The sequence below is a fragment of the Oreochromis aureus genome, linkage group 23 (genome assembly GCF_013358895.1).
Source record: "Oreochromis aureus strain Israel breed Guangdong linkage group 23, ZZ_aureus, whole genome shotgun sequence".
NCBI lineage: Eukaryota > Metazoa > Chordata > Actinopteri > Cichliformes > Cichlidae > Oreochromis > Oreochromis aureus.
In genome coordinates, this window is record NC_052963.1 from 1,231,041 (window position 1) to 1,303,129 (window position 72,089).

At 41.1% G+C, this 72,089-nt stretch overlaps 1 protein-coding gene across 2 annotated transcripts; it reads right to left on the reverse strand.

The window, feature by feature from the left end:
- Positions 1-18,497: 18,497 nt before the first annotated feature.
- prkx (protein kinase X-linked) lies at positions 18,498-56,602 on the reverse strand. 2 transcript variants are annotated; one of them, XM_031745978.2, is made up of 9 exons: positions 56,376-56,436; positions 55,769-56,064; positions 40,907-41,075; positions 39,648-39,911; positions 33,931-34,050; positions 29,876-29,971; positions 27,247-27,304; positions 23,906-23,983; positions 18,498-23,094 (listed from the first exon to the last, which is right to left on the reverse strand). In XM_031745978.2, exons 2-9 carry the CDS (start codon positions 55,914-55,916, stop codon positions 22,969-22,971), a joined length of 1,059 nt encoding a protein of 352 aa, XP_031601838.1. In that variant the 5' UTR covers positions 55,917-56,064; positions 56,376-56,436; the 3' UTR covers positions 18,498-22,968. The 2 variants fall into 2 exon arrangements, with proteins under 2 accessions (XP_031601838.1, XP_039462818.1); XM_039606884.1 differs by lacking the exon at positions 55,769-56,064 and having other exon boundaries at positions 56,376-56,602.
- Positions 56,603-72,089: the final 15,487 nt, after the last annotated feature.

Sequence of the window (72,089 nt, forward strand, 5' to 3'; positions counted from 1 at the left end):
ACAGATGTATTATATATAAGAGACAAACATTGTTCTTTCAATATGTTGGCATTACTAAATTTGGCTCAATGCTTACATATATGTGTAAAAAGAAAATGTACGAGCTGTGAAAACTGTTTCTGATAGAATGAAGATCAGACTGATATATGAAATATTCCTTTATTGGGTGAGAAAATCAGACCATGTCATAACTGCTTTAAGTCATACAGAATAGATATCAGAGCCTTAAACAGGCTGACTTCTGCAAAATGGGTCAAACTGGGCAGAAAGTCTACAAACACATAACATCCTTATAGAATATGATGTAACACTATAGATCAACTTAGCTCAGAATATATAAAAGTATATAAACAATTACAGCAATATGATGCAACAAACACAGCAGTGCTACTAATCCAAAATACTCAAAGCTTCATAGAACTGAAACAAACATTTATTTTTAGCTCCATTCTGCTGCTGATACATACTTTAGGTTTCTGAATATTAAACTTGTTGCTGCCTTTCATAGTGTGTAACTTGAAGGCCCTGAGTACTTTCTCCCACACTGAAAACACTGGGATGATAACATTATTTGAACATTACCTAATAAGACTGATTCAGGACAGACAATTAGTTATGTTAAACTTTCCTAGCAGTCCTTCACAAACAGGGAACAGTCTGTCTATTCTCTCCATCTGTCAGCTGCTGCTGGCTCTTCCTCCTCCTCTTCCTCACACACTGCTGAGTTTGTCCTGGTGGATCATCAGGGGTGCAAAGCCTCACAGATGATGTGCAGCAGTGGGTCCCTCAGTCTGTCCTCACTCTGGACACTTGCAGTCGTCACACATGGAAATCAAATGTGTGATAAGCTGCAGGATTCAAACACAAGTGTAACTTATAAATACATGTTCATACTTTTATTCCACAATCAGAGAGAAAGAAACAGAGAGAGTGCAGGACAGACAGACAGGTGACAGTCTCAGGTGTACACACTGCTACAAAACAGCACAAGAGAAGGAGGATTTAGTGTTTGTGTTATTACGAGTGCTAAACAAGAAGAGTTCCCAGATGGTCCAGTGGACACATGTGTGACTCCTGTGATTAAAGCATCTTTCTTTCAGCTTAACGAGTGAACCGTCAGCTCGTTCAAACACACGTTAAAGTCCGCTTTGGCTCGACACCACCGAACAGAGGCAGCAATATAACATAGCTAACATTAACAGTGCAGTGAATCCTGCTTGTGCCGTCATATTCAGGACTGCAAACCGAGCAGCATCACTGACTTTCAGCTTGTTGTGTTTGTGGATATATGACTGACTTTAATTATCCATAAAATCATCACATTCTCTGTAAGATTAAGGTCGACTATATATATATTTAGAAGTAGAGGCTTTAAAACCAAGTTACCGCTGAAAGTACAAACATCACTAATGTCACATAACTTTGCCGACATGTGGCCAACAGTAATGTTTTAATGTTCTTAAACATTCGCACATAAATAAGTGACATCATATTCAGTACTTACTTCTGACAGTTCACTCTTCGACGCTCCTTCTGCCGTATTTTGCGGCAAAATTATCCACACCCACCGCCGCTATGGATTGTGGGATATATGGAGCCCTGGCGTGCACCGGACCACGCTTGATATTTGGGGAAATCGACGGCGCATTTGGAGTACACTTTGAATTGGGACAGCCGTCGTCGCGTGGCGGTGACGTAATCGCACTTGAAATGCGTACTTCAAACGTGCAGACCCTGAATTGGGACACAGCCGATGAGTTCGTTACCAGGCCTCTGGAGAACTTCAGGACATGTTGAGGAGCTAATTTAGCCATTTAAATCAGCTGTGTTGGTTCGAGGACACATCTAAAACCTGCAGGGACACCGGCCCTCGTGGACTGAGATTGCACACCCCTGTGTTACACACTACTTGCTACTTTTCTTAAAAGTAATGCAATATGTCACCAAATGACTTGCTGAAGACAGTAATATGTGATGCTACCTGTGTAGAATTATAGGGATTATTTTACATAACCATCATCTTTGTCATTGCATTAATTATCATTTCATCCAAGCATTTATTGAAGTTGCTGGCATTATGTTATAATTTATATTATAGGGGTTATCCTAATCAAATATTAACATGTTTATTACAGGTGCAGTTATAACTACTTTAAAATGATTGAGTTAAATATATATGTATCATAACTCATATGCTGAGTATATTGTTACAGTAAAATAGTAGCTGAGCAAAGGCCTGAATGTATTCAGCTTCTTGTGGTATTTGAGTTTGCTTAGTTACAGGTGACGGAAGGATGTCCAGTCCATGGTGACCTCAAAGGGCTTAGGTCATCACCATATTCGGAAGAGTATGCCACAAGGAGGAACCTCTATGTTGCATTTAATTCTTAAAATACATGAATGTTCTGTACATGCAAATTATGTGCTTGTAAACGCAAGAAGGGGCGTTACAATACCCTGATGTTATAAAAGCAATCTAGAGTGTATTTTGGGTAGAGATGTACAACTGTTTTGCAGTTTGCACCTCTCCACGCTGCGTGCATTAAAATCAATTGTTTGAACGACCTTTTCTGGACTATCATTGTTTTACTCTCATCCTCAATTTCGAACCCGTAACATTTGGTGCATTGGCCGAGGTTGAGGGAGAAAAGTTGGAGAATGAGACCGAGAGGGTCCAAGGTGCTCAAACAGGCAGACACGAGTCAGTGGTCGAAGTGAGTGGACATAAGCCGGCTTATTCAAAGGTAAGGCACTACCTGTTGAATTATTTCCAAACAGTGCTGAATTGGTTATGACAAAATTAAAAGTCTACTCACTGAAAATTACTGGTAAAGGTCTGTTTTGATTTTGGTGAAAATCTCATGAGAATTGAAGTTGAAGTAATGATAATGTAAGGTTAAGTGACAGTACTGATTAAAGGAAAAGCAGTTGGACTGCTACGAGGATTTAAATGCAGTTGGACTGCTAAGGAAAGAGAATTTAAAGTAGTTGGACTACTGAATTTAGGATTATAGGTAATTTGGGAACTGTGTATGGTGATACAGTCATAATTGAATATAAAGCTGGGCTTGGACATCAATAAAGTCGGTTTGGTGGTTTCATAGGATGTCTTTAAAAACATAATTAAATTTCTGTAGAACGGAACTGTGGGAAGTTCTAAGAAAGTGCATTGTTCGGAGGTGACGCTCCAAATTTCCTGGGGATGCTCAGGATTTTCCGTTGGACGGGATAGTCCGATTGGCAATCGTGGACAACTGGGGACGGTCCAGAATAGCTACTGATTGGATCAGTTGACCGTTTGGAACGGTGTTTGCACTTTTTTTGGGCAGTAAAGCTTGGAGCTTGGGCGTTGGACGCTTTTAAATTTACTTAGGATATTTAGGGATTAGAGCAGATACAGTTTGGAACTGAGACTGTCATTGATGATCAAAAACTTGGAGTTTGTCCCTTGGAGGGTTAATTCAAATTTTGTCTAAATTATGTAGGTTGTGCAATTTAAGGCCTTGTAAATATTATTTAATTTATCAGACGTCTCTGTAATATAATTTGAAAGTTTGTATGTACACTGTGTCTGCCACTGAGAAAGCAGAAGGCAGGTTAATTTGAGACTGTGTGTCTGTGTCTATGCAAATGAGATGCCTGTGACTTATTTAGAGTGACATTTCCTGTTTACTCATGACTGACTAATGACTGCTGCAGTGACTGGGTTTATGACGACTTCAATCCGTGTTTTAAGGGAAGAAATGCAGTTTATGTTTATTATATTTGTGTGACTGTTGTGGATTATGATAAGTATTTCATGATAACTGTAGAATATGAGTATGGGGTTTGCTTGACACGTGTCTGTACTAGGTAAAACTGTGTAAGACTGATAGGAAGTTTATAGAGACTGCTAAACATGGCTGATGCCTGTATTTAATACGCTGGTTTTGTTTATTACAAGACTGTAAGTAAAGTTTTTATTTCTTGCCATGACTGTATGAATTTTTGCTGGGTTTTGAGATAAGTATCAACAGTTTATGTATCCTAAGACCGTTATCTGGGTTCTAAGAACTGAAATTGAATTTGAGATAATTTAATTAAAAAAGATGTCTGTAAGCGATGTGTGTTTTGGGGTGTCGAAGTAAGATGTTTTAGGATTTTTAGATGGGTTCTGTTTCAGTTTGAGATAATATATACAGTTACATTTTCTGTGTGTGTGTTGTTGAGTGACAACATGCGCAGTTTAAATTGGGCGCTGTTCCTTCCTCTTTTTGGTTTCAAAACACAAAGGCTGTTAGATTAATAATTACTGTGTGAGGAACGGTTTGACTTTTGACTAGGGAAATAATATGCTTACTTTTGGGTTTATGAAGATCTCCTAACATTCTGGTGGAGATCCCGGGGTAAAAAGAGTGAGCTCGGACGAAGGGGTCCGAGAAAAGAACACCGTGAGTTGAGCAAGGTGTTTTAACTGACTCAGGATTTCAGAGAATCGAGGCAGCTGTGATCTTGAGTTTTAAGGGTAAGTTGATTTTAAAGGAAAATCAATGTTTACCATGTTGAAGTAATTCTGATGATATTACTAGATGTGTTGTGATACAAGTAAAGAATAAGTTGTGTAAAGGTGAACACACGATTGTGTTGAGATGTATGGATCGGCTGCGGTCCACCTGATAAGTTAATACTGGGTAAACTGAGAAAATAAACTGTTTTTAAATCTTCACTGGCTGCAGTGAGATACGTGTGCTGAAGATTACTGGACCCGGCGAGGTCCATATGATGAAGTTCTTGGGCAGATAAATGACAGAAACAGTTTCTGAATTTTGAGGAGAATTCTGAAGCACTGAGGTTGAATTTTCTCTGTGCTTGGTGTGCTGTGTGGACTTATATCAGAGTTATAAGTCCAAAGGTTATGACCTGGAGGTCATTCATGGTGTTTAAAGAAGAACAGGAATTAGAAAAGGATATTTAATGTCATATTTTGTGTAAATTGAGGAAAACTCACCACATGTGTTCACCTCTTTTCATTTAAAGGGACACAGACATTAACACACACACACACAGTACTTGGGTGTGAGTTACTTCCTCTTTTAATTTTAAACTGCAACACGTGTTCATTGAACTAGAATTTCAGCAGTGGATGAGACAGGATTTAGGTTAGGGCTAGTCAAAGATAAAGATGACTTTTATTAGTCCCACCGGTGGGAAATTTGGTTTGTTAAAGCAAAAGTGCAAAGTTATGCAGCAGAAATTAGAAAACACTGGAATGCAATAAAATAAAGTAGAATAGAATAAAATAGAATACCAATACTATATACAGCTGAGTAAGAAAATACAAAATACAACTTTGTCAAAGAAAGAAGTGCACATATAGCTGTCTTATTGGACGTATGAGGGTTCTGGTAAAGTACTAGTTCTGGTAAAAGTAAAAGATTATGCTCAAAGTTTTATGCCCTGGAGGCCAAGAGTCGTGTGTAGAGAAGAACATGACTTAGAAACGGACATTAAAGGTCACATTTCGTCTAAGATGGGGAGAATTGTCCCATATGTGTTTATTTCTCTTCTTTTAAGAGGACAGACGCACTGAGTGTTGTCTACTTGCTCTTTCTGATTCTAAGCAAGCATGTTTGATAAAATACTCTTAGGAAAGCGTATTTTGAGTGCTTCTAAGTGTGTGAATGTTGTGAGTACTTGATTTGAATGATTCTGTGTGATTTGTACAAAATAATAAATAAGTAATAATAACTCATAGGAGAGTGCGTGAATAGAGGAGGCCTGAGAGAGTGTGTGTGTCAAACAGGAAGTCTGATTATAGCTGGGGAGAGACGTTGCAGCATGAAAACAGAGCAATTAGAGACTGAATGTCTTAAGAAAAAGTAATAAAATATATTATTTACATGTTTTAGAAAAAGAAAGACTGAGAAAATAAATACATGAACTAACAATTACATTAATGAATAGAAAACACACGTACACAAATTGTTACAGGTGAAATGTTGGGAATAATCAAGAAGTGAGACAGCTTAATATACTGATGAAATGAAGAAAGCAGCTTACACTCCTTTGATTTCCAGAGTCAGTGTGTCCCCTCCCTCATAGCACCCGTGCCCACTTGGCCCCGTGTGATCAGGCGAAGCATGGAAGGCTGGACAGCCCATGACGGGTAAGATCCCACCTCGAAACCCTGGGACAACCTAAGGCAAGGCGCAGTCACGATTGCTTGAACCTAGGTCCCTAAGTGAGCTTGGACTCACTGGAGGAGACGGGACTACAAGGGTAAAGCCGCTGGGGCAGAGGGGGAAACGTCATTAACAATGACGAGTGATGAGCCGAAGAGGGGAGACACTCACTGTCTTTCAGGGTGAATTGTTCCCTGAACCTGAAAATCAAGCTCTAACTTCTGGCTGAGGACAAGGAACGTTGTTATTTAACGAGGGAGATCAAATTTGGGAAAGAGAAAAACTGACTGTTTAAGTGGAACCTTGTGAGGGAGTCTGAAAAACCACGAAAAGAAACATATACACAATCACACACACAAATAGAAAATGCGTTAACCTTAGAATACAAAAGAGCTCATGAAGATCAGATAGCAGGTTTAGCATAGGAGTCTGTTTATCATGTTGTCCAACTCGCTTAGTGTGTAGTAAGTTTTCAGAAGAGAAAATTTAGAATTTAGTGATGATGGTGTGCAAGTTGTGTGGTGTTTAACGAGATTTTCTGTGTTTTGAGCAGGTGAAATTATGTTAAGTTGACCTGAGAGAGTCAGGACCTTGAAGAACTTGTGGCAAAATGTTCTGTGTTTAAGATTGTTGAGGTTGTTGTTGTAGTGATGGGTTACTTCTATCGGTTAGATTTGTGTTTTTCTTATTTTAATAGAGGGAGTTTTATCAAACATGCACATGTCTAAGGGGGTCCATCATTTTTGTAACAGTGCACTTAGAAAAAACCTGTCAGGTGATTTTGTTTTGTGTTTGGATGAGCTAATAATCAGCTCTCTTTTTCTCATTTTTGTTCTAAGCAGGCCTGCAAAAGAGTGGATAACAGCGCTGAAAATTCTCGGTGACCTTCTCCAGATTACAATAGGCAGAGGAGAAGGCTAACTCTCTGTCTAAAAAGGATTGCCATGAGCCAATCCAGTCCAAAAGCAGAAAGAACTATTTTCTTAAAAACAAAGTAAAACAAATAAATGAGTTGATGTTGCTGAGAGTGAAGACTGAATATTTGCGAGATAGTCTCCACTGTCAGCAATACCTGATGGTAATGCGTGTGAGTGAATGTGTGGGAATGGACAGGTGAATGGACGGACCAGGCAGACTATAGGTTGGACCGACTGGACACTGACAAAAGACTGGACTAAGGTTGGACACATGATTGATAATTGTTCTGTTTTAACTTTTCTGTTATAACACAGGTTGGATCATAAGTGGAGAAACTGAGTATAAAAGGTGATGTTCTGGTTAACACACAGGTTTTGCAGGCGTTCACTATGACATCATTAGCACAACAGAGTAAAGTTTTAGATGCTCGAAATCTGACATTTACACATGAAGGAATCAATATGGCTGATGTAATGGGATTAGGAGGACCTAATTATTGTACTAAGAAAGCAGAACTTGAAGCGAAAGTCAGGGAAGATTTAAAAGCAGGACCTGTTGGGATTGGGGATTTAGAGATTTTTTATTGCTATCATATAATCTGCCTTAGGATGACTGTATTAATCACGTGTTGTACAGTATTATTTTATGTTTGTCATAACAGTGATGTCTCTATTTACAGGTTGAGTTAATTTTATACACAATGCGTAACTGTGCTTGTTTAGAGTTGATGTTCCGTCCAAACAGGTTTTAAGCTTCACTGGTGAGAGTGTCCAGGTGATACATGTTGAGGGAAGATGAGAACATAGCAGGTTAATTGCACGCACGCTTACAAACACACATGATTTATATATAGGCCAGGCCAAAGGCCTGGACTTGATGTAGCTTTTAACTTTACAGCTCCTAACTTGCAGGAATGGCGGGGAGTGTAATGAATGAATGCAAAACATGCTTACAGACACAAACATGACAGGGGTTTATTTTACAGGGTAAAGGTGGACCACAGGTTGCTTTGTTTCTGCTTAGCAACTACTGAGGTAAATGGTGTTAAAGATAAATATGCAATAAGTGAACAGGAAATGTGTGAGGGTGAACCGGTGAAACAAAATGTTGTAGATAATGGAAACTTGTCTAACGGGCATTAACAGTAACCTTTGCATGTTATGTATATGCTTGAGGCCAAAAGAGGCGTAAATCCAGATAGAAAACTTTGAAGTGTGCTTTTTAGCGGAGATTTAGGCTGACATGGGGATGGTGTGCATTTTACTTGGGTTGTGTTTAATAAGACTAAAAGCGTTGCTCACACACATAAAAGAGTATTGAGATTAAATAAAGTTAATATAATGGATAGAGCCCAGAACAGGATAATACATAAGTAAAATCAAATGTAATGTTTGATTTCACTTTTATTGGGAAACAATCAGGCTAGAAATGTGAGTAACCTATGTTTAAACTGTGAAAACACTCTCCACATACATTAAAACTGCGCAACTCTGAGTGGGCCATGCAATCAAGCAACTGTTACATATCTGTATTAAACTAGCCAACATAGACTCACCACCACATGATGTTGCCCTGCAGCGGGGCAGAAAATCATTTGCAAACCAGGGATCTTATGTTGATTATCATATTCTTACTTATGTACACACACACACAGAAGAGAAAAAAATTTCAAAACAAAACAAAAACAACTTCGCTTAACCTGTCAAGCACAGGAGCAAAATAAAAATCTCTTTGGGCTCTGTTAAAATTTCTTTAGTAAAAGTGTAAAAGGCCAAACCTAAAGAGGTTGGGCAACCCGGAAAGTCCCTCCAGTATCAGGAGTTAATAGTCAGGAAACATTCTTCACTTTAACGCCTTTTTTCTGAAAAACCACTGACTCATAGATGCAGACAGACATACAAGTGCACATACATCCAGATGTGCATTTAGACATTAAAAGTGTAGAGACATGTACACACAGATTGGCAAACCGGTACAGAGTCTAACTGAAGAGCTTAACAAAGCAGACGTGGCAGTAGGTTTTGTGATTTTGCCTGATATGATATTGGGAACCAACTTTGAATAATGACAGGAACCTTAGATGAACACAGTAAGTTAGTAAGGTGTAGCAGAGAAAGGTTGTTTGTTTTCTATCCCTTACAGGAGAAGATTTCCACTAGAGAGGGACCCAGAAAAGGAGCAGAGACCACTTAAGCATGAAGTGTTTTCAAGTGGGAGCTGGTGTTTTATTGCTGGACCACCTAGAGGACATGAGGTTGTCTGATTTGCTGAGTCAGGGGGCGGCTAGAGAGGGTCAGAGCGAAGGTAGTGGACCTGGGAATAGTGTAGTGACGTCTCTGGAAGAGACGTCAAGAGAGGGAATTGTAGAATTATAGGGATTATTTTACATAACCATCATCTTTGTCATTGCATTAATTATCATTTCATCCAAGCATTTATTGAAGTTGCTGGCATTATGTTATAATTTATATTATAGGGGTTATCATAATCAAATATTAACATGTTTATTACAGGTGCAGTTATAACCACTTTAAAATGATTGAGTTAAATATATATGTATCATAACTCATATGCTGAGTATATTGGTATAGTAAAATAGTAGCTGAGTAAAGGCCTGAATGTATTCAGCTTCTTGTGGTATTTGAGTTTGCTTAGTTACAGGTGACGGAAGGATGTCCAGTCCATGGTGACCTCAAAGGCCTTAGGTCATCACTATATTCGGAAGAGTATGCCACAAGGAGGAACCTCTATGTTGCATTTAATTCTTAAAATACATGAATGTTCTGTACATGCAAATTATGTGCTTGTAAACGCAAGAAGGGGCGTTACAATACCCTGATGTTATAAAAGCAATCTAGAGTGTATTTTGGGTAGAGATGTACAACTGTTTTGCAGTTTGCACCTCTCCACGCTGCGTGCATTCATTAAAATCAATTGTTTGAACGGCCTTTTCTGGACTATCATTGTTTTACTCTCATCCTCAATTTCGAACCCGTAACACCTGTTAGCATGCTGTCTGTGCAGATGTGCACATAATGCAGTTTTTCTGTCCTGAATGCAGTTTGCATGTTACCAGTGCGCTCTCCACCTTTTCAAAAAACAGTTCATCAGATAACTGATGAGCCTTTGTAACCCAAGTAATCACATAATTGTAACTGTAATGAGATTACTAAATTTAGTACAGTAATGCGTTATATTACTGTGGTACTGAAAAATGTAATGTGATGATAGGATGTTGTAATATTCTCTGTAATTATGAATATGTTTGGTCAAGATTCAAACAATTTAATCATTTCCAGCCAAGACCTGAAAACATGAGCAACAAAATGATGTTAGCTTGTCTATACCCTGTTGCTTCTCTGTTGGATAGAAATGCAGAAGCACACACAGAAGTAATGAGTAGGTGATGATGGACTGGGCATTCCAGCAGCAGACTGTGAATGTGATATTACCAAATTTCCATGATAACACATAAGTGATGAATCTGGACATGTTGAATGACCTATTCATGATTTCATAAAAGCACAGACCGGGGCATGAATTTAATTCCTTAAAGATGAAAATCAAAACACTGTCCCTGGTGTGTGGAAACTCTTTTGTGCCAAGTGATAGACTGCACACAGTCAAACATAACTTTGAATATGCTGGTTTATAAAGAAGACATATTAATCATCAGGAACTAGGATGATTCATTGACTTGCCGTTGCTAAGTGAGCTAGGCGGTGGTGTCTGGATGTGTTCCTGGCCAGCAGGGTGATGAATCTCTGAATCCTTCTCCCAATCTCTTGTGTCACAGCCATCAGCCTGTGTTTAATGTTTCCTTTTGCTGATGCCAAGAATCTGTCTCCCATGGTGTTGATTCCCACATCATGCTTAACAGCAAAGCGCTCACCAAGAGGCCGGGCAATGGCTAAACATTTATTCTGTGTCAGGAAGTGAGGAAGTTAAGTGTGGTTAATGTGCAAACAAGCATGGCAGAACAGCTTAGTAGCATCTGGGAAAAGAAGGTGAAAGCTAATATGAAAATACATCAATAAAAGTAAGTGCTTTAAGGGATACGAGGGAATGAAAGGTCAGGCATGAAGCAGAAGGGAGATATTTGAGGCAAGCTTGGATGATTGTGCTCCTACTAGTGCCTGAAAATGCTCTTTCTTTAGAAGTTTCCTTAAATATGGGAGAAAAAACTTCATGTTCACATCAACAGATGACTTTGGGATGGAGTGGAGACACTCAATTGCATCCAGCTGTTGTGCTGACAGATGGGAAGCAACCATTTACGGAAGAAGTGGTTGTGGTGTGATGTGCACACACAATCATGTGCAGCATAGAAATGGTAGCTGGCTTGAAGCCTGTTATATTAGCAATAGTGAGTGCGAATGGAAAACTACAAACTGCACGTCTCTGAAGAAGTCTTTGCTCACGCAGACCATGAAAGTGTTTTTGTGCATTCACATGTAATGCCAGAAGTATAATCTATTTTGCTTAGAGAGAGCTATGCACAATGAATAGGTGAGGTTGGCAGCTCAATTTCCACCTCAGTCAGGAGGTGGCCTTAATAAAAATAACTCACTGCTGTCTTTGTGTGTGTTAAACACACATTTAATGTGCAGTTTCATTCAAGTGCAGAATCCTACACTATTCATTATACCCTCAGGATTTCAGTTTTCCACATGCAATAAAAACAGGAAAAGTCCTTATGAATGCGTGTCAAATCAACAACAGATAGTAACCGTTACTCGTGCTGTTTCAGAAATCCACAGAGAGAAATGAAAATTCAGCCCACTCTCCTGAAATAGTCACATATCTACAGTTACATATAATAAATAAAGGGAGAAATATAGTTCAAAGTGTAGATGTATGCATATTTTATTTTCATAATTTCTAAACAACTGGTACTGCTCATTTGAAAACTCAACTACCATCAGTAAAGGTATCAGTAGACAAACAGAATTTTATAATATACTTTAGTCTGCACAAATTTACATTGTTTGCATATGAAAAGTGACAACGCATTATTTAGCTTCAGGTGAAATGTTATAAAACCATGTGTGCAGACATTTATTAATTAAAATTGAACCCTAAAAGCTTGTAATTCTATAAGGGTTCAGATTTGGTGGAAATCTCTTTTCTGTGTGAGCCACACACACAGGCGTGGCTGGTTTGTCTATAATGAACTAAATAAAATAAATAAGACTTACAGCACAGCTTCAGATCCAGGTGAGAGCAAAGCAAAAGGAAGTCTGTGTCCAGTACCAGCTGTATTCAGTCTGAATATTGTTATGAATACAGATCAGTTTAAGCCTTTTATTGGTCTGTAAATTCTGTTTCATAGATTCATAGATTGTGCTGTCACCCAAAAGTTCAACGTGAGAGAGGAGGACAGAGAGGGAGAGAGCAGGATGAGGACAGCAAAGAGAGAGAGACAATTAAACATGCTGGAGCGGACATGTAGTCAAGGTGAACAACAATGGTAAACGCTTCTGTTTTGCCCATATTCTTTGATGATGATTGTTTTCTCCCAGTGTCTAGCTCACAGCCGACTCACTAGCTCTTCACCTGTCCCTCCTGCACTTTCCTGGCTCAGTGTGTTAGGTGTTTAGTTACTCCTCGGGCTCCTTTAGCAGTAATGATACTTGTAATAAATGTAGCCTATTTGCAGCTCTGGAGGCCAGGATCATTGAATTTGAGACTTGGCTTTGCACCCTTAAAGAACCTGTAGCTATCCAGGCCCCTGTACCTGGTGCAGCCGGGGGAAGCGTAATGGGTGGTTCTGTTCTGAGACATGTGAAGCCAGAGACACCAGCAACCATAGTCAGTTGTTTTCCAAGGGCCAGAGCAGGCGACATTGAGGGAAATTTATTTTTTATAGCAGCAATTTTTCACACCAGCCTATTAATCAATCAAAGACCAAGACAGACTTTTAATTCATTTGAAAGCCTGATGCTTAGCCTCGTCCACCCCAGCTGTAAAACTCAGAAACCAGTCTTACTTGTTATCATCTATCGTCCACCTGGGCCTTACACAGAGTTTCTGTCTGATTTCTCAGACTTTTTATCTGATTTAGTGCTCAGCTCAGATAAAATAATGATTGTGGGTGATTTTAACATCCATGTAGATGCTAAAAATGACAGCCTCAACATGGCATTTAATCTGTTATTAGACTCAATTGGCTTCTCTCAAAATGTAAAAGAACCCACCCACCACTTTAATCACACTCTAGATCTTGTTTTAACATATGGCATAGAAACTGAACATTTAACAGTGTTTCCTGAAAACCCTCTGCTGTCTGATCATTTCCTGATAACATTCACATTTACAATAATTGATTACACAGCAGTGGAGAGTAGACTTTATCAAAGTAGATGTCTTTCTGAAAGTGCTGTAACTAAGTTTAAGAATATAATCCACCCACTGTTATCATCTTCAATGCCCTGTACCAACATAGAGCAGAGCAGCTATCTGAACGCTACTCCAACAGAGGTCGATTATCTTGTTAATAATTTTACCTCCTCACTACGTGCGACTCTGGATACTGTAGCTCCTGTGAAAACTAAGGCCTCAAATCAGAAGTACCTGACTCCGTGGTATAATTCTCAAACACGTAGCCTAAAGCAGATAACTCGTAAGCTGGAGAGGAAATGGCGTGTCACAAATTTAGAGGATCATCATTTAGCCTGGAGAAATAGTTTGCTGCTTTATAAGAAAGCCCTCCATAAAGCCAGAACATCTTACTATTCATCACTGACTGAAGAAAATAAGAACAACCCCAGGTTTCTTCAGCACTGTAGCCAGGCTGACAAACAGTCAGAGCTCTACTGAGCCAACCATCCCTTTAACGTTAACTAGTAATGACTTCATGAACTTCTTCACAAATAAAATTTTTATCATTAGAGAAAAATTACCAATAATCATCCCACAGATGTAATATTATCTACAGCTACTTTTAGTACCATCGATGTTAAGTTAGACTCTTTTTCTCCAATTGATCTTTCTGAGTTAACTTCAATAATTAATTCCTCCAAACCATCAACGTGTCTTTTAGACCCCATTCCTACAAAACTGCTCAAAGAAGTCCTGCCATTAATTAATGCTTCAATCTTAAATATGATCAACCTATCTCTAATAATCGGCTATGTACCACAGGCCTTCAAGCTGGCTGTAGTTAAACCTTTACTTAAAAAGCATCTCTAGACCCAGCTGTCTTAGCTAATTATAGGCCAATCTCCAACCTTCCTTTCATATCAAACATCCTTGAAAGAGTAGTTGTCAAACAGCTAACAGATCATCTGCAGAGGAATGGCTTATTTGAAGAGTTTCAGTCAGGTTTCAGAGCTCATCACAGCACAGAAACAGCTTTAGTGAAGGTTACAAATGATCTTCTTATGGCCTCTGACAGTGGACTCATCTCTGTGCTTGTCCTGCTAGACCTCAGTGCAGCGTTCGATACTGTTGACCATAATATCCTATTAGAGCGATTAGAACATGCTGTAGGTATTACAGGTACTGCACTGCAGTGGTTTGTATCATATCTATCTAATAGACTCCAATTTGTACATGTAAATGGAGAGTCCTCTTCACACACTAAGGTCAATTATGGTGTTCCACAGGGTTCAGTGCTAGGACCAATTCTGTTTACAATATACATGCTTCCTTAGGCAGCATCATTAGAAGACATAGCATACATTTTCACTGCTATGCAGATGACACGCAGCTCTATCTGTCCATGAAGCCAGGTAACACACACCAATTAGTTAAACTGCAGGAATGTCTTAAAGACATAAAGACCTGGATGGCCGCTAACTTTCTGCTTCTTAATTCAGATCAAACTGAGGTTATTGTACTCGGCCCTGAAAATCTTAGAAATATGGTATCTAAGCAGATTCTTACTCTGGATGGCATTACCTTGGCCTCCAGTAACACTGTGAGGAACCTTGGAGTCATTTTTGACCAGGACATGTCCTTCAATGCACATATTAAACAAATATGTAAGACTGCTTTCTTCCATTTGCACAACATCTCTAAAGTTAGAAATATCCTGTCTCAGAGTGACGCTGAAAAACTAGTTCATGCATTTATTACTTCCAGGCTGGACTACTGTAATTCTTTATTATCAGGATGTCCTAAAAACTCACTGAAAAGCCTTCAGTTGATCCAAAATGCTGCAGCAAGAGTCCTGACAGGGACTAGAAAGAGAGAGCAGATTTCTCCTGTTTTGGCTTCCCTTCATTGGCTCCCTGTTAAATCCAGAATTGAATTCAAAATCCTGCTCCTCACATACAAGGTCTTAAATAATCAGGCCCCATCTTATCTTCATGACCTTGTAGTACCATATCACCCTATTAGAGCACTTCGCTCTCACACTGCAGGCCTACTTGTTGTTCCTAGAGTATTTAAAAGTAGAATGGGAGGCAGAGCCTTCAGTTTTCAGGCCCCTCTTCTGTGGAACCAGCTTCCAGTTTGGATTCAGGAGACAGACACTATCTCTACTTTCAAGATTAGGCTTCAAACTGTCCTTTTTGCTAAAGCATATAGTTAGGGCTGGACCAGGTGACCCTGCAATAGACGTAGGCTGCTGGGGGACTGCATTAATGCACTGGGTGTCACTATGTGTTCATAGAGCTCTCTGCACTGAATCACACTTGTTATTAATCTCTGCCTCTCTTTTTGTTAAGAAATAATACTTTTTCCTCTGTGCTTGGACTCAGTTTCTCTTTTTGGTAAAATAACTTTTCTAACTTTGGATAAAACCTTTTCATATGGTAATTAGGATGTAGGAGTATCCCACAGTTTAATAACAGGCCAATTATTAAACCCCTTTCTGAACCAGTGAGGCTTCAGATGTCATCAGTGATGTCACTTACCCTTAAAGAAGCATGCCTTGATACAGGCTTCATAAAAGACCTCCTGAATTTCTCAATACATGCTGCAAAGCCTTGGGACAGTTCATCCCATCACTTACTAGCAGTGTGACTGCAAGACTCAAACTTTTTTGTAAATAGCATTTAAATAATAAGAGTGAATATTTAGACACAGGAGCAAGAAGCCTTTAGCTGGAACCCTTTTTCCTCTCGTTTAGCTAGAGGCTTTTGTTTGTCCTTTATTTTCCGTTTAGGAAAAATAGGAAATGTTAGAGACTTTAGTTTGTTTTAGTATTTCTCACAACTCAAGCCAATAACTTGCAGCTTAGCATGTTCAGTTTTTTTGCCGTTGGCTTCCTTCGGTGTGGTTGGAGTGTCATCACTTAAGAGCCAAGCAAACTGGAATTCCAGACAAAACATGACTCACTTTTCTATTGGAAACATAACAGTTCATGAAACACTGCGTTCAGCACATTAAGTCCACTCCTACATTTGGATCTAAGAGATCGAATGAGGAAATTAAGACTAAAGTAACTAAAGTAGGATTAGGCTTAAAGAGTTATAGAACAACATAGTCACACCTTTGCTGAAAAACATTTGGACTGATTGTCAGATTGGCTAACGGCTTCATGAGGAAACAAAGTACCACCACCAACTCTTTTTGTCACAAAGCTTAATTCTCAATGGACACACTCAGGATCAACCACCTGCATCAGTCCTACAGCAGCAGTAGGAGGGTAGCAGCACACGCTGGCAGCTGAAATGACACTGAGAGCTGCTCCAGTCAGCAGCACACATATTCAGTCTCTAAGGAATAAGTAGCAATACGACTCAGCGTTTACTCATGACTTTCCGTCTCTGCCACAAGCAGACTAAATCTGCGGTCAGAACCATTCCTATGGTACTTATTCAGTAATAAAGTCATTCCTCAGTTATGCACGAGAAGAAAAACACTTACCTCTTCAAGCTGGAGTTGTTGAGAAACTCTCTTAACAAGTTGTGGGAAATTCACTGCAACAGTCATCATCATTGATTTACTTGGTGCTCCAATCTTTAGAGACTTCATTTAAAATTTTAATGAATAAAACAGAACAAAAAAACTATGAACTGTAAGTTATTTGATTAAAGGCAAAGGTTAAAAAACTGGAATTTTGGACTACTGCGCTCCCCAGTCTAAGTACTAAAAGAAGAAACGATGTACTGAAGTATCACATACATCCATGCACTCTGAAAATTTTGAAATACAGCATGCTGTATAATGCAGTGCAAAGGCTTTCCATTATACTGTACTAACACCTATATTAGCAAAGGAAGTCAATCAGTATTCACTGTGGGCAACATTTTCTGGTCTGTCCAGCCATTTACGTGAAAAGGGAAAGACCATGAATCGAGGAGGGGGCCTAAGGGTACATCTGTCACCATCTTACAATGCTGTGATTGCAGCCATTCCCCAACACTGTGAGTGGTACTCATGGCCATTGATCAGCGAGCTTTGATCAGTGGTTGTTCATCAATGATCATGACAATTTGCATATTAATAATCAAGAAACTGACCTCACAGCGTGTTCGTCGGATGTGTTAGTTTCAGTCATTAAGCAAATGTCCTGTTTATAAGATTGGAAACCTGCAGTCAGCTGAGACTGAAGAAGATGCTTGGATGAAGGACGAAACGTCCCCTAATGTCAACTCAGGAAGTTACCGTCATGGCTATGATTCAATAAAAAACAACAAACAGGTAGTAGTGCAGGAGACAGCCAAAATGCTTATAACATATAGGGAACGCTGATTCCTTTGGTGTGTAGGCTTCACAGTTTATATCAGAACACAAACTAATGTACTACAAATGAGCTCGACTGGATTTCTATTAAGACTGGAGCTTTTCTTCCTTTACACTATGACAGTGTTCATGCTATGACAAATATGCCCCACAACATGTGTGCATACATCACACATACCAGCCGTAGTACCATAATGTCTCCAGTTGAGATTCTGTAAGAATGTGATAACAATAAATTGCAGTACCTTGCTTCCTTTATTTTGTCTTGAATCACCGAAATGTGAACAACCTGAAGAAAGGATGAGGGGACTATAGCGTTCGACTCTTCTCAGCACCAAAAGAAATGGCAGTTTTGTCAACATTTCTGTTGTCATCAGTCTATATTTCCAAGGACTTACTTAGAAAGAACTCTTTCAAGTAATAAGTTGTAACAGAAAATTCACACATTTAACAATCCTGCATCCTTAAAGTTCACGCACACTATAACCAGACATAATGTTTTATAAGATAATTGCTTTTTTCAACTACTAAGAAAAAACAAATGTTATGATGCTCAGTTAAACTTTTCCATCTCACTACAAAGCTTGGCTAGCATGGCAGTAGCATCCCGTCTGTAGAAGTAACCCCTCCATTTCTCTTCTGTGGCTCTAACACAATCCTCCTGGTTTGTCCATGTTTACTTTCATGTACGGACATGTTTCAATGACCAATTTCTATGCATATGGACACCTATTAATATTACTGCAGGAATGGTTAGGACCAAGGAAAAATATGACAAGAAAACACTTATTAAACAATTTAATATTTTCAATCAAACTGGAGTATGTGTGGAGGTGGTTTAGAAACGGAAACACTGACTCTATGTTGTCTGCTTTGTTCTAAATGGATGCTGGTATCTCCTGAGTGGGCTGACGGTATATTTTCATGAAAGCCTGGACCCGAGAAACTTCAAACATCAATGAAGGCTTCACTTCCCAAATGTCAGATTTCCATTTTGTGAATGCAAAAGGTTTGCTTGACTACACAGGCAGGCGACTGACCTTCAGAGCCTGCTGGGTGACTGAAGGACACAGCACAGGTGAGTGTAAAATAAACCAAGCAGGACATAACATGCTTCTTTATCACCTCCACTTGTTTCGACAGTTTAAAACTTCACTCAGGCTTCAGAGTTAAAGGTATAACTAGAATTCAAGGAAATGAAAAGGCATTGCTACGTACTGGGTAGAAAATAATGCATATTTGCTCCAGAAAACATATTTCCAAGACAAAGGTTGACATTTTAAACAATATATTGCTGTGTAAGACACAATGTCCCGGGGCTGGACAGAACAACATGTACACTCCTCGGGTAAGAAAACAAAGCTTGAAATGCAGCAGCAGTACAGCAAAGCAAAAAACATGTGAATACAGATTAGTGTGACACTTCAGGCATTTTAAAGCATGCGGACATTTCCATTTAGAAAACCTACTTAACAGGACACACACAGCTCTCTGTAAAATGATGCCCATAAACAGCATAATTCAAATCGTACACTCTGATAAGCATCAAGACAATAACATAGAAATGTCAACAACACATTTAAGCTCAGGTGATTACAGCACAGGCTTCAACATGCAGCCAAAACAGCTTCAATGCTCCTTGTCACCGATTCTTGAATTTTCTGGCATTGTCCTCGAGGGTGGACACTACTTTTAGTGTTGTCTAACAAGTGGACGTGTTAAGATCTGCTGACTAGGAAAGTCAAAGAATATGATCCTTATCATTTTAATCCCAATCAAACCATTCACTGAATGGGAGCTCTGAGTTAATTTGCAGTGGTCCTTCGCTTTAATGGCCTAACAGAGCTGCTGGGTTTCAGGAGTTTGGGTTTTCATTCATCCATAGTTAACAGACTGCATAAATAAAGTCTGTCACTGAATCACTAAGAGTCTCCTTTAAAAGGTCTACCTCAGAATTCATCCATGTGTGATAATGTTCTGGAAAACCTTCAGTAGACTTATGTGGAGTCTTACAGATGGCCTCATGTAGTGACCTGACTGAGTCTGAAGGATCTTAAAGTTAGATTTCAGTTTACTGAAGTTAAATCTCTGATGTATCCACTTATCTTGAGGACTCATTCACAGGAAGTAGAATATTTTATTTACTTTAAATAAAAAAATGTAAGCAAACATGCCATTTTATAACTGCAGTGAACAGGTGATGCAGGGGACAGGTGCTCTCTGCCTGACAGCAGGTCTCAGGTACTCCAGACACTTGGATCCAATCATTTTCTTATCAGCTTATCTAATTTAGAGTTGCAATGTCTGGAGTCCACTGCAACTGACATTGGACTGATAAACAATGAATAAGTCATCTGCAATCTTGAACTCAGAACAGCGGACTTTCGTCTACTTCTGTAAGGTACTGAACCACATAACGTCGCTGTTACGACAACAGAGAAGCAGCTTTGTTTGTCTGTATAACACAAAAGTGCAACAAGAAAAGCTTACCATCATGAGATATATGGCTGGCCAACAGCTCCACTATTCTGGTATCCTTCTAGCTGTTTGGACTTTTGCAGACCTACGTGGACATGAGATGGTATCTTGGCCTTATCTTACAAATGACTCTTGCTAACTCATTTCAACAGGAGCTACTTTTCACCTTTAAAATGTGTTTTTAAAATGTCTTCAGGGTGTGCCACAAGCTCTGGAACAATTTAAGTTGTAAAAACAAAAACAGTAATCTGAAAAAATAAGAAAAAACTTTAGAAAACTTTAATTTATAGAGAGAGTGTGGCTGCAGCAAGATACAAATAAATGGATGAGGAAAACCTCTGTAATAACGACATTGGGTGATTGTTTCTGCAGTGAGACAGTTCACCCAGAGAGAATTGATGCTGGAGCCATCAGTTCATCTAAACAAATTCCAGTCAAAGCCATTGATAGGCTAGGATGTTTCAAAGGTCCAGTAAGGTTGTGTTCAGACCAACATTTGCACTGTGAATTAGGAAAGATAATTCCATAATGTTTACAAAACAGGATACAGATACAAGGGACGAATGAAAGAATGAAAAAAGGAAAATACTCTTATGTCATCCACCAAGGCAGTCCAACGCACGGTTGCTAATAAAATACAACCCCTCTGTCGTGTAATCCATCTGAACAAACATCATGGCTTCCATCAAAGTGTTTAGAAATTTTTCACAACAGCCTATAAGGTCAACATTCAAAGTGGAGTCAGCACTTCTGAAGTCAGCCAGTGATGTTTGACAAGAGTTCAACATCCCTTCTAGTTCATCCTAGAGGTGTTCAGTAGGATTCAGGTTCTCCAACCATCCTTTTATGGAGCCTGCCATGTGCACTGGAGGCATGGAAGAACACTGTGCCCATTTTAGTTATAATGAGATGGATCCAACTTATAATGAAGTACGAGGCACAAAAGCCATGATAAACAAGGTTTATTTTGGAAGGTTGATATTGTTGTGATATTCAGCAAGCGAAAGTTCACAGAAATGCTAATGAATACTGACTGTACTGAATGCTAAGAATAGGAACTGATAAGAATTTAGCATTATCAATATCACTTATTGATTTTCACTGGCTCCGCTTTTAGAGTCATCACCTTCACTAAGCAGCACATCAAAGACATTATATTCGTTCAGAGTAATTGCATGCTGTGCGATCAGTGCTGGGGTCATTACTCAAAAATACATTAGTCAGAACACTGTTCTTAAAAGCAATGAAGTACTTTAGTTTATTGTTCCCAGGAGAAAGTCCTTTGTGACCTGAAAAGTATCATCTTGTAAGCATTTAATAACATAAACCTGAGGCTACAGTCCCAGCACACACCAACACAAATCCCTGTCCTAAGGAGGACACAAATGTGATCCTTGTCTTAGTATTTAGGTATGAACACGAAGCAAAGATGAAAACCAGCACAGAGACTTTAATGCGATCGCCACGGTGCCTCTACTTTAGAAACATGAACAGGTAGAGATGAAGGCTTCATCGCTGGCTTCGATACCGGTTAATGTTCAGGGTCTGACTGCTGGGCTGGCGTCAGGATTCACTATGCTTTAATTTAACTCTGGGTTCTTGGCTAGCTTAGCGTTAGCATGCTGTGCTGTCTGTGTAAGTGCCTCCAAAGAGCTGATATTGTGTTAGCGACATCATCAACAGCTGTTTCTGTCCTGGACACACTTTCCTTTGTACCATTGCACTCTCATGGTTTTGTGCAATAAAAATAGCTGTGCCACCTCATCGGCACATGAACTGAAATCCGCTGACTGTAGTGCAAGTGCAAGGGGATAAGCAGGGTTGATAGGCAGGCAGACTAACTATATCTGGGAACTGGTTCTTATCGAGAATTTAGATTCCTATCCCTACCAACTGCACATTCACTCTGTACTGTGATGCACTAAATGAGGCTCTTACATAACATCCTTGGCTTTAAGTAAAATACGACAACAAGAATGAAAGTGAGTGAGGTGAATGGGCACAGGGTGCAGCAGAGCACCTGCAGAGCAGCTGTGGCTCTACAGTAATGGCAAAAACCTTGGGCTGTGAAGAGGCCTAACACAGAGATGTTAGACAGCTTTACATTATTAGATGTGACAACAGTTCAGTGGTATGTTGCCTCCAACAGCACCTCACATGTTCCAAGTCCACTGTACTTTGAATTCCATTGACACAGCACAGATTTCAAATGTGTAGCTGCGAGACATCAAACAGTGATGTAAGGCACTTTCTTTACAAGTGCTACTGGTCACGCTTTTTCTACCCAAGTGTCTGACTACATATAGAATAAGTCATGTCATTAATGACTACTGATCAGAAGACTGTTACAGTATCAGTCTGAAGTCACATTAAACATGACTACATGAACATTTTAAAAAGAGAGAAACTATAAAACACGACTATATAAAAAGACCTGATTTTTTTTCTGTTTTATACCCAGAAAGTAACAGTCTTTTGGTTTCAAATGAACCAGATATTTTTTGCATATGAATGGGCTCAGAGAATAAAAACAAAAAATAACACAAACTCAAAGTAGCAGATAAATAAAAGTATAAAAAGCTAACCATTTCTTTAGTTTCATACATACACGTCACAGCATCTGTCCTTTGGAAGTTCATTATTACAGATAAGATGCAAATCCCCCAATTTGATAAATAAGTGTTTTCTCCAACAGAGTACCTGTAATAGTAGTTTTACAATGTGTGTTGTTAGTTATCCACATAAATCAATCAATTAATAAATAACAGCTGAGGGATCAGAAGTTTTTGAAGACCTCCAAGTCTTTCTGGGCCACAGGAGGGTCTTTCTTCCAGTCATCCTCTGGGTAAACATCAAAGTTGGAGGTGTCGCCCTCATGGGAAACTTTAGGAACTATAGGAGGCTGGAAAAAAGAAGGAGGAACGTGTTAAATGGAGGTGTGAAACTGCAGGGCAACGCTAGTGAGTATTCACAAACAGGCAGTGTTCTCAATTCATTCAAAGTCTGATCCATAAACATCCGGACAGGGACACAGGCTAAATAGTAATGGAGGAATTTCATTTCATTTCGACGTGTCGTCCCTTGAAGCCACACAGAGGGTGTAGAGCTAGATTGTTTCCTAGTGTTTCCTCTTGACTGCATCCTGAAATCCTCTGTAGTTACATTCCTGAAGCCACTTCTCGATTGTATATTTCCACATTCATCTCCACTCAGCTAACTGTCTGAAAGATTTTTCTCTTTGCGTGGTTTTCCCTGAATTCTGTAGTTACTGAGCTCACCACAACATTTCGTCTGTAAAGAGCAAACCCGACAGACAATCGAGCAGTTTTCACCATGTGTCCTGTAGCTTTGGTTTTTCCATTGACATCTCTTTGGATTGCAAATAGTTTGCAAATGCAAAGATATCATTCTGCTGAATTTGCCATTAAATAATTAAGAAATAGAGCAAAAAAGTCCAATTACTCTATGAACCTGTAGAAACTGAAGAAAACAGGAATGTCTGCAATTCCTGAAGTTGTAAACGTTTTGTGAAAGTCCTTGAATGAAAGCTCAAAGTCTGCAATTCATTATTGCATCATTTGAAACCATTGGTGTAGCAGCGCACAGACGCAAAATTGTGAAAATGATTCTAATGTCCAAAATGTAACCAGATTTTTTACCATCCTGATATGAATGTAGGTGAACAGGTGAAAAATACACCGAATCAAACCCACCTTTAGTTTCCTCAGAGGAACGGCCTCCCAGTCAATAGTTTTAAACCATCGGTGCTTTTTCACGTCGTCTGCTCCATTCTGAAACAGACAGCACGTACACATACATAGAGTGCTGGGAATATGTATTTGCCCCCTTTCCTCATTTCTCAGTTTTTTGCATATTTGTCACACTTTATTTTCAGTCGCCTGAAATATTGTTCAACGAAAACCAGAGTAAATGCAAAATGCAATGTTTAAATAATGATGACAGAAAAATGCGAAACAAACCTCGCCCCCGATACAGTAACTGTAACATTTTGTTCCACCCAGGAAATTCCAGCAGTTGTAACAAAGTAAAATGTTACAGTTACATCTCATATTCATCGCTTCTGATTTTTTAATCTTTATAGAGTTTTGAAGTGTACTAAAATCACAAAATGATGACATTATTATTAATCCACACATTCAATAGTCAAATAAAATTAAAGTGAGGCATTATTAAAGTTTTGAAATGAAAAAATAGGACTACACATTGTCAAAAGGAAATGGTAAATTAGTGGCACTTTTCTACTGTGAGCAGTCAAAGCGCTTTATACAACTCGCCTTATTCATCCATTCGCACATGCTCCTTCTATCCAACAGTCACACTCCAATGGAGGCATCAGAGCAACTCAGGGTTATGATCTTGCCCCAAGATAATATTCGGCCCGTAGACTGGAACAAACAGGGGTCAGGTGACAGGCTCTACCTGAGCTACAGCCAAGTCTACACCAAGGTCATGATTTACAGAAACAAACCACCAGCAGAACCCAATTTATTTCTCTTTTTTTCAGAAAAGCACAGCATCACCCATATTTTTTTGGCGGGGGATCAGAAAATTGAAATAAGAATTAAACTCCAAAAGTGCACCAGCAGGAACTCTGATAGGCCAGGAACAATACGCATCTCCCACTAATATGCCACATTTGACCAATCAGAGCTCCTGCTGCTGCTCTGTGCAGACTGCACTCAACTGAAATTTGACCTACTTGACTTTCTCAGTGCATGTGTCTGCGTGAGTGAGGCGAAGCCGTGCGAGTGCACTGACCCAGATGAGGCTACAGCTGGCCCACAGTGTGCAGCTGTAGGCTGATGTCTCGACTCAACAAACAGCAGGAGCAGATAAATCAGCATTTGTTTTGTCCCTGAGCTTAAGACTGGTTTTTTCATATCACCCAGCTGAATTTGTCAACTTAAGATGGAGGTAAAAAACACATTTTGAGGCTTTTAATTTGAAAACATTGTTCAAGAACAAAATTGTCAAATCAGTAGCAAAAATATAAGAAAAAAGTTTATCCATCATCGACCAAGATTATTGGGGACTTGAATGTTTATTTGACAAACATAATTTTTTGGGCAAAAGTAGTTCATCAGTTTCTTTAAAACAAACAAACTCTCAGAGTGTCATTATTCTAGTGCACTGTTCAACCTCCCACCATCAATATCTGTGTTGTGTTAATGAGCAGTGAGGCTGAGGAATACTGGCAGCCACAAATCAATATCATCATGTTTGGAATTGTGGCGTTAATCACTGGGCTCAGAGAGCCATCTGATTTATTGAGAGCAGCTCACAGTGTCACACTGACTTCACTCATGTTCACTCAAACACTTCAGTTTGAATGGAGATCTGCACAGCTCCCATCCATGAGTGATGGAGCACTCATTGCTGCTCCTACTAAACTTTGACACTATACAACCTGTAATTCTATCAAGGAGTCATTAGAAAAGAGGAGGAACATATTCTTCTGTTGTGTTTATGTTCTTCATTGTGACTGGCTGCTGGGAAGCCTTAATTGGTTGTGGTCAGGTTATTAAAAACTATTTTGTTATGGACATATGAATGCCTCAACACCTCGACTTGAACTTATGAGTTCCTAAGCTTTTAAAAGTTAATGAGAAACCGAAAGGTCACTAATTTACAGGCTAACAGGTTAGGAGCACAGTAGACGACCAGGTTTGAGGAACTCGAGCTAGTATCCAAGCTTTTACATCGTCCTTACAACTGGCACGCTGTTGATCATGAGGGTTTACATCTCTTGCACGCAACGTCCAAGAATAAAACCAACTAAATAAAGTCAGAGAAGGAAAATCCACTTATTTGAACAACTAGATGCAGCTTGAAAGCAGCACCAACCACTTTTCTGGGTGTAAGCCCAGAGAATGTTGTTTCTGAAATACTTGGAGCGAGCAGCCCATCTGACTCTGACAACCCTGCCACATACAAAGTCACTAAAATCACTTCCCTTCTTAAATGTTTCTTTCAACTTCAGTAGGTCATCTAAACAACCCCTACATGGGCTGCAGCCAGCTGATTGACTGATTAGACATTTATGTTAACAAGCAGTTGAACAGGTCTAATGAATCAGTCACTGAGCGACCGTCACATGACCTCCTCTTGTCATAAGACACAGATACACTTCTGCCACATAGTGATATTTATTACAACATGCCATTCTCAGAATGAGATCCACCACAGCCATCGATAATGAAAGTAAACAGGTGTGAGGAACGAGAGGGACATCAAATCAGAAAGAAGATCAACTAAACGAACACATTGCTAAAACTGAAGTAGACTGCAATTACTCCAGAACTTCCTGGATGTTGTTTGTTTGGGAAAAATCCCAAACAAACAAACAAAAAACATCCAAGAGAGAGAGGGAAGTCTGGTCAACCAATGGACAGTGACCAACTTCAAATAAGTCATCAATGAAGCAGTTCAAATGACCACAGTAATACAATTCTGGGTAACTGACTGTAACAAACTGAACATTTCTCTGAAACGGGCTGGCGCTCATTAAACAAAATGGCTTATAAAAGCATAACTGTAAATTGTATCCATCTGTTTTAAAATCTGTGAGCATAAAAAAGAGCTTCCTTCTATTAACACTCGTGTATTATAAGAAAAAAAAGAATCTGACTGATTTTCTCCAGAACTGTATCAAATGATTATTGGTCTATGGATCGTTTAGATGGCACTCACTCAAATGCCTACTTATCAAACCCTACATATCAAACCTACGTATCTTTGTCCTCAAAACTCTGTTCTTCATACTTCTGTCTGAAATAAATGTCTCCAACTTTATGTTCTTCAGAAGAGTGAAGCTGCTGCTCTCACTGGAGAATATTTACATTATAATTCAGACATATTACAAATGTACTGAAAAACCACAATAACTCCAAAAACCCTTCAGCATAAGTCTATTTATTCAGGATTATGATGCTCCAGCTGGACCACAGGCTTGTGTTAGTCATCAAACTACCTACTCAGAGTAAGGCATATGGTGCCACGTGGTTACAGGAGGCAGGAAATCAGACTAACTCACCTTCATGTTGCCTAGCCGTCTGGCTCGGTCAATCACAAGAAACTTCTTTATGAGGTCTCTGAGGAGACAAAGGAAAAGTCGGTGAATCCACAGCTTCACAATATAGTTCGACAGTGCTGTGTCTGGGACACAACCACTCCTGTCTTTCCAGCACTGTCAAAATGACAAATATCTCCTCATTAAAAGGTAACTGACGGCCTGTTAGAGGTGACAAAGTGAAAGCAACTGAGAACATTTTTCAGCAAGACCTTCATCAGACTGTAAATCAGAACATGTGATATAAACATCCACAGGTTTTCTCATAAAGCGCGATACCTGCTGATGAAAAGAAAGCTAACATATCTCAGATCCAACCATCTGCTAGCAGGCTGATAACTACGACGGCTGGATGCTGACAAGTCGACTATTTCTCATTGTTGTCTGAATCACACTGTGTCTGAACTGTGCGAATGACACTTAATAAAGAAATATTTTAATGTAATGGGAATACTTACGGCATTTCATGGATTTCCAAAAGGAAAAAAATTAAAGAAACTTTAGACAGACTGAAGTTTCTGCATTCACACAGACAATGACTGTTCAAAGTCACTCTAAGAGGACGTTTTACAGGAAAACTTCAATATATCCAATAATAAAAAGACATTTGATATCACAATCTGTCAGATTCACTGCATGCCTGCAGTTAATCCTTTTGTATTTATGTACAGTTGGGTGACTGTTTACACAGCTCCACGACTACTTGATTCTCAGAGTCTTCTCCATATTGATGTTCAGCTGGATTGAGATGGTGACTTAACGTTAGAATATATGATTCACATCATTTTCATCATAACTGAACCATTCAGTGAACCCGTGCGCTCTTTGGACAGAGCCTTTATCATTTCCTTGACAGTCAAAACCAATTTAATAATCTGAAATCCGCCTTTACCCAACAACATATCTGCTACACCACGAGGTGTCAGTCACGGTCTTTATACTGCACCTGTTCCGTGAAAAATAAAACCCATTCACAGCATTATTCATCTTTATGTAGTTGGAACGAGTCAAACTTTAATAGGAACTGTGAGCGAAGACACTGAGGTAGAGAAGAATCCTTCAGGTCCGATCAATGAGTTCCTAACAAGTCCTAAGGTAGCAGCTCATTTTAATACTCCTTTTCTTCCTTGCACTAGGACAGAATCTCTGCTTGTCTACATTCAATAGCAGCAGCTGCTGGAGAGACGGCAGGTGTCCTGCAGGCCCTCTGTGGCCCCACACTGGTGTGGAACTGTGGAAGAAAGATATTAATACTTGTGGGAATAATAAAAATCCCTTCCTCTGTTGGCTGCTAGATAGATGGCTGAAGAGTGGGAAGTTGTGACTTTGCTGAATTATCAGTGGAAGCTGTGTGTGGCTGACCTTAGTGACACACACACTCCCACCCAGAGTGCCTGTAATCATTCCTGCTCCCTCAGGCTGTTGTAATGGGTGTTGTGAGTGGGTGGGAACCAGTCTAAAAAAGCCAGGTGTGTCATTAGTGACTGCAGATCCACCCAAAGTGCCTCTTTAACTACAGGGACCCTGCAGATCCCCTCAGGAAACGGCCCCAACAGCCGTTTGACATTTTACACTGAGAAGTCATTTGAATGACTGTCGTGATGGCAGTGCGTCAGTCACACTCAGGTGGGATACGAGGATTTTCTGACTGGCCACATCCTGCGAACAGGTCCACCTGCAGGCCTTTTTTGAGCAGCTATACCACCATCATGCATATATCTGCATGCATATCCAATAAGTACTGAAGTACATATTGGGGTGGTTGTGGGTCAGGAGGTAGAGGAGGTCGCCTTCTAATCAGAGGGGGTGTGAGTCGACCTCTGGCAGCTCCAGTCTGCATGCCAAAGTATCCTTGGGAAAGACGCTAACCCTGGGTTGCTCCCGATGTGTTCACTGGAGCACGGCTGTGTATGAATGTTACACAGAAAGCACTTAGATATAGAAAAAAAAGTGCTTCCACGAATGTGTGTGAATGGGTGAATGAGGCTCGTGGGAAAGCACAAAGAACCAGGCAATAACAACATCCAGTCAACAGAGGAACACAACAATAAGCACAATTCCATTTTAAGGTAAACACAATGAGTCAACAACATGTTTCTATGTTACAATAAAGTTTACACACAAGTTTAAATCAAATGAGCAATCCTGAGCGATGGCCTTGTGATAAACACTTCCACCCTGACAGGAACGGTCTCCTCCAGGATTACACAGTCACAGCGTATGATTTACTGTCAGGAATCACAACCTACTCGAGTTTCTAGTGTTTCAGATTGTTTTTCATAAATTACAATTGTTTCCACAATGTCTGTGTTCTTAGCAATTTCTTGCTGTACAGATGCTTTCTACTGTAAACACATTCATACAGTGTTTCTTTCTGCTTTCACTCTGATAGCATCACAGGCAATTTGGCTTTCAGGCCCAAGGACACCTCAGCATACTGACAAGTATGAATGAAACAGCCAACCTTCCAACTACATGGCCTGTTCTACCTGGATAAGTAACATTCACTACCACTCCTGTGGTAAAAACAAGCCATTGGCAGACAGATTCCTGGGTTATGTGTCTGATCCCCTGCATGATGCCCACATCTTACTTGACATAGAAATCCAGATGACGTGGGAATTCCAGTTTTGCAGCCAGAATCTTCTGATAGATTCCAAATGGATTGTCATCAAAGAAAGGTGGATACCTGTGGAGAGGAATAAATGTCATCCCCAGCCTGCTCATCTGAACTTACAGACACACAGACACAAACCCAATTCAGGATCATGATGCAAGGAACAGGTAACAGAGGCAAGAGCTAAAAGGCTCACGCTCACCTGAATCACTTAAAAAACTATGAATGAATATATGAGGGGTCACCATTTTGGAGAGAAGGGTCTATAAAAACTTTCTGGTGCAGACAGTGCAGTCTTTGTTCACAGCTGATGAGTTTGTGTGTCTGTGTGCGTTCGCGCCCTCTACCACCCATCCACTGAATGCTTTCCCAGCTCTCAATTCTTCTTTTGGCCTGGACAAGTCATTACCCACAAATTACATAATGGCAGCTGCCTCTAAAGACATTACACATGGAGCAGAAAGGCACATAATAACACCAGTTTGTCACACCCTGCTTGTGTTCCCAGTGAAAAGTTCCAGCCATAAAACTGGTGGATGTGGGGCCTGTGGGAGCTGCACTGCAGACTCCACTTCAGTTTTTTTTTTCCTCTGAAACTGATGCTGTCACAGCTGAGGAATTTGGGTCAGAGTGAGAATGCAAGTCATCTATCCCAAAACAGCAAAGTCCTGACTGCAGTGTGTCCAATATCCATTTGGGTTTAGTCACCCTGTGTGAAAATAAAGCTTCACACACGACTATGCAAGACCGCGTTGGGTTTTGATTATCGATTAAAATCGATTCTGGCTTGGATAACGTGATATTGATTCATTAAAGTCCTGAATCGATTTTTAAATATAGATTTATTTTGCTCGAAAAGCCAGAATCTCAGGTTAAACCTCCCAAAATTTCAACAACCACCAAACAGTTGAAACAGTAAATGAGAGCAGGTACACGGGTTCTGCACAAAGACGTAAACACAGAGCGCGGACCCGCCGTCGGGGCTGAAAGCCGACAGCTTGCTGATTCTGATGCGTCGGGTCCGCGCTCTGTGTTTACGTCGGGTTTTGTGCTAGATTCTGAAGCTGCAGGTTTTATCTCTCTCCAAACAATCCTGACCTAACCAGCAGCCAAAGACGATCCAAACTACGCTTCACATAAACATCATATTTAGTAATATGATAATAGATATAAAAATATGGATATGTATTGACAAGTGATCAGAATTACAATATTTCTGCTGCCTGAGGTATTCACTGAGCATGCAGTCATGTTTGGCCATCTTCCTGATGTACTCGCAGATGTTCGTTGTCTCATCCTGGACTGTGGTGCTGACACTCTCCAGTCCTCAGCATCCTTCCTTCCACTTGAGAACATTGCTAAAGTTGACAGGATTCATTTTTTGAGGTCCAAACGGTCCATACATGTGGACAGGGTGCTGGACGTGGGGTGAAAGCTTTCCTAGCAGCCTCTTCATGGTTAAGGTATACATTACTTTAAATTTGAATATTAGCGCTGACTTCTAGGGCTAGTGAAGGGTTAAAAGAAAATGCAAAATGGAGTCTCTGCTGATTGCAAGGGAACGTTACAATGAAGAGAAGTCTCCAGAAACCAGTTGCCTCAACAAAGCTAACCAACGTGGGGAAATCATGGGCTTTCTAAAATAATCTGAGACCCTGTCCTTGTAAAGTGCCCTCAGATGAGATTTTATTTCAGCTTCATGAAACAGCCTCAGGGGAAACTCTGAAGTGTTCATTCAATTACTAGAAAGCCTGAAGAGTTCAATTTATTTCAATTCAATTCAATTTTATTTATATAGCGCCAAATCACAACAAAAGTCACCTCAAGGCGCTTCATAAGTCACTAAATGATCATGCATTGTAAGTTTGTTTCAACATTTTCAAATCAGATTGTACTGACAACTGTAGGAACTGCTTATAGGTTTCTTGTCGTTTCTCTTCATTAACTTATGTCCTGCAGTTGGAGTCCAGTCCAATTTAACTGAAAGACACAGTCAGTGACAAGCTGCTGCAATAGGACAGCAAGTTTCACCTCCAGCAACTCCATGTAACCACCAGGCTGATGCTCTGCTGAGCTGAGATGGATGAGAACTCACGGAGCCGAGGTGAAAAATCAGGAAACAGGCCATAACATTTTTATACAGGTGCTGCAGTAAAGTAAGTTCTAGAAGTAATAAGGTTTCATATACACGACCACATGTACTGCAACTGCAAATACAAAAAGGGCACTGGTTTCCATTAAGGACAGACATATGGGCCCAGAAGTAAAATTATGAAGGAGACTTTTCCCCCCTAATCTTCCTTGGGGGCCCCTAATCCTTGACTTGATGTTTGTTCTACACATGCTTTGCCCCAAAGGAGGATGATCTACTAATACTGAGTTTTCAAAAACAGCTGCTACATTCTTTGGTCAAGACGTGTGACAAACAGCTTCACAGTGATGCTGAATGAAGAGAGCTCTTTGTCCGACAGTGGAAGTGTCCCTCTGCTGGGAGCAGCACAGCCTGCAGGTTTTCCCACATACACTTCAAAGCCTGCTCACATTAATACTTGGAAGAAGGTCACATTCCTTCCACAAATTCAAAGCCATGTACCTTCTCCCAGCAAAACAGACAGAACCTAGATGGAAGAGGAGGATAGGCCAGGCTGACATAAAGGTGAGATTTCAGTGCAACTGGAGGAGTGCGCTCCATATTTATGTGTTAACGTCTTAGGGTTAAGCATGATTTATCTAAGGACATTATATACAGGCTGACAGGTGTCAGTGGCACATCAATGGTCAATATGAAACTCTGTAAAAGCTTTTTTTCTTTTAAAATTGGAATGTGTCCGGGTCATGAGTCACTGCTTTGTGTTTCTTTCCAGACAGATGGTCTGAAGCTTTCGCACTGAGAGATAGTACACAGAGAGTCCACAGTTTATATCCCATGCCAAACTTTTATTCCACCCTCAGGCAATTTTTACACATTTGTGTTAAGCCCCCACCCCCTCTTTCACTGAGGGAAATTTCAGTTAGGATCCTCTTTTCTCCATTTTTCTTAGTTGCAGAATAGAAAATGATCCAGTGTGGGATGATGTGAACAAACAGAAGACACTGACAAAGCCTAAATCCACAGAAAAACTGTGCAAAGTTCTCACCAATGCTAAACAACCTACTTGCCAATTGGCTTGAAAACCTGTTTTTCTGTCTTTACTCATTTTATGGTAACTACAAAGTGCTCCTGGCATTATTTTCAAAGGGTCTTTGGCATGTTGTTCGTGCTTCAAACCTTTGCACTGTGCTGTACATAATACAACATGCACTGGTGCAATGAATTAATTGCTGGATTAATGAATGTCTCTGAAACAAGTCAATCACAGCTTCAGCACTGCTTGCTCAGAATGCCACCGAGGAATGGATATCCTTATTGTTGGTGAGGACATTAGAATAAACAGAGGTGCTTTCTATAAGGATCGGTGCTATTGTTCTTCATCTGCTACAATGAGGCTCATTCACAGATTAATTTGTCACAGCTCTACAGCATCTAATAATGACAAGATTTCCCAGAATAAGACAATAACAGCAGTAATGCCAGGTCTCTCTTGGAAATGAGATTTTTACCTGAATAAATAAAGGACCAATAAATAAAAGTAAGATTAACTAAATAATTCTTCTGACCACTGCAGTGGTCTGCTCTCTCACTTACCTTTTCTTGCAGGGCTACAGTTACAAATGGCAACATTACTGTGCAGAGGTTCATACTGCTTCTATGTCTACCCAAAAGTTTATTTCAGGGATGTGAGGGAGACCTCAGTGGTTGTCAGTGTGTACCTGCCTTATTGTGTGTGTGTCTGCAGATATTTCTCTGACCTGTCAGACTCCACATAACTGCCATGGCCTTGGGCCTTACTTTAAAGGTCAAATAGGTTCAACTCTGACTGCCTTTTACAAAATGAACGAGTGCAGATTACCCCAGTCTGTCTAATGGAGGAGAGTGCCCTCTAGTGTTTAAAGCAGGTATAGAGATGTTTACCATAGACTGCACCACTTACCCAGCCAGCATTTCAAAGATGAGGATGCCCAGAGCCCACCAGTCCACTGCCCGGCCGTGACCTTTGCTTTGGATGACTTCAGGAGCCAGATACTCAGGAGTCCCACACAGAGTCCACGTCCTGATTGCCAGAGAGGACATCAAATATTTATTCCATCATTCCATCACCTGCTTCCTCAATCCAAACCTACTTGTGTGACAGCTGTGTTATTATGAATAACAAGTTTCATTTTAATTTTCTTTCTGTCAAAGTTACTGATTCTTCCCATGATTCTTTCTTTCCAGAGTAAGAACACCTTTGGTGTGAAATGGCTTCATATTTATATCATAAATGAATGGAATTCATTCATTCAATGGCTAAACTGGCCACAGAAGACCAATGTAAGCCTTTTTACTTTTAAATGATTTCAAGTGATTCTAACATCCTTCTCATTTGTATTTGTATTACCATGCTGCTCCTGCAGTTTGTCCAAAGATGAGTTATAAACACAAAAACACAGTTCTATAATTCCCGTTATTTCTTTTTTTCATCTTTACATTCCACACAGTGATCTGCACTTGCATTCTGGCCCAGCTGTGTCATCTTCAGTATTACCATGAGGATATGGGGCCTCGGTGTGGACGCGGTAAGAGTAATGGATCGATGTCTGCCTGAGTGTAATGTGGGCGGGCAGTGAAATCAAATACTGAACAACAAATGAAGGAGGCGTGAACAATAATGAGAAGCAGGAGCGGCGTTTTAGAGGTGCTCAGCTCCCAGTCATGATGTCATGTCTACACTGCCTTACACTTAATGGAATATACTGCTTTTAGTCAACTCTATTCACATTTGTAAACTCATTTCAGTTGGGTACACACTATGTTACCTTCAGAACAACTTAAATATTTGGATGACCTCTTGCAGTGCCTATAATGAATAATCACAGATTTTAATATAATACACCCGTTTTAGGGTGGACACAATCTGAGACAAAGGCTCAATCATGTTGACCAGAACTTTTCAAAATAAGTTAAATGACAATTTGTGAGGAGAAAGAATAAACATGCACAACATTGTTTCAGTCTCAACCACATAGAAGAAGTCCACCAAATTGACTTAGAGTAGCCTTTTTCAATGAAGACGGTGGAAGATCATCCTGGCACTCCACACAGCTAGACAACAAGCACACTGGTGAGAGAGCTGCTTTTGGTTTTTGATTCATACAAACTCCCCTTTTATTGTGCAGACTCAGCACACAGCATAGTCACATGTTCCAAATCCAAGAGTGGAGAACAGATTTATAGTCTGTCACATAATATAGTGGCAGCCATGTTTAGAGAGACAGCAATCCTGTCAAATGCTACTATTCACATCAATAAATGTGTTCTTCAGAACGTCCACTGAGCCTTTAAGTGTGCGAATGGAAAACACACAAAGCTTCCATTAAATGCATGTACCGACCGACCGACCGTGAGAGGTGGGACACACCTTGGACAACCATTCACACTCACACCGATACGCAGTTTAGAATCACCAATTAACTTAACCCCTCCAACTGCATGTGTTTAGACTGTGGGAGGAAGTCGGAGTAACCCGGAGAGAACCCACCTAGACACTGGGAGAAAATCATCAAAGAATATGGGCAAAACAGAGGCATTTATAACTGCTGTTGTTGACCCTGACTACATGTCCACTCTAGCATGTTTAATTGTCTCTCCCTCTCTGCCCTCCTCTTTCACTTTGTGCTGTCACCCAAAAGTTCAATAAAAGAAAAACCAGAATTTACAGACCAATAAAAGGCATAAACTGATCTGTATTTATAACAATATTCAGACTGAATACAGCTGGTACTGGACACAGACTTCCTTTTGCTTTGCTCTCACCTGGATCTGAAGCTGTGCTGTAAACAATGAAGCGCAGAACAGGAATAGAAATCTTTAACTAAAATAATAAAGTACATCAGCTCTTTTGCTGGCAACTAGTGACATACCAGCAGACTAATGGAACAAAGAAAAATAAGCTGACACTATTAGTCCCAACATCGCATTAAATGTGCATCACTGATTTGTGTCATGAAATCACCTCTGCATCATCTTTCTGCCACAGCAACCAGAGTCTTATTTAGTCTATTACTGACAAAGCAGCCACGCCTGTGTGTGAGCGCACTGCAACATCACCACATCAACAACACTGGGCAGTTTTCATCCTCCAAAATAGAACATTAGAGGACAATATCAGAAGATAATACTGAAATACATCATCATTATTACCATCACTACAGTTGTTTTTAGAGGTGCTGTGATGAAATTTAGAGGCGCTTGAGCACTCGCCTAAACTCGCCTATGATGGAAGTCTACAGCAGATTACTTGCTTGTGGCTGTGCATGCTCCTGTCTAGCTGATTGACACTCTCTGCATGTGTAACACACACACACACACACACACACACACACACACACACACACACACACACACACACACACACACACACACACACACACACACACACACACACACACACACACACACACACACCTCTGTGAAAGCCACTTGTCCTTTGTTGAAGAGCACTTGGTCCAGTGCCAGCCTTTCATCATTTGTCACCAATATCACCTAGGTAATGACCTCTTTCAACCAGTTACCATGACAACAGTAATTTGTATGGAAATCACGTCGGCCCGGCGGAGGATGAGGAGGCTGCTGCTGTCAGTAGAATCATACGTGGGGTGCAGGATGGACATAAGTGTGGCCACGATGATATCGAGAGATGTGTTCTTGCTCTTCACAGTTTTGTGTCATGACGTTTGAATGTGCTGATGAGTGTATCTGCCAGCAGGGGGCACTGTGGAGACACGGGCAGGTCTGTGATGGTGCTTTATCACAACCTGAACGTGGAAAGCACAACAAAGCTCGTGGCAATCAGGCAGTTGTCTTCCTATTCCAGGCAATTCTGCTGCCCTCCATTTATATAAGTGGGTCACTTGCACATCAGAAAGGTATCTGCTCTCCATCTGTTCTGCCCTCGCAACCTGGGGGAAAACGTAATCTTACACCATTATGTTTACATGTCAGCGGGGGCCAGTACAGCTCTGGGCGAAATGCAGAGAGAAACGGAGACTGCAGTGCAGATATAAAGCCATCTCTTCTTTCACTCTGCATCTTTTAAATTCTGCTGAGGTGACCGGGAGATCTGGACCACTGTATATCTAATTCAGAATAAAGGACACCAGTTTCTCCTCCAGTGAAACAGTTATAGGTCTGGGAACATTCCCTCCATCTCACAGGAACATAAAGCTCTCTATGAGCTAATTGGCCAAGCAAACTCAAAACAATTCAACCATCCAGTGAGCAGCACGAGTCTGAGAGTCCAAGCCAAAGTGCTTTTACCTGTTGTGAACCTCCTCAGTCAGTGAGTGAAAAGCCATCAAGCTGCCTCTCTGAACTCTCCCCTGTGAACGCTTTTGTGCGTCTTTTAAATTTCACCTAAAGTCGTGACAGTGGAAGTGTACCGTCTGCACAATCCAGCAGAAACTCTCAGTTAAAACAGTCCTAAATAAAAACACAAAAGGAAGCCGCTTTTTCCTCTGGTGGTCTTTGTAATCTTGCTTCTGACGCACACGAGTGCAGTGGCTGTTTGTGTCCAGGGCTCCTGACCGATGGGTGTTTTGTGCTCTGTCTCAGGCAAATAGCTACAGAAAAACAGAATTTATGCAGCAAAAATACAAAATGACCAAAATGCCAAATTTATCCAATCACATTCACACGCTTCAATCAACATCCAACATGTTCTATTTTATTTGATCATTTAAAAACTAATGTCACCAAATGACAGCAGATGCTGTCCGAGGTCATTTACTCTTACTATGCACAGATCCCATCAATGGATCCCACAGTAGTTACATAAACAAGCACATGGCAACAGTATGGAGGAAAGCCTAAACATTTAGATGTCTTTCCACAAAATATTCTGTTATGAGGAGAACAAACTTCACTACTCTAAACTCAATGAAGTGTAACCTGAATGCTCACAAACCAGGACATAACCGGGTATAGATGCAGCTCAGTGGGAACTCTGAGTCATGTAGGCAGAGCACTGATATCATTTGCAATCAAGAGGACATTTGTTCCTCACATCATTATCTTGTATGAATTAGAGAGGCATCTCTTTATAAAGAAGTGGTTAAAGTTTCTATTTTATGTACAGAAGGAAGGAGCTGAGACAGAGAGGCAGACAGATATAGAGGTTCCATTAAATGCTTGTAAAATTATAATATATGGTTTATTCTCACAAACTGAACCTGATACGTGCAGGTTCAAACCAAAGGTTAGCTCAGGTCTGACCTCTAAGTTTAGCAGCTAAACTGAGGTGTAGCCTGTGAAGCACAGTGAGAAGAAGGGAATGGACAGTCATCCATGTGCTTCTGTCTGTGGTGGATCACATAATGCTAATCTGGGCTTTTTTCTTTTTGTAACATATCTTTTAATCAGATTCAGTAAAATTTACTTAGAGTAGCCCAACCACTGTACAGCAAATAAAGTCTGTACAGTAAAACTTGAACACATTAATGTGAAACCGAAAGTTCCTTCTTTCATAGTTTATTAAAAGTACTGTCAGCCAGTCCTCTCATGGATCCCCTCAGCCTGCTAGCACACACCTCTATGGGTTCAAAAATCCCATGTCGCCTTGTTTTCAAGTTATTGCGTTTGTAAGATTTTCAGAAAACTTGACCTCCGGTTTTGAGGTCATAGATCTCGTCAGAGAGTTTTAATACATACACCTGTGGTGTTGTTCTCCAGTTGGTGGATTCACACCACCTGACAATACGTCATGAGCCTTGGACGGCTGAGGGGTGACATGAAAACATGCTTCTGATGTGAAAGAAATATGATTGCATTAGAAAAAGCAACAAGCCCAAGCTTATTAGATAATAACGTATTATTAGTATTATTAACGTAAATAGATGAACATAATGTTCATTACAATAAATTGACACCCATCTTGCAGCTATATGTACTAAATGTTTTACTATAAACGGGCAAATGTGTTCCAAGGACACGTCTGCCATGGATGAGACGATGCCTTTAACTCAAACAGTTTATGAGCACCTCTGGTTAGAATCAGCTGCTTTGTCAAACCTAAATCCTATTGGATGTTGCTCCTGGCTTTATTTATATAAATACACAATATCATTTGTTATCTGTCATCTGGCTTTACAGATCATTTCAGAGACTATTCCAAATTCCTTTCAGCTCTGACAAGCAATCATCTATTTTCTGCACTAATCACAGAGGCTAATTTTCTGCAGTAGGACACCAAAGGCTTCGAGAGCAATAGGAAGATGGAGTCATAGAGGTGTGCTACACAGAGTTATACACTAAATCATTGCTACCATTTCTGCCCTTTCAAGTTAAACCTCAGTTACTCATCTCCAACATCCACGATCAGCTTTCATTACTTGATGACCAACAGAGGCATCATGACTGAGGCTAGGAGTTCATGATGGACTCGTGCAACTGAAAGCTATAAAAGGCTTGTTCAACGAAATCCACAAAAAAGCTATTTTATTGCAAAACACATCTTTATTCCAGTGACAGCTCTGTATCGTCCCCAGCATCAACTAGTGTCTTATGGGTATTACTTGTTTCAACAATACGTATTCTTTACCTTAAATCTTTCTTCTGCATTTACTTCTTACCTCAAAACAAATATCCAGTGAGCACACAAACACTAGTTTTTACCTGTCTGTGAGCTTCTTAGCGAAGCCAAAGTCCGTCAGACGGATGTGTCCTTCGCTGTCCAGCAAGATGTTCTCAGGCTTCAGGTCTCGATACACAATTTCTTTGGAGTGGAGGTACTCAATGGCACAAACGATCTCAGAGGTATAAAAAAGGCCCGTGGCGTTGCTGAAGCGCCCACGGCTCCGTAAGTAGCTGAAGAGCTCGCCGCCTGGCACGTAGTCCATGAGCATATAGAGAAAACGTTCATCGTGGTGAGTCCAGAACCTGCCACATAACAGACAGCAAGGTCAAACGTGCTGTTAGCTCAGGCTTACATTTAGGTTTTATAATCACTGAACCCTGAATGTCTTGTTCAGTCCTACACGTTCACTGGAGGGTAAAACTGTTAACGTGCTGTCTAAATAAGTGGAGAGAATCACATCAGATGAGAAGCTGCATCATTCTCCGGCTCTTTTATCTCCCACTGGTGTTTGGACAGGCGTGCAGGAACCGTTTCAGCTGGAGGGGCACTTCAGATGAATAAGGACAAAGAAGCACCGTCACTGATGAAGATGGAGGAGGCTCCAGAGTGTACCATAAGTGCTGGCTGCTGGCCTTACTGACCCTCCCATACGTTTCAGCTCTAGTCTTGCTTTTACAGTAACTCCCAATTTGTCACTTCTATCCTTTATGTAACAGAGAAAACACAACACTCCCATGTTACGTACTAAAGAATAAATGTGTTTTCTTATGATGCTTTGGATGATTATTCACACCAAAACACATCCAAAATGAGAAATATTCAAGTCAATTTAATTTTATTTATATAGGTTGAAATCACAACAACAATCACCTCAAAGTGAACTATAACCCTGTTTGTGAAGGAATTTAAATTAAATTCTGGATTTAACAGGAAGCCAACAACGAGAATATGACAGAAATATTGCCTCTCTTTCTAGTCCCTCATCATCTACACTGCCTAAGGGAAGCATGTAAATGTAAACCGAACTGGGCCTAGCACTGAACCCTGTGGAACTCCATAATTAACCTTACTGTGAGAACTACTCTTTCAAGGATTTTTGATATGAAAGGAAGGTTGGAGATTAGCCTATAATTAGCTAAGACTGCTGGGTCTAGAGATGCTTTGTAAGTAACGGTTTAACTACAGCCAGCTTAAAAGTCTGTGGTACATAGCTTATTAACAGAGATAGACTGATCACATTTACAACTGGACTATGAGCCCCCATGTGTTTGCAGATGAGACTGCGAAGAGCACTCACAGTCTGATGAGAAAGGAGTGGTTGACCTCGCTCAGCACCTCCTTCTCGTTATGGACGTGCTGCTCCTGCTTCAGTCGGATCACGTCAGGGATCTTCATCTGCTTCAGGGCAAAGAAGGCCCTGCTCTTTTTGTCCTTGACCAGGAAGACTCGTCCAAAAGTCCCCGTGCCTAAAGTGGGAGAAACGGGGAGAAGAAGGGGGTCGTACCTTAACAAGATTTTCAAGCACACAGGGGAACTTGACCATGACAAAGGATTGTTTATCAAGCAGGATTAATCATCTGAGTCCTATTGTGTCACGCTCTGAACTGAAAATGATCATGCATGCATTTATTTCATCTCGTTTGGACTACTGTAATTCTTTGTTCACCTGTTTATATAATGCCTCCTTGGAAAGTCTGCAGGGTGCTCAGAATGCTGCTGCAAGGCTTTTGACCAAGTCTTCCAAGTACTCCCATGCCACACCCTGCTGATCCAGCTGCACTGGCTCCCATAAAATTCAGAGTCCACTTTAAGATTATGACTCTGACATTCAGGGCTCTGCATGGACAAGCAGCTACATACATCAGTGATCTTTTACATCCTTACATCCCCAGTAGGTCCCTGAGGTCATGTGATCAGGGCTTGCTGGTTGTCCAGCACACGAGGTTGAAAACAAAAGGAGACAGAGCTTTTGTAACTGTGGCCCCCAGACTGTGGAACTCCCACCTTCCATTGAGCTTGAGATCTGTGGACTCAGTCATCTCTTTTAAGAAACAGCTAAAAACTCATCTTTTTAAACTTGCTTTTGGTTGATTTTTGTTTTTATGTTTTAGCTTCTGTGAAGCACTTTGTGATTTTATCTTGAAAGGTGCTATATAAATAAAGTTTTACTTACTTTACTTACAAACCTTGCTAGAGACAATCACATTTATAGATAAGTTTTCATTCATTTCAGACACTCCATCAACAAGAATAAATCAGCAGCTCTGCCTCTGAACTGTAAAACACCACCACCACTCCAATATATTCAGGTAACATTAGATATCCAGGTATGCATTTTTTAGCCAAGCTCTTAGACCTGATCTGGTTGAATCATATTCCCTTATTAAAAAGCTAGAGGGTGATCTCACACACTGAAGTACACTGAAAATTACTCATTTTCACTGATCCCTAATAAACCCTCTCTTACTTGGTTTAGATCACTAGACCCCAACATTTCAAAATGTTCATCACAGAAAAGTCTAAACTCTACAAAAACCAAAACATGAGGGTGATCTAGAACTGACAAATCTTTCCCACTATTTCTTATCCAATCGATTGCTATCTGTTTTAAAATGGATTAAACCACACTTCTTAGACAGCCCTAGGCTGGACCTAGAACAAGCATTCTGTAGAAAAGTGAAGATCTCCAGTCTGCCACCATCAGCGCTAGCATCATAAGTGCTTTAAAAGCCTCAACATAAACACTTCTCTGACAGTCTGGTGGGAAGTCTTCACTTAGCCCATGAAACTAACACCGATTTGGAACAATCCCGATATTTATCAGAAAAAGACAATGCTTTGAAGTTTTTCATTGTGGCACGAGAAGGGGAAAAAAAATCCAGAACATGTTCTACAAGATGGAAAGTTTATTTCATTTGAAGAACCTGTATCAGCCTGAATCAGCAAATGTACATTTCTTGAATATGAGCAACTAAAAATCATCATACAGGAAAGATTCAATCCCAGTGAACTGAATCTAGAAATACCTACTTGGGTATCAAACGTTTTAAATACGTGTACCTCAAAAAGTTTGTACATTTTTGATAATCAATTGTTTAAAATTGACAAATCAATTTCCCTCCCAACCATAAACTGGGAGCAAAACTTCTGGACACAAGTACGCTTAAACACCTTCAAAATGACTAAAAGCCCCAACATACAACTTATACAACGATCTCTACAGAACACACTACAGAGGGCAAAGTTTGCTCCAAATGAACCTTACTCAGTCGAACACATGCACTTATTGTAAAAACAACTCTGCTGAGAATTATATGCATGCTATATGGTCCTGAGGACATGTGGATAAGACCTATGACCACATGGTTTAATTACAGTATACCAACCTCACCCAAACTGTGCAACTTAAGTGACATAAGTGAACTAGATATGGAAGCAAATACATCATTTATACTCCTTCCTTCCTTATGAATCCCAAAGAAAACTATCCTCATGAACTGGAAACCAAAAAACACCTTACATACCAATCAAAATAGAAATGGGTGGAATGTCTGCCTCTTCACCAAACCACGGATGGATGAATTTGTCTCCCTCCGGTCCCCACTGATCAATTCCATTACTTAATGGGGGTGGTTGGGTGTAGTCTCATTTCCCTGTTTGACTTGCAGGTGGATGATTATGGTCTCTGGGACTACGGGTGTCTGGTGGCCTCCTGGGGGCTGGAGAGCTGCAGTTGCTGTTTTGGAGTGTAGGTGCATCTGCTTCGGTTGGTGACCGTTGAGAAGTGGGGTGGGTGCTGCCTAACGGTCTTGGGATGTGGGCTCTGTGGTGCTTGTGGTGGTGGGCACTTGCCCCCAGCTGGGTAGCTGGTCTCATCTGGGCAGGGGCGAGTGTTGTGCCTGGGATCCCAGCGCCCGGGGTCGCCTGATCTCTGACTGGGTCCCTCCTTCTGTGGGGGCGGTCTGCACCTCCCTGGCCAACTCGCCATGTAGTTTGGGTCGAGCCACATTAGAATGTCCACTCTGCGCCTCCGGGCCTCGTGGGTGCTGTTAGGCCAATTGGGTGGGTTGGGGCATCCAGGTGAGAGAACAACCATTGTTGGGTGCAGCTCGTTTCAGACCCAGACCAGTTTGTCTCTTCCCTTTAGTGTGTGTGTGTCTGTTGTAACTGATTGGTATTGTGACACAGTGTGCAGATGAGCCCCAATCTACTCTGTGTGGTGGGGGTAGTGGGTGCCCCAGACTCGGTGGTGTCCCGGGGAATTTTCAGGTGCCCTGGGAACCTGTACCAAGTTGGTACCAAGGCGGCTGGTCTCTAGTGACTGGCCGTTGCCTCTGGTCCTCTGGAACTCTCACCCCTTGGCTGTGGACACCCCATCTGGGGCCTCCGTCCTTCTCCTGCTAGGATGGGCCTGCGGATGTCGCAGAGATCTGCTGCCTCAGGTCTTCTGTACTCCTGGGGCTACGAATGGCACGGTTGTCCTGGTTCCATATTTGCCTCTGGCTCCTGGGGGACATTACTGGGGCTTCCCATCTTCATTATGAAGTACATTTGTGACAGACACAGTTATTATAACACTCTCTCACTTACTCCCACTACAAGTAAACTGTTATGATATGATATACTATACCTTTATTAGTCCCACAAGGGGAAATTTCATAAGGCTCCCGACCTATTGCACGCAATGGCGGCACCATCTTACCCTCCGACCATACATACATTACACAAAAACATCACATGGGGAAGACAGGTCAGAGGGGTATAACATGGAAAATGCACCACATGAGGAAAGATAAGGAGAAAAAATAACTCCCCCCAGACTGAGCTCCAACAGGGAGATCAGTTTGAGAACAGAAAAAAAAAACACCTCTGCACATAGCACATGAAAAAACTCTTAATACACCAAAGAAACACATGACAAGCAACAGGGGTGGGTAAAGGGTGAGAGACAGCCGATGTAGACAGTACATCCGGGCCTGCAGCCTGTGTGCTGGTCTCCATGATCCATCGTCAGCATCGGAAGGGAATAAGCGTCGAAGGCGTTTGGAGGGAGGATGAGTGTATGTCTGCATGTGTATATGTCTGTGTGTGTGTCTGTGTGTGTGTGTGTGTGTCCAGAGTTCAGCTGAGACAGTGTCCTTCGCCCTGCCAGGCTAAGTAAACAGTCGTCCAGTCAACCCAGGTGGCCTTGCATAGAATGGGAAGAACAGTCTAAACACAGTCGTTATCAGGGTGTTGTTGTTCAGCTCCAGCCTTGAGACCGCAGCTGGTGCCGAAGGGGTCTCTGCATGAAGTGATGGTGGTTTTTACTTTAGTGCGAACAGCTCATATCAATTTCCAAGCAGTCCAACACTGGTCTCTCAATCTCCCGTTGGAGAGCTGCGAGCTTCGCCATACTTGCGCTCTGTGATGTTGTCATTCTTGTGCCCAAAGAGCCGATTCTGAGAACTCACGACAGTGTGCCTCCCCGAGATGTCATCCAATTTACGCTCAGAGATGTTATGCCGAGCGAGCCCTTCCGAGATGTCATCCAGTCTGCACTCAGAGATCTTATTCTGAGTATTCACGGCAGCCGTAAGCCTTTCAAAGATCTTATCAGTGCTGCACTCAATGAGCCCATTTTGAGAAACTCACGCCTCTTCCCATCGTTTCAATCCCAGCGGGCAGCCTTGTGGGGGTTTGAACAGTCGGTTCTGCTTCCTTAATTCTTCGATAAGCCAGGGCCAAGCCAGCTCCGATCAGCAAGAACCTTGTTATCATGGTTCCGAATAGGTAGATATCTTCAGCACTCAGGCTCACCCAAGCCCAGACTTCTCGTTGAGAAAGGGTGTCAATAGCAATCAGGGACCAGTTGATCAAATCCATAATTCTCTTTTAGGTTTTAGAGAACAGACTGTGAGAGAGTGTTCCAGGGAAAAGTAATACAAAAAACACCAGACTAGACAAGGACACAAGAGGCTAAGCAGGGAAGCTAAGGGAGAGTTGGGAGTTGTATGTTTGTTTTTTCTTACAGGAGCAGCTGTTGGCGATACAGTGTGCATTTCTATTTGTACTGTATCCTTTTATTATACCCCCTTTTTTCCCCTGCCTTTCCTGCCTTAGACGTCTTCATATGACACCACATTTAATGTAATAACTGAAATAACACAAATAGAAGTGAATAAATGAAAAGATAAAAGATACAAGAGGAGCATGCAGAGATTCAAAATGTGCTTCACATCACAGTGCATTTAGATCACAATTCTGATTGCAAAAGCTGCCAGACAGGACAGGATTTTAAAAAATAAAATTAATTTCCCTCTGAAACGTAGAACGAGCTACTGTCATGAAGCCAAAGGGAACTGAAGTGAGCTCCCATCAACACAGTAAGATTGCTGATGCTTAACTGAACCTTTTAAGTGCCATCCGCAGAAAACTAAAGGGCTTTAAATAAGTCTGATGATAAGCAGATTGTCAGTCGCACAGAAAGCACAGAGAAAGGGGAGCAAACTTTGCATGCTGACCCCAAACACCTGATGTATTGGTTCTGAATCATGACTATACAAGCAGCAGCTATTTGCTATTAGCTAAAGTAACATGAGAAAGTACAAAAGAGTGAAACATGTTTGAGGTCATGAAACAGATCAAGCAGCAATCACAAAAAGTGTTTTTGTTTTAAAAATGATGAGTACCGTTCAGCTTGACTGAAGCCATGACAGGCTGTTACACACACTCTCTCTCACACACACACACACACACACACACACACACACACACACACACACACACGGGAAGCGTCTGCCTGCACCATGTGACACTTTAGTTTCAGTTTAGTCTCTCTGTCTCTGTAAACTTGTTGTGCAAGTGGTTTCATGCCTTTTGTCAGTTACATGTGTGACTAGTATCCTTAATCTAATATGATTCGTACACAACAACACCATCATTGCTGCTCTCGTGGGCCTGTCATGTCTCTTTATACTTGTTGCTATGAGAAACAACACTGAGAAAAACAGAATAATGTGATTCATTCAGACAGGGAAGAAAGGGCATGAGCAATCAGACTGAGTGCCGTCAGGTCATAGTGGAACAGTGAGAGTGGGCAGTAATGGCTAAGATCCCACAGGAACAGGCAGCGTGTCCTCCTGTGGCCACATGATGACAGTTTGCGTAGTCAGGTATTGGCCTGAGCCCTGAGCTGTTTTCTTCCTAAAGACAAGGAGAAGCAGTTGGCATTTTATTCCTGCGGTGCTGATGGGCGGAGAGAGAGACGGAGCAAATGGCTGATGACAATATGTGATATAACAGCTACTCTGAGTCACACGTGGAACTGCTGCAGCTTCCTAATGAAATGCTGGCTGTCTTGTTCCTCTGCTTTACCTCCAATGAACCTTTGTCTCAGTCCTGTTGCTGTTGCCACAGCAACAAAGAAACAGCAGTGCACCGTCACAGTCAGGTGATCAAGTCGTATCTAGAAAAATGTCTTTTAAAATGAAAATGCTTCTGTAGGACTGTGAGTGTGTAAAAATGATCCAAACGACCACACACACAGCCCGCTCAGCTACAACGCCGTATTAAGAAAGATTATGAACGTGTTGGTCTGCATCAGCCCTGTTTGATGACCAAGTGCTGATTTAGGGGGACAGTGCACACCTCAGTCTTTGTAATGAGTCATTTGAAGATGTCTAGTCAGAGAATGGCAGTTTCTGTACTGGTTTGTAGTTACGTTAGAGAGGATGGGTCTGTTTCTTATAATATGACATAAATAGTGGATGAATGAAATGCACAGCTGTGTATTCTTTAGTTGTCCTCCATGCAGACTATGCCAAAACATTATGGGGGGAGAATTTAACAAAAGCACTCACAGGCAGACACAAGGGAGGTGACTCTTAAATTGGCCTCTAGCTGTAATGTTATAGTTCCTCATAGAATGATGATGACACACACACACAATGAATGTGCTAAAAGCACGTACCACATTTCATTACTACACAAGGCTGACATTGGACTGTTTAAACATACAGATAAAAACAAGCTGAGCTCCTCAGCACTTGGTTATAGGGCTGCCACGATTAGTCGACTAGTCACGATTACGTCGACTATCAAAATCGTCGACGACTGATTTAATAGTCAACGCATCGTTTGAAGCTTTGTAAGATCACAAAAGACGCAGGAATAAGTAGTAGGATTTAAGAGTGTAATAACGGCCTGAAACAGAAGATGGCAGCACTGCATGTACAAGGATGCCAGCTGCCGTTAAACCCCGAAGAAGAAGAAGCAGCAGTGTCCCAGAATTCATAGCGCGGCCCTGCTCAGTTTTCAACAATGGCGGCAGCTAGTTAGTTTTAATATTACTCTTATTAATCTTTCTGGGTCACAAAATAAACGTTTAACATATTTTCAGGCGAGAATGTAGCTGTGTAAACCTCAAATATTTGCTCAGTTTATCAAGACACTGCATATTTTCAAAAGCGCTCTGACGTTTTCGGAGACGTCTGTTACCCACTAGCTCGATAGCTAGCCGGGGGCAAGGCTCACTAGAGCCCGTGAGAACACCGGACTCCCGGCAAATCGTTTTCAAACCCACCACTGTCTTTCGCTACTCAGGTTAAACATATATAAGTTCAATTCAATTCAATTCAATTCAATTCAATTTTCAATTCAATTTTATTTATATAGCGCCAAATCACAACAAAAGTCGCCTCAAGGCGCTTTATATTGTACATAAGTCAGTTAGATAACTTAAAAATGTTATTGTTTGGCCTTTTTTTTGAGTATTTTATTTGTTCCTGAGTAAATCGGTTTGGCTGAGATTAAAGTTATAGTTTATACACGACTGAATAAACGTCAAGCAGACAACTGATTATCAGAAGTGTGAGATGTTCGAGAATATACTCTGGTGTCCCGTTATATTTTAGATAGCAAGGAGTTTATTAAACTTTACCGAAACAATCTGTAAATCTCATTAAATTTAATAAACTATCATCTTGTCTTTATTTTTAGTTAGCACATACCCTAAACACTTAAAACTGTAAGCTAATGTTATATAAGAGCAGATGCTGCTGGTGCAATAAGCTGTACGTTTTACGTCCAATGGATGCATGATCCGATTAGTCGACTAATCGCAAAAATAATCGGTGACTAGTCGACTATCAAAATAATCGTTTGTGGCAGCCCTACTTGGTTATCTTATTAAGCACAGAGATGCTTTTCAGTATTTCCTCAGCCAGTTTTGTGATCAGACACCAAGCAGGGGCAATAATGACACTGAACTGAAAGTGAAGGCCAGTTGACATCAGACAATAATGTACTTTGAATTGAAACTGGCTCATCCATAACTCTTCATCTACCTGCTTTGCTTCTTAAGCTTAGACAAAACAACTGTACTGTATGCAACAGTATGCATTCCCACTCCACCGGCAGTTACAATAAATAAATAAAAGCAGGATCAACAAATCCCCAAACATGTTTGGCTCATAGATGTTGACAATAAATTGGAACTGGCATTGCCTCTGAGTGATGGTCACAAAGGCCACCACAGCATGTGACAGCAGCAGACTAACCTAATGGCACCAGAGAGCTGTCTTATGTTTTCAATGACAATTAAAGTGCACACATAAAGAGCTTTAGCTGGTCCGTTTTAGCCACCAAATCCCTCTCATCAGACAAAATGACTTGGCAAATAGGATTTTTATGCCACTTGCTTCCAAAAACAGCGGATGAATGCGATTCCCTGCTGCACACCTGCCCAGCACTCATTAGGCTTTGGCTTGTGTGTAGCTTAATGCATATTACTAAAATGCTGCATGAGCGTATGTTAGACTATTACTAATAATGAAATCATTTTGAAGGATGTCGTGTCATCAATCTGTGGTGCTATCAGCTCCTTACATTGTTTCATGTAAAGCTATGCACAGTTCTTCATTTAAAAAGTCAACAGAGGTGATAGATGGGTCCAGTTTCCACCCTTTAGTAAACAGTGACCAGTGACTAATTCAAATCATTCTGCTAGGGGAACTTTTTCCATTTGATCTTGATCTAAATATACAACAAGTGAACTTTAACATGCAGGAAAAAAGACCCTGGCCATAACAGACTGGGTGACTCACATAGGTGGAGGACACTCACACAGACAGGCAGCAGATGAGAAGTTCAACTTGAACCACACAGAGATACAAACATCTGCAGGATCCAGTTCATACAGAGAGGAAATGCAACCAAAAGAAGAAGAAGGGGAAAAATTCTATAAAATAAATCAGAGAAGATTTTTAGAACAGGACCAAGGGAGCCAGGGATCACATTTTTAAAGATATTTATTATATAAATTGTCATTTCCAGGTGCTTTTAATTATCTGACTATTAGGGCTGCCACAAACGATTATTTTGATAGTCGACTAGTCACCGATTATTTTTGCGATTAGTCAACTAATCAGATCAGGCATCCATTGGACCTAAAACGTACAGCTTATTGCACCAGCAGCATCTGCTCTTATATAACTATCATTAGCTTACAGCTTTAAGTGTTTAAGGTGCTAACTAAAAATAAAGACAAGATGATAGTTTATTAAATTTTAATGACATTTGTAGTTTGTTTGGTGGAGTTTAATAAACTCAGCCGTCTGCTCCTTGCTGTCTAAAATATAACGGGACACCGGAGTATTTTCTCGAGCATCTCACACCTCTGATAATCAGCTGTCTGCTTGACATTTATTCAGCTGTGTAAAAACTATAACTTTAATCTCAGCCAAACCGATTTACTCAGGAACAAATAAAATACTAAAAAAAAGCCAAACAATAACATTTTTAAATTATCTAAGTGACTTATATATCATGTTTAACCTGAGTAGCGAAAGACCGCGGTGGGTTTGAAAATGATTTGCCGGGAGTCCGGTGTTCTCACCGGCTCTAGTGAGCCGTCAACCCCGGCTCGCTATCGAGCTAGTGGATAACAGACGTCTCCGAAAACGTCGGAGCGGTTTTGAAAATATGTGATGTCTTGATAAACTGAGCAGATATTTGAGGTTTACACAGGTATATTCTCACCTGAAAATATGTTAAACGTTTATTTTGTGACCCAGAAAGATTAATAAGAGTGATATTAAAACTAACTAGCTGCCGCCATTGTTGGAAACTGAGCAGGGTCGCGCTATGAATTCTGGGACACTGCTGCTTCTTCTTCTTCGGGGTTTAACGGCAGCTGGCATCCTTGTACATGCAGTGCTGCCATCTTCTGTTTCAGTCCGTTATTACACTCTTAAATCCTACTACTTATTCCTGCGTCTTTTGGGATCTTACAAAGCTTCAAACGACGCGTCGACTATTAAATTAGTCGTCGACGATTTTAATAGTCGACGTAATCGTGACTAGTCGACTAATCGTGGCAGCTCTACTGACTATGACAGCTAATATTAGGATTGTAGTTATTCATAATAGGTTTGGAGTGCTGTAGTAAATTAAGGGTACTGATCCGATATTTGGAGTGCATAGCAGTCAATGACTCAGAAACCTGGGCTGGACATTGTGAGAATAAGCCAGGGTCGAGTGAATGACCATGTGCAAGAGTGACAGATGGATCAAGGCGGGATTGAAATGACATCGGGGGAACTCTGAGCCCATTCTTCGTGGACTGGCGATGGACAGATTCACAGACGAGCCAGATGAGAGTTTGCTTGGACTATGATGTTCTCAGACAACATTATGATATGCAGTGAAAGTAGGTAGCAAGGAGAGACGAGACCCTGACAGGTGGAGGTATGCACTGGAGAGAAGAAGGATGAAAGTCAGTAGGAGCAAAACTGAAAGCATGCATGTGCATGAGAGGCAAACAGGTACAACAATAATGCTAGACATTTCACAACAAGCTGTGAAATGTCTAGCAGCAAACATCCACAGCAAGGAACAGTGCAGAAGAGAGGTGGACCAGTGCAGGCAGGGTGGAGAGGGTGGAGACGAGTGTCAGGGTGACAGCAGCAACAGTGAAACGTAAGGTCTTGATGCACGCTCAGTCCAGGAAAGCTGATCCTGTTCATCTGGACTTTTGTGACATGACACATTTGCCTCACTATAAGAAAAGACATTATGAAACTCACTGAACTTGAGTACACTGGCCTTTAAGTGCAAACTCAATTACATGCTCCTTTAGTCACATTTCATCCCTACAAACAGTTACAGTTACACATCCAGTTTACACAATTGTAAATTGGATGTGTAACCGACTCTAGCTTTTCTGAATTCAAGTAACGTGTGGCATGTACCTTTGTTTGTCATGTTGATTAAAATGCAGTGCTTAAGAGTTAAATCCAGCCCACAGCCTCCCGGACTGTAAGGCATTTTCCTGGGAAAGATGATTCACAGTCCTCTGCGTAAGAGTCAGAAGGTTTGTGCCTGAGTTCTTGTGGAATCATGTACAGCAGGTGCCAACAGTGAGGTGTCCCTCACGGCAGGCTGCTGCCTGAACATGTCTAACCTCTGCCTGGGCATGTTCATGGCAGCTTTGTGATCTCTACAGCCCAGAAGACACATGGGTCAGGTGACATTATTGCCCTATCAGATATCAGCATTAGAATCAGGATCATTCCAGAGGAAATTATGTTTAAAAAAAAAAAAAAAGAAGAAGAATACTTTTCACTTCCATAACAATTGATAAATGGTGTCATCCCATAGTTTTATTCAGTCGGATGCCATTTGTAGTCACTGAATCACAGACTGTAAAGCAAATCTGTAGCAAAAGCTGAGTTCAAACTGCACCAAATCAAGTTGTTACTGAAAGATACGACACCTTTATATTTATTGTTTATTGATAACCATAAGCCTTCAATCATTTATACTAGTTGACCTGTGCAAAAAGTAACCCTCCACACAGTTATGATGAAACACACTGACATCCAATACTGACTGAAGTATTATTGGATAAGATACTTATTTGCAGCAGTATCGATACCAGCAGTGCCACCTTTGCCTCTACCAGTTAGTGAAGCTCCTGTTTCAACAACACTGAAGTTTTAAACAATCATCACACATGTTAACGTTAGCCATTTAACTATTAGCAGTTAGCTTATAGTAACATTAGCCACCTGGGATTATTATGGTAGAGGCCAGAAGCTAAAGCTAATCATAAAACTCAGTACCAGACAGCTGATGGGTGGCTGTGGCTCAGGTGGTAGAGCGGATCAGCTACTTATTGGAAGGTTGGTGGTTTGATCCTTGGCTTCCCCAGTCTGCATGCCAAATATCCTTGGGCAAGATCAGATGCGTTCATTGGAATGTGAATGAGTGTGAATGTTGATTAGTTTGCACTTGAGTTTAGAAGTGCTTGTATGAGTGGGTGAATGAGGCAAGTTGTATAGAGCGCTTTGAGTACTCTGGGAGAGTAGAAAAGAACTATCTAAGAATCTGTTCATCTGGATGGAATGAAACGTTTCATCACTCATCTAGGTGACTTCTTCAGTCTCAGCTGACTGCAGACCTCCCCAACCTTACACACAGGACAAAGACTGAAACTAGTATCACTGACCATCACTGGGCCATGAGCTCAGTTACATGATCGTTAATTGATAAATGCGCAAATCACTGAAAGAGCAGCCACTGGCATCTAGGTGTACATTATGTACTGTGTGTAAGGTAAGGAAATCATGCATTCAGCTGAGATTAAAGAAGTCACTTGGATGAGTGATAAAAGTTTTTCCCACTGAAAACGCTACGTCCAGATGAACAGAACTTTCTGGGATTTCGTTACCTGGATAACTAAGCATGCAAGACATTAATGTGGGCACTAAGCAGCAAACTTTATCAATTCTGCCCATCTGCAACTTTAACAGTGTTAAATTAAAAGGATAAAACAATTATTTTTGTTTAAAAAGTGTTATATTTCTCTTTAAGTCCTAGACTGACACTGAGGTGCAACCCTGGGAGGGATGGATGGACCGGCAACTAGACAGAAACAACGGCAGCCTTCCTCACCAACTCAATTCAATCAGCAAAGAAAAAAGCAAGTGATCATGGGGGGTGGAGCCTAGCACACTCCAGACAACCATTCACACCCATGGGCAGTTTAAAATCATCAATTAACCCAACCCCACTAAATGCATGTCTTTGGGCTGTGAGAGGACGCTGGATTACCCAGAGAGACCCCAAGCAAACATGGGTAGAACATGCATGCAGAACAGGCCAGTTGGTGGATTCCAACTCAGGACCCCAACCTGTTATAACTGGTGCGGGTCCTGATGCTGCTCAATGGATAATGTGTTAATAACAAATGGATGCCAAGTTTGATGGAAATGTGGAGAAAAACTACAGTAAGCTAAATTCAAAGACACTCCAAAAATCAAAGTGATAAACTGACGCAGCAGGCTACTCTATTTTAAGTGCCTGTATGGACGTCTGACAACATGGGGGATGCTCCTAATGAAACGAGAGACGGGGTCTCCTCCCAGATCTGGACCAGGGCATCGTTGAGGTGAATCAGGCCAGGTTGGGTGGACCAAAACATAATGTGCTAGAGCTGCTCTACTGGATTTAGGTCAGGCATAGTGTGCATGTATACCACACGGTGGGCGGGGGCATTTGCACCACAGACAGCTTAAAAACAGTGTTGTTATTGACACTGGTGCTTATATTGTTCTAATATTTTTTTTTTAAATGCCTCTTACTTTTTTGTACCATATCAAGTCTGAGCGCACCTAATAATCTGACCTATGCTACCTGTATTACATGGATAAACTCATCAGGAAGGCCAGCTCTGTTCTGGGATGCACCCTGGACCCAGTGCAGGTGGTGGGAGACAGAAGGACTCTGGCCAAAATAACATCTCTGATGGACAGAGTCTCCCACCCCATGCATGGAAATGTTGCTGAACTCCTTCAGTGACAGACTGCTGCATCCTCGATGCATGAAGGAGCGTTTCCGCAGGTCCTTCCTCCCTGCAGCTGTCAGACTGTACAATCAGAACTGCTCCCAACAAACACAGATGTTTACATCTGCGCTGTAACAACTTCTACTGTTATAACTTGCACATTATTTTTCTCAGTTTATATATACACTAACGTATTGGAAGTTACATGTCTACTTTTTAATGCACAGGTACAATATTCTTAACTATTTAAACATCTTTCAGTATCCTGCTCTGTTTGCACACTACAACCTGGGTTTGCCACTTATCTGTACTCTAATTTTAATAACTGTACAGTACTCTGCTTTGGTAACTATTTTCCATGATGTAAATATGTAAAAATGGTGTTTCTGTTCTGTGTCCTGTTCTGTTTGTATTTGTGGTTTTTTGCTGCTGATACAACCAAATTTCCCCTTGTGGGACAATTAACGGATTATTCTATTCCATTCTATTCTATTTGGTGGCAAAAGTCTAATTTGAGTGGTTTCCATGAGATACGACATCATGGAAACAAGTTATGTCAAGTTCTGGGAGAGCTGCTATTACTGAACGAGTATTTAAATGAAAAAGAGAAGGTAAGCTTAAACTTAAAAGTTTGGTGGCCCATACCCTGGGAGGGGTGACGGGCAGTAGTAGTAGTAGCAGTTAAACTACTGAGAAAAGTACAAATAAAGAAACGGTAGTAGATTCATTCAGCTGACCAGAACCTTCAATTGCAACAGTTTCTATGGGAATGGAACAAAGTCAGGATTAGGTCTATCAGACCTGAGCACAGTACAGTCGATGACTCCAAACAGCCAAACTGAATGAAAACACAGAAGAGTGAATGTGTGAGTAAGAGTGACACACTGCATGCTCACAGTTTAGACCAACTGAGAGATCTTCTTAATGAGGAAACAGAACAGATCCAATTGTTTCAAAGCAGTGAACCTTTCAGTTGGCAACGACTGCCAATAACAGGAGACGTTGAACAGAGGAAATCACTGAACACTCCAGCAAAACTTCACTCTACTTCCTTAGAACAACATGTTTACACCGGTTACGATCATAGAAACCAATCAGCACAGTCCAGCAAGACTCTGTGTAAAACTCCCACACCGCACACCATCAGCACCAGGTCCAGGTGTGACCAACTTCCAGCTTTATGTTTTTTAAGGAAAAGATCTCAAATATGAAAATTCATCACTTTTAATAAAGGTTTTCTGATGTCAAACACCTCTGGGGAACACCTAGTCTAAAGCTTAAGATAAGACACCCGTACAGTTGTGGACAAATCAAATGTTGTGGTCAACTCACCGACTGTGGCGACAGTCTCCAGGTCATCAAGGCAATATATGCGGTTATTTGGTGAGGCGTCTTCAGCTGAGCTGCTCGCGTTGCTTTTACTTTCTTTAAGGGAGTTTGTCTCACTGTTGACTCCGACCTTTGCTTTGGATGACGCCATAACTTACTTTCGGAACTATCTGGGGACTATGTGGATCTATCAACATCCAGCGAGGTGCAAACTGAGTGAAGACCTTACATTTCTGGAGACAGACTTCTTCGTCAATCTTGCACAGCACGTCGGATACCAGTGACTGGGGCTTGCCGCCCTGGATGATTACAAAAAACCTCCTAAAGTTTACCTTAATAAACTGAGTTAACTAACAGTCAATAGGAAAAATAACCGCAGATTTAAATGACACAAAGAAGCCGGTCACAGGTGCACTAGTCTGTAGCGTTAGCGGCTAACAGTCCACAGTGTTCGTGAAGAATGCACCGCTGCACATCTGTTCAAGCATAATGAAAGTGGGCTTCATAAGCTGCAAAACGCAATCCTACATAAATCACGGGACTTTTCCGACATATCTTCACTAATTCCCCCCATCATTATTATTATCGCCACTACAACAACAGACCTCACCCTGAATTTCTTCTTTCTGTCCACATCGACCAGGAAGAGATTCCGGTCGTTTTTCAAGTAATTTCCGGTTAGGACTTTCAGAAGAAAAGAAAATGAACCCGTTTACTGGATAAAACGAGAAAGTGAGCGAGATCTGAGTTTTCATTCATCATTGTCGTTTTACAGCTACACGTTAAAGAATCGGTATATGGGCAAAATCTGAAAAAATACAAATATCTTCCATGTTATATGAGTCAACGGGCGTTTATCAATATGCGTACTTGTGCGTACTTGCGTTCTCGTGTACTCGTGATACGTCATCAGTCGGAGACCAAGTACTGTTCCAATTCGAAGTACGCATCACGCCGAGAACGCGAAAAAGTCCCGGATGTGTTCTCGATCCGCCCATTTTATCGAGCATGCATCGGTGTAGACTTGGGACAGCTATATATCCCAGAATGCATTTCGTCCAAAACTCAACAGCGGACTCCCGGCACATCGCCCCCGCTCGCGGACTTCTCACTACTCAGGTTAAAGAAACCCCAGCAGCTGTCTATAGTATTGAGTGTCCACTAGAATAGAAATAAAAGCGTTCTAACATCTCACCTGCTTGTTTTTATTAAGGTGTGTACACGTATGTACATGTACACTATTTTTATTAATAGAGGTTTCACTACTGAGGTTAAAAATGATATATAAGTCACGTAGATCACTTCTAAATGTTAATGTTTGGTTTATTTCAGTGTTTTATTTGTTCCTGAGTAAACCGGTTTGGCTGTGATTACAGTTAAGCTTCATCACATGTTACTCACAGTTAAATTAGGAGGGGACGGCAGTAAAAACTCCGGACCTGTGACATCATCACGTACGCAGGTGTTCCGACTGTACAAATCAGGAGTCCGTGCTCGCGTACTTGGGCATTGATAAACGGCCGTACTGTATGAGGGAAGGTTATATGACAAGAACCCCGAGCTTTAACAAGCAGACAAAGCTATTAACAGTAAAAGAATATCACACATGTATGAAATTAACAAATGACATCTTATTACTCAGCTTCAGGTCCTACATGCAATCAACCTAAGAAATGCACTATACACTATACTGTATAATTATTTGCTGTGAAACAGTAAGCCATCATAATTTCAAACTTACCAAATGCTGGAGTCTGCAGAAACATGTCTCAAGCAGCACCTAAACCGTGCTAGCGTTTTAGTTACTACCACAAATAAGGTTATGTTTTAGTAGCATTTGCATATGTGTTTGTGTATGTGTGTGATCATTCTGTGTAAACACAATGGCAGGAAAGGTTTTAGCTGAATTCTAATAAACTTTGTAGGGATGTAGAATAGAGTACTGTTAACAATCCTTTACATTTTGCTCAAGTACACAAAGATCTTCAAGGTCAGCTTAATGACTTTTTGGTTAAAAATTGAAAAAATGCAGTATAACTTAGAAACTCTGATTCTAACAAGGGTGATATTATTAGAAATAACATGTCACATTTGAATTGGGACTTCTCCCTCAAGGTCAAGAAATTGATGTGAAGATCAAAATGATAGTAAATAGAACTACTTAATATGTATCTTACTGCCAGTAAGAGGCCTCCGTCCTCCGTAAGGGGCCACACTTTGCCCTTTATGTGGGCGATCGTGGCTCAAGAGTTGGGAGTTCGCCTTGTAATCGCAAGGTTGCAGGTTCGAGCCCCGGCTCGGACAGTCTCGGTCGTTGTGTCCTTGGGCAAGACACTTCACCCGTTGCCTACTGGTGGTGGTCAGAGGGCCCGGTGGCGCCAGTGTCTGGCAGCCTCGCCTCTGTCAGTGCGCCCCAGGGTGGCTGTGGCTACAACGTAGCTTGCCATCACCAGTGTGTGAATGGGTGAATGACTGGATATGTAAAGCGCTTTGGCGTCCTTCGGGACTAGAAAAGCGCTATATAAATACAGGCCATTTACCATTCTCTTTCTGGGATGGCTGCACAGTGTTTGCTGAGATGTGTGGCCTTAGGTCTTCGGTACTCTTGGAGGCTGTGGATGGCCAAGATCTCCTGGATCCATCTCTGCCTGCCTCTGGTTTCTGGGGGCGTTACTGCAGCTTCCCACCCTCATAATGAAGTTCATTACTCACTATGTCTCTGTCTCTCTCTCACACACACACACACACACACTTTGCTCTATCCTTTTATCATATTTTCTACCTTTTTTTCTCCTGCCTGTCAGCTTACAGATTGTCATACAACACATATAACGTAATAACTAAACAGTTCAAAATTACAAAAGCTCGTAGACAGGACTGATGTTTTTTTAAAGTAAATATCTGTCATACTTATCTGTTTTTTTTACTACATCAGGAACTTCTTAGCATCTGTTTAAAAAGAACAAAGAAAACAAAATGAATATACTTGCCTTGGCAGTGAGAGATTATTTCTTCTTAATATAAAGATTGTAACATATGTCTGTATGCATCTTATCTCATCCTTAAGCAGGAGTGTTAGGGCCACATTAAGAAAAAAAATATGATCATTTTGAGAAATGTCGAAATTTCAAGGTTAAAGTGGAAATACTTTAAGTACTACTTAAAATAATTTCAAAAAACAATGAAAAAAGCGAAATACTATTTCCATAAGAAAGTCAAAATGTGGAGATTACAGTTGTTGTTGTAGGACAAACTGCCACAGCTGCTATGTCTTGTGTAGATGAGTTAGTAAAACAAACTGATCAGCCATCTTATCGTGTTTTGTGATCCATATATTGCACGAGAGTGTAACCATCGATGTCCTTGTCCATTACCAGGCATTTCATTTTGTACAAATCCAACCAGAGTCTATATGTTTTTTTTCCTTGTGCCCAAGCTTCTGAACAAAGGTTCAGTTGGTCTTATCTTTCTTATTATCCCGCTGTGTTCATGTGTTAAAAGATCCATTCCATCCATTCTCCTCCTCTTATCCAATTCAGGGTCTCGGGGGGCTGGAGCCTGTCCCAGCTGTCTTAGGGAAAGAGGCAGGGTACACCCTGGACAGGTCGCCAGCCTGTCACAGAGCTAACACACTGAGACAGACAACCATTCATGCTCACACTTATGGCCAATTTAACCTAACCCCACTAACTGTGCATCTTTAGATATGGTATGGTATCCGGTATCCTTACCGGATTGTGGGAGGAAACCAGAGTACCCAGAGAGAAGACCATGCAAACACGAGGAGAACATGCAAACTTCATACAGAAAATCCCTGGGTTGATGGTGGAATTGAACTCAGAACCTTGTTGTGAGGCAATAGTGCTAACCACTGCACCACTGTGCTGCCCAAGTAAATAACTTCCTTGTAACTAAACTGACAGTGGAATAACGCTGTAAGATGATGAGATGGTGAAACTGTACTTCAGTGTGGATTAAATTTATTTTTTCCCTCCAAATGCTAATACCCCAAAAATATGACAAAAAACAAAACCAAAACAACCCAGATGTTAATGCTCTGTAATAACAAGTTCTCAAACGTGTTGAAATGTTTTCAGAAGGCGCCAGTGCTAAATTGGCATCACACTGGCTAATGTGGTTCCTCCAGTTAACTCATGTGCACACATCCATTAATTAAGCCCCAGCAGGTAAGATTAGTATTGAACACATCACCAAATTCTCTAAGTAAATATTTTTGTAAAGGTACTGTTGGCATGAACTTTTCACCAGATGCCAGTAATAACCAATCAAATCCGCACGTATAAAGAAATCCAACCATAGATGTCCATAATGAAGTTATGTGTAAAAATAACACATCTAACATTCATACTCCGATGGATGCATCGGAGAGTAACATGGGGTTAGTATCTTGCCCAAGGATGTTTGGCATGCAGACTGGAGAAGCCTGGGATTGAACCACCGACCTTGTGGTTAGTGGCTGACCTGCTCTGCCACCTGAGCTGCAGCCAACACAGGGTGATGGCGTCTTCTGTGGATCTGTTTGCGCGGTATGCAAACTGGTGGGGGTCGAATTCTGGGGGGAGGTAATCCTTGATGTGCTGAAGGACTAGTCTCTCAAAGCATTTCATGATTACCGGTGTGAGGGCCACAGGGCGGTAATCATTCAGGCTGGAGATGGGAGACTTCTTCGGCACTGGGATGATTGTGGCTGATTTTAGACAGGATGGGATGGCTGCCTGATCCAGTGAGAGGTTGAAGATTCTGGTGAAGATGAGGGTGAGCTGGTGTGTGCATGCTCTTAGCACTTTACTACGTACTCCGTCTGGGCCGGCCGCCTTCCTGGCGTTCACTGCTAGGAGCACACGTCTGACATCGTGCTCCGTTACAGTGAGTGGAGCAGTGCAGGAACCAGGTGAGGATGAGGATGGGAGCAGGGCTGAGGCAGATGAATGCTGCTGTTGTGGTGTTTCAAAGCGGGCGAAGAAGCTGTTTTTTTCCTCTGCCAGCTGCACACTCAGGTTTTCTGTTTTCACAGTTCTGCCTCTGTGGTTTATGATGTCTATTATTCCCTGCCACGCCTCTCGTGTGTTGTTGCTGGACAGGTGGGACCCCTTTTCAGGTCAGCTCGAGCAGACCTGTACAGAGCTCTGTCAACAGATATAAAGTTGGCATCGTGGGCTTTGAGGAGTGTGCAGACCTTGCTGGTCATCCAGGGTTTTGGTTTGGGAAAACCCGAATGCTTTTGTCCACAGTCACATTTGCAATACAGAACTTGATATAGTCCAGTACTGATCCTGTGAAAGTTTCTAATGCAATATATTATACTTTACCAATGTAACACACAATGCAGGTATCTCTCAGAATTTATTTTTATGTTATCAAAAATGTATTAAAAGTACAAGCATGAAAACTTACAAGAATGCAATAAAAAATATAACCAAACAAGCTTAATTTACAGTTTGAAATACAGAAAATAATGAAAATATATAAATAACTACCTATTAATCCCCATATCCAAGTATCAAGAAGTGTAAAAACAAATTACATTCTTTCCTCAGTTTCTATTAATAAGACTTAAATTTACATGAAATTATTCAAAATGATATACATTATTCATAAGGAGACAAAGAATTCAGAAACAACACGGAGAATGTCTTGATGCATGCTCAATCATCCAGGTAATTAAATCCCTAAAGTTTGATTCTGTTCATCTGGACGTAGTGTTTTCAATGGGAGAAAAGTTTCATCACTCATCCAAGTGACTTCTGCGGTCTCAGCTGACTGCAGGTTTCCCCTATCTTATAATAATAATAATAATAATAATAATAATAATAATGGATTGCATTTATATAGCGCTTTTCAAGACCCTCAAAGCGCTTTACAATTCCACTATTCATTCACACACGGGTGGAGGCAGCTACAGTGGTAGCCACAGCTGCCCTGGGGCAGACTGACAGAAGCAAGGCTGCCATATCGCGCCATCGGCCCCTCTGGCCACCACCAGTAGGTGAAGTGTCTTGCCCAAGGACACAACGACCGAGACTGTGGGAGCCGGGGCTCGAACCGGCAACCTTCCAATTACAAGACGAACACTCTTGAGCCACGATCGCTCTATAAACAGTACGTTGCATTTTCAGTCATTATGCAATGTACTGTTTAAAAGAAAAAACTTTGTTTTGCCTTGACAACATACATTCGTCTTCATTTCAAATAAGTAGTTATTTTTCACACAGAGAGCAATACCATTCTCCAGCCTCTGCTGTCCAAAACTACTCTGTATTCATCTGGAGGCACTGTGTGTGAAACCACTTTAAATAGCTCTCATGCAGGAACAAAGCAATTGTATAAAATGAAGTGAGGGAATGGAGCTATAAATAGATTAATATAGAGATATGAAAATAAACTTATACATAGACATAGGAACACAAGTTTTAACATTAATGTTTCTGGGATATAAGCATACAGGTGTCTAAGCAAACATTGTGGTATACAAACTGAGAGAGGGCAGTGAGTCATGTTTATTCCTGTTCAATATGTGTCTGACACAAGTGGATGAATTAAAAAGTCTGACAGCAGCAGCAACAACAGGCAATGCCTTCCTGATGACTTTCTATCTGTTTACATCTTTTTCTATTATGCCTGTATCCCAGCTTGAAGAGTCCTGGACCCTTTTTCTAGTCAGTGGGTGTGTGGGCAGACAACTCTGGCTTGTCACCCAGTTGGATTTCCTGGTATTTGTAAGATGGCACTATCTACAAATCAGGACACATTAACTATGATATTAAAAAATGACATGATGACATAGTCGTTGGTCAGTTTACCGAGCATTTCTCAGTTTTGTTCTTTATAGTTCTGTTCATCATGTCATTGTTTGTGAGTCCTGGATTATTTGATGATATGTTTACATTATGTATTCTTTTGTTTTCAGTTCCATATTACTTTTTAGTGTAGTTCTTCTTCAGTTTCCACAAGTGGATGGAACACTTGTGAAAATACTCTAGTGTTAAAGCCAGTCTTGTCTTCATGTCTGTTTATGGTTTTGTCTGTGTCAAGCTCGTGTGTCTTAGTCTGTGTTTTAGTTTGGTGGCCTCTTGTCTCTTTCTTGTGTTCAGTCTTACTTCCACTGTCTTCTTATTCCCAATGTATCCCTGCTGTGTTATGCAGCTGTCTCCAATTCCCCTAATCGCCATCCTATTTATACATTTTGCCAATCTCCTGGTCTGAAGTACATTATTCTATTCTATTCTATTCTATTCTATTCTATTCTATTCTATTCTATTCTATTCCATTCTATTTATACAGCGCCAAATCACAACAACAGTCACCTCAAGGCGCTTTATATTGTAAGTTCAATTTTACAATTATACATACAGAGAAAAACACAACAAACATATTATTCCATATAAGCAAGCACTTTGGCGACAGTGTTAAGGAAAAACTCCCCTTTAACAGGAAGAAACCTCCGGCAGAACCAGGCTCAGGGAGGGGCGGGGCCATCTGCTGCGACCGGTTGGGGTGAGAGAAGGAAAACAGGATAAAGACATGCTGTGGAAGAGAGACAGAGATTAATAACAGATATGATTCGATGCAGAGGGTCTATTAACACATAGTGAGTGAGAAAGGTGACTGGAAAGGAAAAACTCAATGCATCATGGGAATCCCGGCAGCCTACGTCTATTGCAGCATAACTAAGGGAGGATTCAGGGTCACCTGGTCCAGCCCTAACTATATGCTTTAACAAAAAGGAAAGTTTGAAGCCTAATCTTGAAAGTAGAGATAGTGTCTGTCTCCTGAATCCAAACTGGAAGCTGGTTCCACAGAAGAGGGGCCTGAAAACTGAAGGCTCTGCCTCCCATTCTACTTTTAAATACTCTAGGAACAACAAGTAGGCCTGCAGAGCGAGAGCGAAGTGCTCTAATACGGTGATATGGTACTACAAGGTCATTAAGATAAGATGGGGCCTGATTATTTAAGACCTTGTATGTGAGGAGCAGGATTTTGAATTCAATTCTGGATTTAACAGGAAGCCAATGAAGGGAAGCCAAAACAGGAGAAATCTGCTCTCTCTTTCTAGTCCCTGTCAGGACTCTTGCTGCAGCATTTTGGATTAACTGAAGGCTTTTCAGCGAGTTTTTAGGACATCCTGATAATAAAGAATTACAGTAGTCCAGCCTGGAAGTAATAAATGCATGAACTAGTTTTTCAGCATCACTCTGAGACAGGATATTTCTAACTTTAGAGATGTTGCACAAATGGAAGAAAGCAGTCTTACATATTTGTTTAATATGTGCGTTGAAGGACATGTCCTGGTCAAAAATGACTCCAAGGTTCCTCACAGCATTGCTGGAGGCCAAGGTAATGCCATCCAGAGTAAGAATCTGCTTAGATACCATATTTCTAAGATTTTTTTTTTCTTTCTTTTTCTTTGATTACGCAAAATATATGCATATTTTCTAATATTTTCTTCTGTGCAACAACCTAATTTTACAAGATAAAAAATTAGGTTTTATATCTTATATAGCAGTCTGTCTTTGAGATGGTTTATGTTAACTTTATTGGCATTTTGGAGACTGCCTTTTATCCTTGTGTTGCTGCTGTAAGTCAGGAAATTTAGTTTTATTGTATAGCCCTGAATCACATGTGAAGGTTTGAAGGACTTCGTGAGGCAGAAGAGCACATTAAAACACTAAAAAAAGAGAAAAACAATAAAGTCACTAACATATTAAAACTCAAAATGAACAAGAAAACAAAAGAAAATATTTATAAACTTGTATTTAAAAATGAGAATAGGAAGATTTTATATCTGCTCTAAATGTGGCTGAACAGTTAGTGTGGCCATTATAAGTGCTTTTTTTCCCCAGTATAATTCAGATTTATTCATATAGCGCCAAATCACAACAACACAACAACAACCCCAAGGTAAAGATCTTGCAATACTAGAGAAAAAAATCCCAAGATCACAGTACGCCATGTAAGCAACAGTGGGGAGGAAGAAATCCCCTTTTAACAGGAAAAAATCTCCAGCAGCGCTATCCTCCACCCTCCAGTATCCCCAATTCTGCTCTTTGAAGAATATTGTGTGTCTGTTGGTTTAGCTTTTTTTAATTTATTTTTAAGATCAGGAGGATCTTAAAGTGCGAGTTGGGATGTAACTGTAATATTTAAGACTTTATATACAAGTATGAATATTTTAAATCAATTCTGTAGGATCATCAAAAACAGTGTAGCTCTGCTGTTCTGAATAAGCTCCAGCCTAGTGAAATACTGTTTTACAGCTCATCCTTTTTACAAATTCGATGGATAAATTACATCAATCTCTCTTTTCCCTTCTTTTCCAGATCCAACCCATTCTACGAGCCAAGGACATTGAGCCCTGTGCAGCAGGGTGCTGGTGGCCCCTCACCTGATGTGGCCAGCAGCCAGAAGAGGAGAGCTCCCCCACCCCCGGGCACCAGCCCTGGGCTCGGCCCCAGTCCGCCACCCCACAAACCCACATCTGGCCCTGATGGGGAGAGAGCCCAGCCCGTTGGGCCCAGCCCAGTGGCAGCAGTGATAGGGAGAGAGCTGGCCTCCTCTTCCCCCAAGGTACGCAGTCCTTGCTGGAATGTAATAAACTTTATTTATCCCCATGTGATGCATGTGAAAAATGCAGAAAGAAATACACTGTGGCTGTCTCTGCAGTGTATCTGGTGCTTAATGAAGAATCATTACTTTCTATTTTGAGAAATATACCTTTTTAAAATAAAGCAAATGTATTTATTTGGGTATTCTTCACTATAACATGAATGCACAATTTAAAATTTTGATTTTAACTTTGATTTCTTTTTTTTCTTTTCTTTTGTTTTCTTCTTTCTTTTTTTACCTGTCCCGTTTGGTTCTTTTGCCATCAGAATTATTGTCTAAAGGCGAAGAAAGATGCCCAACGGATTTACTTTACCAAATTGACCATCCCAGCCTTGCCGTAATGGTCCATTTGATTCACCTTTTATTGTTTATTTTATTTTCACTTGCTGAATATGGGACAGACTTAACTGGGGGAAAGAAAGGGGAGAAAGAAAGAGGGAAAGAAAAACAGCGGGGAAGAGGGACGGGGAAAAAGGGTAAAAAACCAAAAACCAACAGAATAAGCAGACAAAAAAATACATATATCGATCATCTGGATCACCTGTTGAGAAAGAAAGATTTTCAGGGCCGAGTACAATAACCTCAGTTTGATCTGAATTAAGAAGCAGAAAGTTAGCGGCCATCCAGGTCTTTATGTCTTTAAGACATTCCTGCAGTTTAACTAATTGGTGTGTGTTACCTGGCTTCATGGATAGATAGAGCTGCGTGTCATCTGCATAGCAGTGAAAATTTATGCTATGTCTTCTAATGATGCTGACTAGGGGAAGCATGTATAATGTAAATAGAATTGGTCCTAGCACTGAACCCTGTGGAACTCCATAATTAACCTCAGCATGTGAAGAAGACTCTCCATTTACATGTACAAATTGGAGTCTAAATGGCCTGTATTTATATAGCGCTTTTCTAGTCCCGAAGGACCCCAAAGCGCTTTACATATCCAGTCATTCACCCATTCACACACTGGTGATGGCAAGCTACGTTGTAGCCACAGCCACCCTGGGGCGCACTGACAGAGGCGAGGCTGCCGGACACTGGCGCCACCGGGCCCTCTGACCACCACCAGTAGGCAACGGGTGAAGTGTCTTGCCCAAGGACACAATGACCGAGACTGTCCAAGCCGGGGCTCGAACCGGTAACCTTCCGATTACAAGGCGAACTCCCAACTCTTGAGCCACGATCGCCCCTCGTCTATTAGATAGATATGATACAAACCACTGCAGCACAGTACCTGTAATACCTACAGCATGTTTTGCAGTCATATTTCATGGTGTGGTCTGCCGGGGCAGCAGCATCTCTGCTGGGGACAGGAAGAGACTGAACAGGCTGATCCGCAGGGCCAGCTCTGTTCTAGGATGCCCTCTGGACCCAGTGGAGGTGGTGAGTGACAGGAAAATGGTGGCTAAGCTTTCATCCCTCCCACCCCATGCAGGAAACTCTAACAGCACTGAACAGCTCCTTCAGTGGCAGGCTGCAGCACCCACGGTGTGGGACAGAGAGATTTTGCAGGTCTTTCCTCCTTACTGCTGTCAGACTCCACAACAAAGACTTCAATTGATCAAACACACACAAAAGAGTTATCTGCTATAGGCTACGTGTTTGAGAATTATACCACGGGGTCAAGTACTTCTGATTTGAGGCCTTATTTTTCACAGGAGCTACAGTATCCAGTGTCATATGTGGTGAAGAGGCAAAATCAATTCACCTATATATTGTGTATTGTGCCTTAATTAAGTGTTCCCTGGTGTTTCCCAGTTGCAGTGTGTGTTACTACCAGTAAGTTTGGTAGTTCATGAAATAGAAGAGCTTCTGTTCCTGTAATATTGAATGTTGTTTTAAAAGGTGTCCAAAAACAGAAAATAAAGTATTTCAAAAGACAAGGAGTATGTCACAATGAATATATAATTTGAATTTATACAATTTAATTAATTCCGGTGTTAGCAGTTAAATGTTATGTATTTAGCACCAAATCACAACAGCAGTCGCCTAAAGACACTTTATGTTGCTGGGTAAAAACACAACAATAATACAAAAAAAACAACAACAATTTAATTACCCAATATGAGCTAACATTTAGTGAGAGTGGGAAGGAAAAACTCCATTTGAAGAGGTAGAAACATCTGGCAGAAACAGGCTCAAGGAGAGACAGCCATCGACTGTGACTGGCTGAGGTTGATGAAAAGGAGACAGGACAACATATACACTGTGCAACTAATGATTAAATGCAGAGAGGTGTATAAACACAGATCGAGCAAAGAAGGAAAAAATTCATACATCACGGGAAGCCCGCAAGAGCCTAGGCTTATTGCAGCACAAATAAGGGAAGATTCAGGGTCACCTGATCCACTCTAACTGTATTATTTGTCAAAACTGAAGGTTTTAATGCTAATCTCAAAAGCAGAGATGGGTGTTTGTCTTCTGAATTAATACAGAATAGAATAGAATAGAATTCAACTTTATTGTCATGTCACAGGTACAGGGCAACGAAATGCAGTTTGCATCCATCCAGAAGTGCTTTAGCCATGATATAGATATATTACAATATATAATAGCAATAATATAGATATGTAAGTATATTACAGAAATGAGTCTATTATGGTATTTTACAATGTACACGGTATGAAGGTATGTTATGAAAATGCTATAACTATAAGTATGTACAGGCTGTAGTGAGTACAAGCTATGTACAGTGTGTGAATGGGTGGATGACTGGATGTGTAAAGCGCTTTGGGGTCCTTAGGGACTAGTAAAGCGCTATACAAATACAGGCCATTTACCATTTACAGGCTATGAACAGGGTATAAATATGAAAACTATACAGAATATGAAATAAAAAAACTATACAGAAATATGAGATATACAGCTATACAGAAATGTGAACTATGCAGGTTATAAACAGTTGTAGAATTAAAAATTATCGTATTGTACAGAATGATGTGAGCTGCATCCACAGAACAGAGGCCTGAGAGATGAAGACTCTGATTCCCGTTCAACCTTAAAATTCTATAGGAACCACAAGTACACCTAATATTCCAAAATTAAAATCTGGATTTCAAAGCGAGTCAGTGAAGACAAGCAACACTTTTGATCCATCAATATTAAAAAATTATTGATGCAGCAGATTGAGATGAAACTTGGCCCAGAGGTACAGTAGGTGTCCCAGAGGAAGAATCTGTTGAAAGTTGGACATCAACTACTCAGGATGATTTTTAATGAATTTTTGAATATGCAACCAGACGGTCACTTTGGTTGTATTGGGCTGTTCCATTGCAATTTGTGTGCGCGCGTGCACGCGCGTGCGGGTCTAGGCTTTCAATTGGGATATAAAGCGAAAAGGTGCTACCGTAAAGACTGGTGTAAAAGCGCAAGGAAATTTATGCGCGGATTAGAAGCGGCTGGCTTGACCGCGGTAAATAAAATGCTACAGCAAACGCGCTCTAGTGTGAACGCTCAAAGCGGCCCGCATGCGCAAAAGAAGATGTCACACACAACGCGCTCTGTTTAGACCCAGAGCAAACAGTATTGTTTGACTGATGGCCCTTAATATAAAGACTTCGGACTTTACGTTTCCCAATTTTTGCTTTAAGTTATTTTGTTATTTACATAATAATGTAAATAACCTAATAATTATCCTTATTGCTGTTTTAGAGGAGCGGTGCTTCAAAGGATAGTTGCAGATTTCTGTCAGAATCTGCAGATTATACAGTACAAATAAAATGTTCACGTTGTGTTCCCAACAGTTTCACTAACATCTACACTGGATGGCCAGGAAGCGTTCGCAATGTCTTCTCGGGCGCTTCTCCGGCGCTGATAATTGGTGTCTGTCTTGTGTCAGTGACGTAAAAGACGGATTTAATGCGACATGACCGTTCACACAGCAGTCGCTTTCTAAAACATCAGATATGTATCGGATTCAGTACCACATACGAAAGTGACCCAGATTGGATTTGAAAATATCGCCGTTCACACTGTCATACCATGATCGGATATGGGCCGCATAGGGTCAAAAAAATCGGATTTGACGCGCTTTCGCCTGCAGTGTGAACGTAGCCTTAGTGAAATGTATTGAATACTTTGTACCAAAGCCTTTTTTGGTGATGACAGCTTCAAGACGCCTCCTGTATGGAGAAACCAGTCCCATTGCTCAGGTGTGACTTTGGCCACACAATCAGTCTTCTACTCCTGAAGCTTCAGTGAACTCTGAGCTTTAGATCTTACCAGAGCCGTTGAATGGGAGAGTTGTGGCATCTCCATTCACTCCAATAGGTCTTTTTTTTCTCCCCTTCCAGCAGTGGTGGAGCATGGTACAAAAGATGATTAGGGCCGCTGGAAAAAGAAAAAAGTGGGGACATCTTTTTTTTTCAGAATTCTGAGGAAATAACACTCAATTATTTGATTGATAAACCCCAATCTGTAGCATGGAGCCTTGCAATAGTTCCAAAAGTTATCAACATATACTAGCCGCACTATAAGGATATAGCAGCACAGAAGTTTGAGGTGTATTTTAAAAGGAAAGAAAGGAGAAAAAACAAGTATCCTTGTTATCAGTACAACTGCCATCTAAGCACTTGTGGAACCACAACTGTGACTCTGACTTACTCAAGGGCTCTCACTCTTTTAATAGCTTTTCAATTGGATTCAGGCCAGGTGACTAGCTGGGCCATTCTAGAGGCTTTATTTTTTTTCTCTGAAACCAGTTGAGAGTTTCCTTGGCTGTGTACTTGGAATCGTTGTCTTCCTGAAACGTTCACGTTCATTTCATGGTCCTGGTAGATGGCAGCACATTTTTATCAAGAATGTCTTGGTACATTTTTCCATTTATCCCTGCTTTAGTTATATGAAGTGTGCCAGTGCCATACTCTGAAAAACAGCCCCACACTATGATGTTCCCCCAAACATGGTGTTTGTTATGGTATCCAAAGAGTTCAGTTTTGGTCTCATCTGACCACACCAAATTCTCCCAATATTTCACAGTTTTGTCTAAATGTTATTCAGCAAACATGCTTCAACATGCTTTTTCTTCAGCAATGGAGTCGTGCGTGGTGAGTGTGGATACAGAACATGTTGGTGGACAACATTACTTATTGTTTTCTTTGAAACAACTGTACCTGCTGATTCCAGGTCTTTCTGCACTCTGGGACAACTCTTCTGATCATTCTTTTCACTCATCTGTCTGAAATTCTGCATGGCCAGTTGGTCATGGCCAGTTTATGGTGAAATGATATTCTTTCCACTTCCAGATTATGACCCCAACTGTGCTCACTGAAACCTTCAACACTTTAGAAATTCTTATGTAAGTAATACCATCAGTATGTTTTGCAATAAGAAAATTATGAGTCTGTGGGTTTTTGTGCTGATGCACCTGTAGCACTTCCCTGAGGGAAGCAGGCTGAACATGTTGAAGCCAGGGTGGGAGCTGTCCTTGATGATGTTCGCTGCTCTGCTGAGGCAGCGGGAGGAATAAATGTCCATCAGGGAGGGGAGAGGGCAGCCGATGATCTTTTGTGCTGTCTTGACCACACTCTGAAGCCTCGCTCTATCCGCCTTGGTGCAGCTGCCGTACCATACTGTGATGCAGTAGGTTAGCAGGCTCTCAATGGACGAGCGGTTGAAGGTCAGCAGCAGGTTGGAGTTCAGCTTGTACTTCCTGAGGACTCTCAGGAAGTCCAGCCGCTGTTGGGCCTTCTTGACGTCTGCTGAGATGTTGTCTGTCCAGGAGATGTCAGCAGAGATGAGGACACCAAGGAACCGGAAGGTGTGGACCCTCTCCACACACTCCCCGTTGATGTAAAGGGGGGCTAAGTCAGTGCTGTGTCTCCTGAAGTCAACAATGAGCTCTTTGATTTTTTTGGTGTTCAGTGCCAGGTTGTTTTCTGAACACCAGGCTGCCAGCTTCAGGACTTCCTCTCTGTACTCTGCCTCGTCTCCCTTTGAGATGAGTCCGACTACTGTGGTGTCATCAGCAAACTTGATGATGAGAGTGTTGTTGTGGGCCGGACTGCAGTCGTGGGTGTAGAGAGAATACAGGAGGAGGCTCAGCACACAGCCCTGTGGGGAGCCAGTGCTCAGTGTGCGAGTGGAGGAGAGATGAGGGCGGAGTCTTACAGTCTGGGGCCGGTTTGTGAGAAAGTCCTTTATCCAGGCACATGTGAGAGGAGGGAGGCCAAGAGTGACCAGTTTGGTGATGAGGATGTCCGGGATGATTGTATTAAAGGCTGAGCTGTAGTCCACGAAGAGCATTCGGACGTAGCTCTGCCGCTGCTCTAGGTGACTCAGCACAGCGTGGAGGGCTGTGGCAATGGCGTCTTCTGTGGATCTGTTTGTGTGGTATGCAAACTGGTGGGGGTCGAATTCTGGGGGGAGGTAATCCTTGATGTGCTGAAGGACTAGTCTCTCAAAGCATTTCATGATTACCGGTGTGAGGGCCACAGGGCGGTAATCATTCAGGCTGGAGATGGGAGACTTCTTCGGCACTGGGATGATTGTGGCTGATTTTAGACAGGATGGGATGGCTGCCTGATCCAGTGAGAGGTTGAAGAGTCTGGTGAAGATGAGGGTGAGCTGGTGTGTGCATGCTCTTAGCACTTTACCACGTATTCCGTCTGGGCCGGCCGCCTTCCTGGGGTTCACTGCTAGGAGCACACGTCTGACATCGTGCTCCGTTACAGTGAGTGGAGCGGTGCAGGAACCAGGTGAGGATGAG

Excerpts from the sequence above, each read along its gene's own strand:
- prkx (XM_031745978.2), bottom strand. The coding sequence starts at position 55,916 with ATGGCGTCATCCAAAGCAAAGGTCGGAGTCAACAGTGAGACAAACTCC. Across the intron at positions 39,912-40,906 it reads CACTCCTTTCTCATCAGACT|GTTCTGGACTCACCACGATG; the intron begins GTGAGTGCTCTT and ends GTTATGTGGCAG. Across the intron at positions 34,051-39,647 it reads GCTAAGAAGCTCACAGACAG|GACGTGGACTCTGTGTGGGA; the intron begins GTAAAAACTAGT and ends TCTGGCAATCAG.